At 34.7% G+C, this 52,443-nt stretch overlaps 2 protein-coding genes across 3 annotated transcripts; both read right to left on the bottom strand.

Moving 5' to 3' along the window:
- Positions 1 to 8,428: 8,428 nt before the first annotated feature.
- On the bottom strand, positions 8,429 to 37,620 carry LOC145586527 (isoamylase 3, chloroplastic-like). Its single transcript, XM_081643377.1, has 24 exons — positions 37,375 to 37,620; positions 36,034 to 36,082; positions 35,866 to 35,934; positions 35,014 to 35,177; positions 34,563 to 34,656; positions 33,399 to 33,632; positions 32,312 to 32,416; positions 32,097 to 32,201; positions 31,647 to 31,781; positions 31,048 to 31,134; positions 30,189 to 30,240; positions 27,198 to 27,261; positions 25,348 to 25,447; positions 23,553 to 23,653; positions 23,305 to 23,356; positions 22,853 to 22,915; positions 22,147 to 22,236; positions 21,995 to 22,067; positions 19,969 to 20,048; positions 18,680 to 18,784; positions 18,503 to 18,601; positions 17,852 to 17,913; positions 16,937 to 17,045; positions 8,429 to 8,946 (listed from the first exon to the last, which is right to left on the bottom strand). Exons 1-24 carry the CDS (start codon positions 37,530 to 37,532, stop codon positions 8,836 to 8,838), a joined length of 2,361 nt encoding a protein of 786 aa, XP_081499503.1. The 5' UTR covers positions 37,533 to 37,620; the 3' UTR covers positions 8,429 to 8,835.
- A 2,139-nt stretch (positions 37,621 to 39,759) lies between these two features.
- Positions 39,760 to 52,079, bottom strand: LOC145585337 (uncharacterized). 2 transcript variants are annotated; one of them, XM_081642043.1, is made up of 12 exons: positions 51,861 to 52,079; positions 51,561 to 51,721; positions 48,927 to 49,044; positions 47,380 to 47,476; positions 46,349 to 46,455; positions 44,872 to 44,994; positions 44,510 to 44,663; positions 43,862 to 43,922; positions 43,395 to 43,765; positions 41,385 to 42,975; positions 40,753 to 41,161; positions 39,760 to 40,160 (listed from the first exon to the last, which is right to left on the bottom strand). In XM_081642043.1, the coding sequence occupies exons 2-11, from the start codon at positions 51,686 to 51,688 to the stop codon at positions 40,915 to 40,917; spliced, it is 2,997 nt and encodes a 998-aa protein (XP_081498169.1). In that variant the 5' UTR covers positions 51,689 to 51,721; positions 51,861 to 52,079; the 3' UTR covers positions 39,760 to 40,160; positions 40,753 to 40,914. The 2 variants fall into 2 exon arrangements, with proteins under 2 accessions (XP_081498169.1, XP_081498170.1); XM_081642044.1 differs by lacking the exons at positions 48,927 to 49,044; positions 51,561 to 51,721; positions 51,861 to 52,079 and having other exon boundaries at positions 44,872 to 45,002; positions 47,380 to 47,395.
- Positions 52,080 to 52,443: the final 364 nt, after the last annotated feature.

The following is a 52,443-nucleotide window of genomic DNA, read 5'->3' as shown; positions in this document are numbered from 1 at the left end:
AATACTAATTAAAATGACATACAACTTTAATTAATCATAAACCATCAAATTAAAAGAGGATTATTCCTCCTTAGGGTTTAGGTGTGGCCATGCCACGTCTTATTCCTCCTTAGGTAGCTTTTTTTTCTTGTTTTTTAGTTTCTTTCCTTTTGTCGTGTGTTTATTTTCTTGTTCCTTTTTCTTTATCTATTGGTGCTTGTAACCTCTTTGGAATCAAAAAAAAAAAAAAAAAAAAAAAAAAAAAAAAAAAAAATTAAAAGAGGATTATTACTTGTTTAAAAAGTATGGACCACTTTGGAGTTTGAACTTACCATAGATAAATTAAATTAGTGATTTACTGTTAAGTGTAAACAAAGGGTAACACATAAGCCAATGTAGGCCGATTGTTAAGCAATACAACGCGCTTCCATAGTAAAAAGTAAAATAAATATTAATATAAAGTATTGTAGTACTTAGTTATTAAAGTGTGACAAATATGGAAGGAATCCATGTGAATTTGTGTTGTGTTTTTGCGTTCAACTTCCATAGTAATCCTCCACCTCTTAAGTTGCGATTTGTTGTATTATAAGCCAAGTTCAAGAGACTTGGATCAACCGCGTATGTACTGGGTCTTTTCCCAACTAATGCCAACAAATTTGCTTCGCCCATATTATGTTTCTTCTTTAGTACTTGTATTAAAATGCTAAGTTATTGTATGTTAGTGTGCGAAACTTTTGTCACATTGATAATATATTTGAATAAGTTGTATCAATTTGTTTACATCAAATATAACATTACATTAATCATAAAGCAGATTACATACTAGAACATTAAGGGTAAGATCATACAACTTTTTTCTATTGGGAACCACATGTTTTTGGAGGAGTAGGACGCTCTTCTTTTAGAGCTACTCATCCTACAAACACAAGGAGTTAGTAAGAAAAATAAGAGAACATTAGGAACCTCTCTTCACGATGGGAATTCCTGGACGCATTAGAGGAAATAATAGGGTACAAAGTTGAGTAAGTACAAAGAGTAATGTCCATGTTATCACTAACAAGATAACCTATATTCGCGATCTAGTCCGTTACTTTGTTTGCTTCTCTGTAAATGTGGTGGATTTTTCATTGTTAAAACCTTTGAAGAAGATTGAGGATGTCGGTGATGATGTGATCGATTTGCCATGGAACGGTCCAAAATCCTTTGACTGCGTTGATTAATTACTAGGAGATTGTCCCCTTCAATGACTAAATGTTGAACTCCATGTTAAAGAGCGAGAAGGATGCCTTTTTGGAGAGCTGTAGCTTCTACAACAAAAACCGTGGCGTTGCCAAGGTTGAAGGTGCGAGCTGCGATAAGGGAACCGGTGTTATCTCTAATGATGACACCTGCTACTTTTGAGTTATTTTTGTGTGAACTGTCGAAGTTGAGTTTGAAAGAGTTTAAGGGGGTGTTTCTCATGCAACTTGGCGCAGAATGGAGTGATTGGGTTGGTGGTGGGTATGGGTTTAGCTTAAAATGGTATCTGTGAGAGTACGACATTGCCACTCGTTGAATGCAAACTGCGCTTGTGGAAAGTTCGAGGGATATCTAATGGTTTATTTCGAAAAATTATAAGATTTCATTCTTTCTATATCTTTATAGTTGGCTAAAATTTTGATTTATGTAAGTTCTATATCAAACCAAGTAAAATTTGGCGGATCCACTATACTTTGTATAATAAACGAGTGTGTAATTAATTTCATATATATTTGTACGAAGTATTATTTTTAATGTTAAATTTCGAAACAATATGAAATGGGCCTGGACAACCCGAACAAGGAGGATGAGAGTTTGGTTCACAAACAAGGCTTAGGAGCTTCCATTCTAAAAACAATTGGCAATAGTAGGAGTTACTCCGCTACCTTATAAAATGGAATCACCTCTACTCTTTCTTCAATGTGGGACACTCACAAGTGGAATACAATGGGTTTCAACACCCCCCTCACTTGTGAGTATCCTTGGAATTAGAGCACACCAGAAGGTACACTATAAATCCTCTTTGGGAATGAACATCCAATAGAGGCCCCGACCCTTAACCAGTGGCTTGACAAATACCTAGTTATGAACGGCCCAACAAACCTGGCCTCTGATACCATGTTAAAGGACCAACTCAACCAAAAGCTTAAGCTGATGGTTGAGGCCCATGAATATATTTAATACTCTATCAAAAGAAAATTGATTATGCAAATACTCTTATTATTAACATCAATTGCAATTTCAATTATGAATCATGTATCTAATTAGGTGTGGATGCTACTTAGATTAGTTGATTAATTAAAATCTTATAGATGATTAATAACCATTGAGAGAGAGTGAGAAGACTAAGAACGAAGGGTGAACCCTTATAGAGAGACTTATATTTCTTTTCAATGTAGCTAAAAATTCATACGTATCCATGAGACTTTATAATATGTATCCATGAGTCGGATAGCTAGAAATTCTTATAAAGTACCTATTATAAGAGAGACTTTATAATATGATTAATAAATTATACAAGTTCTGTTACTGTGTATCCATGAACACTTGCATTAGAAAATCTCAAAAAATAAATGAACTCAAAAAATCAGTATTAATCATCTTGTTATAATCCAATTTAATTAATTAATGTTCAATAAAGATTTCTGGGAAGAGCTCTTCTTTAAGCCCCTACTTTATCAGCCAAATTAAAAGTTGACACCGTCTTTCAAATAATGTCTTTAAGCTTTAGGTCATGGAAAATATAAAATAAAAAAATAAAAATAAAAAGCCAAAACATTGCTTTTGAAAGCAGTTGTAATCTTTCATGTTCCATGTTTAAATAATCCAATTGATGATGATTCTAATTGGTACGATGTCATTTGAAGTTGTGAAAAAGTTGAGATGATCCAAATTTGAGTTATTTTATATACGACTATACGAGTACAAAATATACATGTTATTAGTCTTTCTCTAAGATAGAGAGATTTTTAGATTCTACTAGTAGTCTTCCCTGAGATAAGGGAGATTTTTAAATTCTACTAGTAGTCTTCCTTGAGATAAGGAATTATTAGCATTGTGTACCTTTTCAATTGAAAATAGTATACAAAACTAGTTATTTGCCCAGACGATGTCCCAATATATCGTAAATTTATAAATTTTATCAAAATTAATAAAAAGGGTTAATGTTGAACGATTATTATTGAGTAAGTGAAAAATATAATAATTTATACTATTATCTTTCATTAATATATACTACTTCTGGATCGTATTATATGCAACTTTGAAATTTTTTATATCTCACAAATAATACCCCAAAGTTGCATATAATACGATCCGGAGATACTATAAAATATGTAAAATATTTATAAATATGAAGGTTATACATATGAATAGTTTTTGAAGTAAATAAATCATTAACATAGAGAATTAAAGTTATACCAATGAAGAGTTAAATTACACGTTATTGCAATTTAATGTAGTGAGAGAAGGGTGTTGCACATAGAATGACACATGGTGCACATGTGACGCCAAATAATAATAAGGGTACACATGGCGTTATCATGTTAATTCCATGAGTTTTAATAATAACTAGTGTGTGGCCCGCACGATGTCCCGGGTTGCTAGTTTGTATTTGTATAATTTGCTAATCAAATTCGACTGTTTAGATAGTAAGATTTGTTGGTTTTGAGTTTAAGTCTTACTATAAACATTTTTTAGTTGTCAAACTTAGGGGTGTTCAAAAAAACCCGACCCGAATGTCCCGACCCGATTTCCCGATGACCCGGTAAATACCCGATGGGAAATTTGGGGAAAAAGCTGTTTTTTCGGGACGGGTACCCGACCCGGGAAAAATGCATGTTATCCGGGTCGGGACATGGGTCGAATTTTGTAATATCCGGGTACCCGATTTCCCGAAATCTTAAAAACAAAAAAAAAACCTCCCTCAAACTAAGCCCAGCCCACCAAATTAGGGCTCTTTCACACGCCTCTCACCCCCCTCCCGCATCTGCCTCCTCTCTCTCTCTTCTTGCATCTCCTCTCTCTCTCTTCTTGCATCTCCTCTCTCTCTCTCTCTTCTTCCTTGAATTGAGCTCCTCAATCCTTTCCCGTCGATTTCCCATCTTCAACTCTCCACTTTCACCTAATATTTCCATTCCCTCCTTTCCTTTGTATCCCGAATCTCTCACCCCCATTGAACCCCACCAAAAATCTCTAATGTCTACCTCAAGAACCCTACAACATCTCCTCCGATTAATCGTGAGTTGTCGGAAAATCTTAGCTCAGGTGACAAATCCGGCGACTGATTCCATCATTGCCATGGCCTCTTCCTCCAAGCAAGAATTTGTCTCCCATTATCGCACCAGTCGTCTTCCATTACGACATTACTGTTTTTTTTTTTTTTTTTTTTTTTTTTTGGCAATTCAATTGGGAATCAGATGTAATTTTTTGGATTTTATTTTTGGAAAATTAATGGTTATAATTTGTGTTTATCTAACAAAAAAAACTAAATTACAGCAATTATAAATACCTAAAATTAATACAATTATAATGGTGTTTTTTTTTTTTAAAAAAAGGAAATCCGGGTACCCTATGTCCCGACCCGAATAATTCGGGTACCCGAAACCCGGGTACCCGAGATATTCGGGTCGGGACATGGGACAGATTAACAACTACCCGAAACTCCGGGTACCCGGGTTTTCGGGTACCCGAAAACCCGGGTACCCGAATTTGAACACCCCTAGTCAAACTCCATCATTACATAGTGAAAACAAATAGTATAATAAGACACAAATTAACTTATCTAAGTTAACTATAATTTTGTTGGATAATAACACTCTTAATAAATGGCTAAGATGGTAAGACTCTTAACTTAAGATTTGTTGGTCTTGATTTCAAGTCTTGTTATAAATATTTTTTAGATGCAAACCTAATACATGTGAAAGTGACATATGGCGTATATTACTGACATGTTGAACTATCACCATATATAAACAGTAAGAAAAGACATAGTATTAATCACTTCCTTCGTTCTTTTAATATTGCACCACTTGCCTTTTAAAGAAGTTTCACAAATATATACCATTTCTATAAAAAATATCTCTATTCACAATTTAAATATCCAACACACCCTTATTTATTTCACATAATTATTTAGTCTATGTTTACATCGCATAGATATTTTTGTATTTTTACCTTTCTCTATCTTCTTTTTTCCCATTACTAAAATTATTGTGTCTAACTTCTAACTTGTATGGTGCAAAAAAAAAAAAAAAAAAAAAAAAAAAGGAGAAGTATAATAAAATATCGTTTGATTTGACTTAGTGTGTAGTTTCAAAATATTAGCTCACACCTTTTCTTATTACATACATTAAAATTTATTCTATAGAACAAAACAGCATAACAAGGGAGTATATATTATGCGGGTATTTCATTATCATATTAGATATGGTATTTAGGGCCTGTTCACTTTAGCTTAATTTCATTTTAATTTAGTTCAGTTCAGTTCAGTTCAGTTCATTTCAGTGTAGTTCAACTCCAGTCAGTTCAGTTCAACTCCTAACTTCCTTCTCGCATAAAATATTCATTTCAACTATATTTAATTTAGTTCAGCTCCAATCAGTTCAGTTCAGTTCAGTTTAGTTCCAATCAATTCAGTTCAGTTCAATTCAGCTCAATAAATGTGAATAGGCCCTAAGTGGTAATGAAATTTTGTGAACAAAAATACATGTAGGTAGAGTATCATTGACATGGTAATAGCTACTAACTTCGTTAAATATTAGTTGCAACTTTATTGTATTCCCTCCGCCTCTTAATACAAAGCCTCTTTCTAACATTTATTACTCACATAATAAAGAAAAAGAGACTTTTAATTTAGGGATGAAGAGAGTAATATTTTATAATACGGCTAAGATTTCATTGTAAAATTACATACAAATCTATTGTCATTCTCATAATTTATGACCGCTTATCAAACATAATGTTAAGGAACTCAAAACAAATACGGCTAGTTGAAGACCTTGAATTGAAGTGAGTCGGTTAGAGTATCACATTTCCTATTTGGTGTTCTAGTTTAACAAGGTTACTGTGTAAACGTACACACTTATAAGTTAGTTAGAAGATCAGATTAACTTGTAACGCGTATAATTGTTTGGTCGTAAATGACAACATAGAACTAATTAAACAGTTAGGTGAACAAGATAAAATGCTATTATTTTAAGTTTGAATTTAATCCTAATATTGACTGTTTGATAATCAAGTTATACGCGTAATATAATTTGATCTATGTTAAGACTTGGTCATTTCTCACTTCGCAATCATAGGCTGTCAAAGTCTTTACTACCCTTTTTAGTCCTTCAACAAGACTTGCTTCTTTCTTTTTCTTTTTTCCTTTTTCCTTTTTTTAATAATGTTTGCTTTCTCAATCAATTTTGTTCCTGTTTTCTCTAATTCTTAAGTTAATGCAAGACCTAGACAAAACTCTCCATGTCATACGATGATTATTGTTTAACCTCATTGTAATATCGTCGACTAAATAACTAGAACTAAAATAAATCAAACAATAATACTCCGTACTATGTAACACGAGACAATTGGGTGTTTTTATCAATTTCACTTGACTAAGACCCATTGCGGATTCTATCTTTTGTTTATTTATAGTGGACATACAAATAAGAAAAATATAGACATAGTGAGTCTTACTTGTATTAGATTCGTCTCAACGCATACTTTTATAATAATCAATTATTTATATAAACTCGTACACTAAAATTATAGATATGCTTTAAGATGTGTGAATGTTTTAGTAGGAAAAAAATCTAATTTTGGATGAATCGAATAATAAGAAAAATATAAGAAATCCATAAAATATTTGGAGCACTAGGCAGGAAAATAGTGATGGAAGTGGGACAATGACCAGCTGTCGAAGGCAAAGAAGAGTTAGGAGAATGTTAAGGAAACAAAAACATGTGACTTGTTATTGTTGTTAAGTCCCACTTTTCTTAATACTCGTACTAAGGTTTTGTTACATACGTGGATTACATGTGAGAAATAACTACAGTAATTTACTATTGTAATTAAAAGTGCATTACTGGTATCACAAATAATTACAGTAGAAGCAACTCTGTTAGTTTGTTACTGATCGAATGTAATGAAGCAGTTACATGCATAATATACGGACATCCTGATATCTTTATGAAGTACGTAGTACAACACAATAAGACCCATTTATTAATTTAGGTTGCTAAGATCCAGAGATCCAGGATTTTTAATCATCAGACAACTTTGGTCAACATCAGAGTTTGGCATAGAGTTCATGTACCTATGGAGAATTTCTGATTGGTCCATATCAACTACCTCCCTTTTTTTAATACTACCTGCGTTACAGGTTATGTACAACGATTTGACATAAAGCAGAGAGGGAAAATACCTAATCGTTGCACATAACCTGTAACGGAGGTAGTATTATTATTATTAATTTTTTTTTTTTTTTTTTTTTTTTTTTTTTGGTATCATAGAAGTTTATCAAGTATCATAGCATTAATGTTCATAATTTTTTCGTCAAATCTTTTATATCAATGATAAAACTGGTACACCACTCTTTAAATCATTTGAATAATTTTACAGTCTACAATTCTACATGTATACATTTGATGTTTGAAACCAGAAGTCCAAGATCAGTCCATAAATATTACTCGTGTATCCTAATTGAAAATTGTTACTTTTAATTGGCTTTTGTTTTATTATCTTAACAAACATTCCAAACATATGGTTGATCTTTTTTTTTTTTTTTTTTTTTTTTTTTGTCAAGGATATGCTTGGTCTATTGTTAATAAGCACACAACCACAAATAAACAATTATTACAATGCTAAATAGATTAGTTGGTTAAAGTTTTAAGGTGTGTTACCTAAAAAAATGGGATCAAAATCTGGCTCTTGCATCTCTCTTTACACCAAAAAATCAATACAATCATCTAATCATTATAAACATCAGACTCAAACGACAAATACAAATATGTTAATAAACCAACCAGCAATCAATAACTAAGGGCCTGTTTAATTCAGCTTAATTTCAATAAAATTGTGGTTCTCCTCAAAAGCCAAAGTTATCCAGTCTCAAGACTCTCAACCCCTCATCAGTCACCAACAATTTTCTTTTTTTTTTTACCCCACAAATATATTATGCTATACAATAAAGCCTATTCCAAACCATATAGTATAACAGAATATAATTTTAGAATTAAAAAAAGAAGTTGAAAATTGCTGTTGACCTCACTTATATGGTTATATTCCCCATCTTAAAAGGGATCTCAATATCTTGGTGTAATAAGAGGTTACCTGTCACCGACCCAAAAGATGCCTTATGTTCACATATTCATTTGGACCACGATTGTGACATTCCCTGTCTTTCCCACAAAAGAACCTTCCAGACTTAGTCATGCAAACCCAGGGATACAAAACAACAATGTCTCATCTTATTTCCATAATAAGTACTCCGTAAGACTGTAACCATATGTTTACAGTTGGTAAATAGTTTCTCGGGTTTTCTGATTACAGTCAGTAGCGAAAAGAACTTAACACTACGTGATTATACAAAATTGGACATAACGGAGTGACACGACAAGTGTAAGAGATTATATAGGTTCTAATTTATTTAAGCTTTGGCTTGTCCACTGGCTTGCTACAGCTGACTGGCTCATCTGATCTCAAGCAACCGGACTGTTGTCTGATGTTTTGCTTGCAGCTGACAGGCTTAGATTGAAGATAGAGAATATAAATTTCAGTCAAATTAGACCAGATTTTCTCCATTATTGTAGAGAATTATGCAAGTTATAGGTTTGCTGGTCTTAAGGGCTTCCATTACTTTGCTTCAAGTAAAATTGATGAATAGGGAGCTACATTGTATGTGCTTTGAATGCCTGGGACACCCTCAGCTACAAAATCGTCTGGAGATTTGAGATTTGTATCCACCTGAAACAAATCATGTATAAGTACATCAATCCCGGCCTTGATTACAGAAATTTGTGGCCCTTTTGGTATTCATCAAAAAAGGCAGCAACAGAAACAGATATACAAGTTTATATAGAAAATGGCATCATGTCCATGATAATGCTATGCTTCTCCACCTTTAGGTCCTGAGTATGTGATATTCTTCATAGAATTATACTTCATATAACCTCTTGTAACGAGTAGTGGAGTTTTACAACGAGAAACACTTACTTGGGTCCTTGGGGAGCATAATCGTATTACCATGGAGTCATGGACATTGGTATAGGAGATAGTTGCCAAAACTCATACAGTTTACTGCTTTTGCCACCACTTATTATTTCCCACCAAGCAGGCAGTTTCAGTCCAAAAATTGCCACCAAAACAAAAAAAAAAAAAAAAAAAGGAAGCTGAAACTTGAGCAGTGAAGTGAACTTTTAACTCCGTGAGGGGAAGATTAGGGAGCCCCGCCAAGTCCTCCGATGAAAGCTGCAAGAAAGGTGGCCCGGATGGTCTTGCTGCATGGTGCATACTTTGTATTTCATTCCTTCTAGCATTTCGAATACCCGGACAGAATTGTGCTTGCGTCTATTATACTAGCATATTCGTCGTTTGCTAGTTGTTCTTCACCCATTCTCATTGTTGCCATGATAGATGGACTCTCCGTTTCATGGATCTGCGTCACCATAGGCAGGTTACTCGCTATTCTGCCATATTCAACCCAACCGCCCCTAATAACCGGGTTGTCTCTCTCAAACTCGACAGGTGAGGTGGCCCACTCCGATATCCCTATAGTATGAAAAATGGTCCCTGGACCTCCTCTTTCTTGATTGCGATGCTGAGCCGATGACGATTCACCAACTTCATAGTTTGAGCCCAAGAAAAAACGTTGAGGTGGAGCCGGAACCCTAGCAGCCGAGGGAGAGATAATTGCCCTCTCCGTACTAGGCCTATATGGCCTAAAACCCGAGCTTCTTCTTGCTGCCTCTTCATTTGTCACATCATTTTGCATGGCACCACTATTAGGGTTTGGCACCCTTTCTTGAATGAACTCCGCATATGGGTCACCACCCAATCCCAACCTTCTACCACGAGAGAGAGTGAGATCCGGCCTAACCAGTTCCTCTTCCATTTCCACCGATTCAGATTCACCGCTTGAGAGCTCCTCCTCCCCCGTATGCAAGTTCTCACTATCATCACTATCCATCGACGAAACCGGCCCCTCATATGGATGACTCTCCTCAAAGAACATTTCTTCCCTTTGTATTCTCCTGTACAAAGGAGAGTTCTCGGGAGCTACACGATGCCTTAGATCGACACCGGTATTTCGGAACCCATACCAATCCGGAAATCCCCGTATAAAATTTGAATAAAACGAGTACTCCATTGGCCCATACAAGACCCTTATACCATCTGCTTCTACCTCATCAAGCCTACACCTCACTCTCCTCCTTGCTACGGTGGCGTGGAGAGTGCAACGTGAAGTGGCGTGCCCCACTCGCCCGCAAGATTTACAAAACCTGTAAACCCCCTCGTACCTTAATGAACCCAGATAACTCGGTTTCCTTCTAAGGGGATAAAGCACCCTGGAATTAGCGGGATGGAGACATCTACTAGCATTCGTGCCCTCGGCAGGTTATCACCTTCTTGATCTATCTCCTCAATGTAACCTACATGACGTAGGATTTGCCTTGCCCACCTTTCCGTGAGATATACCAATGGCAACCCATATACCCTAATCCAGTATCTGGTGAGCGTAAAACTCATTTGTTGCGGAACATAGTCCCTTTGATACAATCTAAAATTGATTAATCTACGATCGATGACGGCAGTGCTGGCCTCAATTAAGTTCTCTTGGTCTTGAATGGCCATGCATTCAAACAAGAAGTAAGGGTCGGATCTGTGGACCCTTATTTCTCCACTATTTATCCAACGCGAGTTAACGATGTGCTGCACGAACACTTCGAATGGTGGGTGGGGACCAATAAAAACACCTATAACACACGCATTGAAATTAATACTTCTATTATCCAATTCAAATCTGGTGGAGGGGGAACAAGAGGTCCCCCCCTTAGATCCTGATTCTGCTGCTCATTTCGAGCATTTGGAGGGTTATTATTATTATTATTTGTCATTATTAAGACAATAAGAATGAAGAGAGATAAGAATTAAAGAAGAAGGAGTGATATCAGAAAAAAGTCAGAACGAGATAGAGGAGAAGAGGAAAAAGATAGAAGAAGAGAATATGAGGTTGTGTAATGAATCTGGAAATTCTTTCACATTTATAGTCGACTTAGAGTTATTGAGAATAAGGAAAACACGAGCATGGGGAGCAGAAATTGACGGTTTCAAAGCTGAAAATAATTAGCCGCCTCTAGCTATGGATGGACTGCACCTATCTAATGCAAGAAATAAATGCACCAATTGAACTGGTTCTGGAAAACCAAAGAGGAGGCTCTGAGCCTGTTGGAATTCGAGAAAAGCAACGAAAGGTTCAAGCCTTTAAACGGAAACGAGGAGCTTTTACACTACCAAGAACTTATAATTAAGAAAAACATTGGTAATCTACAGACACAAGGCAACGATTACTATTCCTTCCCACCTAGAAGGAGCTATGCAAGGAACCTATTCACTATAGAGAAGAAATCTGCAGGATAAATCTGATGCATGCAAAGTTTGAGAAACCAAGAAAAAATAATCCTAGCAAACTACGGAAAACTCACTTTTAGTGAGAGAAACTCTCATTTTAGAGAGATGAATATATTGCTGCCTCTCTAATATCTCATCTTAACTCGTTCAATTTCACTAATTTGTTTAATTATGATGATAGTGCTAACACAAAGAAAAGGATAAGGGAAGCAATTGGCCACTTGCCGCATTCTTGTGATGGAGACTCGATCCGTTATAGTGAAGCGGACTATGAATGGGTGGAACGCAAAAGGCTCAAGAAGGCTAAGCAATTTCGGATCCGGACATGGCTTGTGAGTTTGGTGTTGGTCTTGATGATGACTTTCGGAAAAGGGCAAGTAACAAGAGGCATCAAGCAAGGTCATCTTCTTCTTCAGAATCGTTCAAAAGACAAAAAAGTGAAGAGGTGACTTCAGTTTTAGGGAAATCAGGGATGATATGGATATCGATCTACAAATGTCTATTCTTGATTCTATGAGACTTTCTTCGAGGGGTGAGGCGGCTGAACCAGATTAGCCCCCGAAAGCTATATGAAGATTGTGGCGTGAAATTGCAGGGGTCTAAATGATCCATACTCTCTTGCAATTCCCTACCTAGTGTGGCTCTATCGTTCGAAGTTACCTTTGTTTTTGTTTGTTTCGGAAACTAAGATGGATTTTCCTAGCACGGCTTCAGTTTTAGGTTTCTTAAACCCTACTTCAAGTTTTGGTTGGAACTCTAGAAGGAAGTAGTGGGGGTTTACTTGTTCTTAGTTGGTCTAATGATATAGTTGATTGTTTGTAATCTTCAAAAAAATTTATCCTTTGTAAGATCTATGAATCTAATGGTAATTTTAAGTATGTACTGTTTCTTTATGGTGAGCCTCAATTAGAAAATAGAAAACTAGTATGGGAACAACTTTAATGGTTTTTGAATGAGTTCAAAAACGTCTTAGTCATTGGAGACTTTAACCAAGTGGAAAGTGGGAATGATAAATTAGGAGGATCGCCTGTTATTAGAAGAATTAATGCCTTCCTAGATTGGAGATTTGGTAGCAATGCTATTTCGGGACCAAGATTCACTTGGAGCAACAAAAGGGAGGGCAATAACCTCATTCTTGAGAGGCTTGATCGGGCACACATCATAGAAGATTGGCTCAATCACTCTCCTGATGGAAGGATAACTCATGAACCAATTATATGCTCTGACCACGCTGTTATCACCTATCACAACCAAGCTATAGAGGCTACTTCAAACAGGCCTTATCAAATCGAAAATTGGTGTCTCAATTTTCAGGAAGTCCAAGCAATGGTGGAAGATTCTTGGAAGGAGGAGATCCATGGATCTTATATGTTCCAACTTTCAAAGAAATTACAAAAGTTGAGAACAAGGCTCCAGTATTGGTGTTTGGAAAATAGGAAGGTTTGGGGGATTAACCGGAGGAAACTCACTAAAGACCTTCATGGTACAGGTATGAAAATCAATTCGGTACATGAAGAGGTAGGTTATATCAATCAGATTAACCTTATTGTATCAGAGAGTCAACTTAGATTCAGTTTTTGGAGACAAAGAATGAAAGCAAATTGGGTCAAGTTCGGTGTGCTACTCTGACTATGTAAAGGAAGGTAAAACAACGACAACAGCACAATGAGATTCTTACTATTATAAATGAAAATGACACGTGGGCTGAAGGGCAAAGGGATGTGGAAGAGGTAATCTTAAGCTCTATTAAGGAGATCTATATCCCAGTTATTCTGGATAATCATGTAGAGGATATTGATCTTCTTCTGAGATAGTTAGATATTCCTCAGATTTCGTTGGAAGACAAAGTAGAGCTTGACAAGCCCTTCACTGATTTGGAAATTAAGAGAGCAATGTTCAATATGCATTGTTCCAAGTCTCCAAGCCTAGATGGGTTCACTGTGGATTTTTTCCAAACATACTGGAAGGATGTAGAGGGGCTCGTAGTTGAACAGGTAACGTGCTCAAGGAGTGGATTCAGTCTTTATTAGTTCTGATCCCGTAGGTTAAAGACCAGGAGCTTTCTAATCAGTTTAGACCGATCAGTATGTGCAACACAGTCTATAAGTGCATCTCTAAGTGCCTGGTTAATAGTAGGGTGAACATGGTCTGGTTTGGAACCAAACCAAACCGCAAAATACGGTTTGGTTAATTTTTCAAACCAAACCAAACCATATTAGTATTGAAACCAAACCAAACCGCAATAATACGGTTTGGTGCGGTTTGGTTTGCGGTTTATAATGAGACGACCTTTTTTCCTTAAAATTGTCAAATAATACTCATTAAATTTATAATAAAGTTTAATTAATTAGCTCAAGGGGATTAAATTGTACTACAAAGTTATAATAAATATGTGCTAACACAGTAACACTTATAGTTTTCTTTTGATTTTTCATGTTTTTGTTTGTTTTTTTAGTTATTTTATAATATATAATAATTATTTTAATTTAATTAAAAATTATATAAATATTAAAATACGGTTTACCGGTTTACGATTTGGTTTATAATTTTTGAAAAACCAAACCAAAACCATAAATCGTATTTACAAAAAAATCGAAACCAAACCGTATTTTTACAAATCGTAAATCAAACCAATCTGGTTTACCAAACTGTGTACAACCCTAGTTAACAGGCTAAAGACAACCTTGCCAAGTCTTATTTCTGAGAATCAGCATGCTTTCATCCCTGGGAGGTATATGGAGGATAATATCCTTCTTAGCCACGACCTCACGCACCTTATAAACATGAAGAAAGGTTCGAATTTTACTGCCGTTAAAATCGATATGTCTAAGGCATATGATAGGGTAGACTGGCTTCTCCTTCTTAAGGTGCTACAAGCTTATGGGTTTTCCAGTCACTGTATCAAGACGATTTCGCAGTGTATCTCAACTGTTAGCTTTAAAGCAGTGATCAACAGGAAGGCAACGGAGCCCTTCATCCCTAAGTGTGGGCTAAGGCAAGGTGACCCGCTGTCTCCTTACCTTTTCATTTTCTGTATGGATATTCTTTCAAGAATGTTGTCTTTGGCCGAGAATATCAACCAGTTCAAGGGGTTGAAGGTCTCAAGAAGGTCCCCGTCTATTTCACACCTGTTTTTCGCAGATGATGCTATGCTTTTCTTTAAAGCAAGTGAGGAGTCGTGCCTATGTATTAACGACATCCTTCATAGGTTTGGTAAAGTTTCTGGCCAACAGTTGAATCTCCAGAAATCTTTTGTGAAGTTTTCGCCAGGGGTCGATGATAGTAAAAGGTTAGCATGGAAGCAAATTCTCTCTATGACCGAGACGGACAACATGGGGACTCACTTGGGGGCTCCTATTGATATTCAAGGTAAGAAGAGTTTGGCTTTCAGATACCTGGTTGACAAGGTGTCCAATAAAATTGTTTTGTGGGCCTCCTTGCACCTCTCTCAAGCAGCAAAGTTAATCTTTAAATCTTTATCAATACAGTTCTAGTGAGTATCTCGGCACATGTAATGAAATGCCTTAAGCTTCCTCAAGGTATAGCCAACAAGATTGATTCTCTCATCACTCGTTTCTGGTGGTCCAACAACGGGACCGAGTTAATAGGGGCATTACTCAAATCCCTAAAAGCATGGAAGGATTAGGAATTTGGGGAACCTCAACCCTCAATGATGCCCTTCTTTTCAAGCAAACAACGAGGATGCACCTTAATCCGCAGCTCTTACTCTCGAGAGTGCATAAGAGTGTCCAACCATATGAGATTTGCAATCTCGCAACCCCTTACATAAGAATGGGAAATTCCTCGATGGGAAGGGCGGGTCTCCTAAAGGTTACTCAGCCTTTTAAGGATGGCTTTGCTTGGAAAGTTGGTAACGGAAGAGATGTTAAGGCTACCAGTATGCCCCGGGTAAAGGGAGAAATTCCAACTGTGAACTCTAATCAAACTTTGAGAGCCGCGTTCAGCTGGAAAGTGGAAGACTTTATTGATTGGGAGACAAGTGAAAGGTAAGAGAATGTTTTGATTGGAATAGTGCAAAGGCAATTTTGTCTATGGAACCCCCTAATATAAGGGAGGATGACTTTGCCTACCGGAAGTTTCACGGTTAAAACAGGCTATTATTACCTATCAAAGGAGCTGGGATTGGAGCGGTCTTTATTTTCGACAAGGGAACAAGAGTTCGTGAAGCTTATTTGGAGGTTGAAGATTCAACCAAAATAAAAGTTGTTCTTATGGAGACTGTTTCATGATGGTATTGCTGTAAAGGCCAACTTAGCTAAGAGTGGAGTAAATGTTGACGTGTGACGTCTGTGGGGTGGAAATGGAAGATAGCCAACACCTCTTTTGGGAGAATGGCTCCTTGACTATTTGCCCTGACTCTACTGGATCCAGCTCGTTGAAAAGACGGATTCAATACTATATCCTGCTGTTTAATAGCGAGGATGGCAATCATGGAACACATATTGTTGTGTTTATAGCGACATTATGGGGATTGTGGAAGGCTAGGAATGCAAGATGCTTCAATGGTACTACTGGGACAACTGGGTTAGTTGCGGAATTCATAAATTCAGCAATGCAGGACCATGAAGTTTTCATCCACAACGACAACCACAACCATCCTAACCTTGCTGAGAGCAAGGATAATCCAATCATTCCCCCAAGTTTCAATTATGTATTATGTGCAACTGGGAAAAGAAAAAGTCGGGTTCGATAACTTTATCATAGAAGCGGATGGGTCGTGGGACAAGAAGACAACTAGGGCGCAGGGAATGATCAGGGTAACTCTATGGGTGAGGGGGGGATGTGTGGGGCTGCTTCTTCGGTTATCCAATGTGAGGCTTGGCGTGCCTCGAAGCAATGAAGTGGGCCCGAACACGAGGTAAGGAGGGGATCCTACTACTTTCCGACTCTATCTCACTCATTAACAACCTGCAGGATAGCTTGGGTAGGGACATCATGATTGCTTAGATGTTAAAAGAAATTAGGGAAGTAGGCGCTACCTTCCATAGATGTGCAATTCTGAAAGTTCCAAGAGAACAGGTTCAAAGGGCGAACGACATAGCAAGAAGATGTCGTTTTATTTTTTCTAATTATTAGTTGTTTGTTTGTTGTTGCCTTTGCTATTGTGTAAAAAAAAAAAAAAAAAAAAAAAAAAAAAAAAAAAAAAAAGTGAACTTTTAAATTGACTGAGTTAGCAGACAAAACTGGAAATGTTATGTGGTTCACTTCAATAAAAAAATTCCAGATCAGCATGATAAGAACCAATTATTAGATTTAGTGTTGCAACAATCCCCAACAAGGAAAGAAAATCAAAGAGATTCCTCACCACTCTGAACCAACGTTTATTTTGTGGCGGTGAAGGTATTGGAACTTGAACAAAGAAGTCATGAGCGTTGAATGCCAAGTAAATGTCTTCTTGCTTTTCACTATGTAATCTGCAGAAATTACACAGATTTAGAGACAGCCAACAACATAACAAAATCTGAAGTATACCTTAAAATTATGAATACTTCATTTGCATTCAGCGTAAACTTTGAATACATATAAGTGTGAAATGCATGTACAGAAAGGCAGGAAAAGGCCAGGGATCACAGCAGGACAAGATGAAGATTATGTAGTGCAAGGCTGGGTTAATTACAGTATCAAGATACAAAAATAGTTAAACATATGAATTTTAACATAACAGCAAGAACAGAGATTCATATTTGCAAATCCAAGATGACAGTTTAAATTCAGATTTTGAAAGACGTCGCGGTGATGCACAGAGCGACATATGCACATCACCATACCTAAAATGCATACCCTTCTCATGCAGAAGAGCAAAATGAACATTCACATACGGCTTGGCCTAGCTTTCTAGCTTCTTTAAAGCATTCGATTCAAAAAGGATAGATGAGTTCAATCACAATGTCTTAAATACTACCTACTGCAGAATCATCTGAAACACTATGAAGTTACTGTATAACTTGGCAATAACATATTCAGATACATCATTCCCAGATTAAACATCAATGGTAGACAGATATGCATACTAACTTGACATGTTCCTTCAGCCTCCTGGGCAACATAAGTCTATTAATAATAAAAATTATATAAAAGTACATGAGCCAAAAAGATGCAAGTAATATGTGGCAGTATCTGGTTGGTAGACGTCCAAAAAACAATATGCAGGAAAAAGGCAGCATGCTGCTGAATTATTAATACGGTCTGACTTCAAAAAAAGGTTGGCATAACTTCTTACGTGAAAGCCAGGAATTTACTCTCGCTATTGCTCCAATTGTCCTCATGCCACGTCACATCCTTCTGTAAATTATTAATAAAAAACTTGCAAGTCAGGAAAAATGACTGATATCCTCCAAAATTAGATTTATTTATAAAAATAATAAAGCAGCTAAAGAACACCTAGGGTTTCCTCGACTTATCTAAAAGCATATGAGCTTGAGTAGCTTTTATGGGATATAAACTTTGTAAAATAAGTTCTTGTCAGGTGAAGAAATGGCAGCTATTTCCATGATTAAAATGACAGGAAACTTGGGTAATTAATTCCTGTCAAGACTTTTCTTACAAGATCTTTCATTTAGTTCTTAAGATCCCATAAATTCCCTTGGAGAAAGACAGGTTTGGTTAAGATAAACTTATGGGCTATGGTAAGAAGGACAACATAATGACGACATTATGGTCTTATGGATCTAACCAAACTCTTCTTGCAAAACTGCACTCAAAGGGGGGAAGCCTGGAAGCCATATGTAGAAGCATTTCCATGAGCAAGAACAGAGAAAAAATAATTTACATTATAATCGCGGACAACAAAGGCTATTTTGGTGCAAGAAATCATGCCTAGTTGCAAAAAATTGTACAGTAGATACTATATAAAAATGCTGAAGTTGTTCACCTTCTCAAGAAAATTCTCACGTCTGAATATGTCATGTGTTTTACGAAACTTCACAGCTTCAGAGAAAAACCTGAAGTGGTCTTCTTTCTTTGCATCCAACTTTTCATTGTATACAAGGGTATCATGTCAGTAATCCCAGTAAATACAAATTAACTAGAATAAGCAATGGCTGCACACCTTTTTCCACTGGAAGTTGTTAAGGGCATTATCATGGCCGTAACTGTTATTATTTCCAAAACGGGTATGCCCATATTCATCACCCATTAGCATCATGGGAGTACCCTGAATGTATACAAATAAAGAGAATAAGGACTAACACACGCATCAGAAAATAGATGATTACATGGCTTCTTGCATAATTTTGGGTGAAACTATCAAAAAAGCCTGAAATTAAAGTAGGATAACAAATAGACACGGGGGCAAAATAAATTGCACCTTTCTAGGTGTAGAGCCATGTTTCCCATGTCTCCTGAAGGAAGATTTGAAAAAGAAGGTAGGAGGAAAAAAAAAAAAGGTAGGGGAGAGGGAGCAGTGGGATTCTACATATCAATTTGGAGCTTTAAGAGGGAGTGTGGCAGCCGTGGTGGGCAGAAGGGGGGAGAGGGACAAAAACAATCAAGGGAATTGAGAGATACTTACCAGTTACCATCATAAATGGAAATCATAAATTTCATTTAATGACTGGCAAGACAAATAACTGCTAACTCATTACTTCTTTATTTTTTTCAGTACAGTAAATATACCATAAACTTAGTTTCACTTCCATACTTTTAATCTTAATATGTTATTCCATTAGAACCGAATTTCTTATAGCAACTTTTCATCACAAGATGGTCTAAATATGCAAGTGCACTGACCAATGTTATCACATGGATAGCTTTACCAAAACTCTAAATTATTCAGTATTATCAGTAATCAAGTTACACCCATTTCAATTAGGCAATTGTGCTACAACTACAAGATACAATTCAACATAGAGAAAAACAGAATCAGTCATTAATAACTAGTCCTCCAGCAAGTATGCTTCTCAACGACCACGATAAGATTTATGTTAAAATTAGAAAAACTAATAATCTGATTAAACCTTTTTCAGTTTTTTCCCCAACTAAATGACTGAAGTAAAACTGGTGTATTGAACCACCATTTTATTACAATAAAAATGTTTACAGAAGACAAGCATTTTAGCACAAACCAAATTTGAACCATAAATATTCTTTCCAAGACATACTTAAAAAATATTGAGCAAAAAATGACTTGCAAGTAATTCCAGAAAAACCAAGAAATTACTCCAAACAAAGAGGAGCTGACAATCAGGAACCCAATAACAGACACTGCTGTCATTCTTGCAGATGAGCAATTTCAGAAAGAAATATGGCGTAGCAACAACAAAAGCAAAGTAAATAAATAAATAAAATACTAATGCAGAGACAGTAAACTCAATCAAGCTGAAACAGAAACCAATATACCTGAGATATCATCAAAGCCAAATGAAAGTTTTTCATCTGCCGTGAACGTAGAGCAATTATATCAGCATCCGTTGTATCTCCTACGCCAGAAAAAATAAAGCAAATTATAGCCTTTTTCCAGCATTTGCATCCTACAAAGACAATCTTAGAGCATTCTTCTACATTAATGCTTTCAGATAATATAGCTGATTTCCTAGAATCGCTGTCAACTAATATCCTTCAAAGATGAATTTTCCACACCTATTGTTCCATATGATTAGTACACCCAATTCCTTCTTCATATTCTTGTTTTTCAAGGAGGAGAAAATATAAGTGGAATAAAATCATTGGCTATCAATGTCATACTTTACGCTCATGCTTGTCCATGCAAACATTCACGAGAATCAACTATAACATCCTTGACTTCCCTTTACTCGGGATCAAAAAGGAATTGGAAGGGCTAAAAGCTAGAGAACACAAGACTTCCACATTCCACCCCCTTAAGGGTTGAAACTAAAGATAAGAGATCCTGACCTAAATTTGTCATAAATTTCTAATCCCTCTAAGACAAGACCAGAGTTTTAATCCTCACTCATTTTCTAGGAAGAATATTTCCATGATCATGCAAAGTAAATTGTGGGCCTCTACTATGATGTAAAGTTAGTATTTAACAATGAAATAGATATTTACAAAAGTTAAATAACATTCATGTTACATCTGAGATCCAGCTCAAAACTTTTCTGACAGCATCTATTCTCAATTCTAGAGCAAGAAGGATCAATTTTCGACTGGAATGCTTCACAACCTCAAAAAACTGACACTTTCTCTGGCATAAAAGTACCTCTCTTGGGTATGAAATGTCAATCAAACAAGGGAAATCCTTGCCGATAACAAATATTGTGGTCCAATGGATATATCACCCTTAAGTTTAGGCTTTTTAATACCACTATACATAAAAATGGTGGATCCCGGAGACCTAAATACTAAGTATACTGTCATGTACCCTTGCTGAGATTTATAGACCTTAGCAATGGGGCACTTCACAACAGTGAACGACTTGCTTTCCAGAGTCCAGACCATGAAACAGTGTTAGGTCCAGATCAGTGATAGTGAGTTTGAAAGCCCCTCATCCATGCCATGGAGCCACTTAGTTGACATATCACAACTAAGAGAATAAGAGATATAGCCTTCAACTTTCGTATCCAGGCCAGCTTCCTGAGTAAGGATGTGTAACCATCAGTGTTTTAGAGCAGTAGAGGGTGCACCAGGAAAATAACCAGCACCCAAAAGTTGGAATTAGATCAAATGTTTAAAACAACCAAGAAAATTCCTCAAGCATATGCTGGTACAGTGTGGTCCACTCCTTATCCTTAAAAAGTAATAATGAGATTTTTCACTAGTATCCATATGGTAGGAGATTTTTGGGGTTTAAATAAATCTGCCACATTCATTCTAAACTTGTTGCAATTATTCAGCCCAATTTTGACCATTCAAGCCCCATGATGCCCTAACATTGGATTGTTAAGATTTTGTATTGGGTTCAAACAGCAGGAGTTACATTCCTAAATTTTTGCCTTTATTTCTCACAGATACCATTAGAAACAGTGGGAGTCAAGTGCTGCCTCTTGAAAATTAACCTTCTATGGCATTAACCCCAGATCACACACATGGCTAGCATTTTAGTTTTTGGGCAAGGTGAACTTCTGCCACACACCAAAACCAGCTCAAGTTCTGTTAGTACATAAACTCATAGAGCAAGACAACTTAGTGTAAAAAAATTGTTTTTTTTTTAAAAAAAAATAGCGCAAACATAACAAAGACAGCATAAACATTGAATTAATCCATTTCCATACGTAACAGCCAGCAGCGTGAAAGAGCAAATCTACAAATATGGCCTCGTTAGAAAGGGACTAAATTATTCAGGCTACAAATCACTTCTTATACCGGGTAGTTGGCTCTTACAACAGAAAAAGCAAGACCTTGTTGCAAGACAGATGGAACTATGGAGATATGAAAATAACTGAACACAGAAAAAATGAAATCCCACCTTCAAAACCACAGTTCCAACTATAGTTATCATTGCATCCATCATTGCCTTCTTCTCCATTTGACTCATTGTGCTACAATACAATTCAATCATATGTCAAAGCATGTGAAACCATTACCAACAAATGTTCGTGATAAGTAATCGGAAATTACCTTAAAATTGTATGAGACAAGATCATACAAAGTAAATCCATCATGAGCAATAATAAAGTTGATGCTGTGGTATGGCTTCCGCTTGTTAACCTAAATAAGAAGGCAGCAATTAACATCATAAGATACTACAAACCAAATGATTGACAACTAGTTTTTGGCTTTGGACAATGCTCTGGGTAGGTACATTAACAACAGTTGTGACCTCAAGTGTGAAAATGATGAACAGTATTATTACTAGTTTTCTTTTATTTATTGCCCTTATTATATTTATTTTTATAGGAGAATATGTAAGACTAAATAGCGCATTAGTTAAGTCCTATATATTCAAAATAGAGATCGCATGTTTGAGCCTTGAAGTGATAGTATGTTTGTAAATCTTTAAATATATGTGGATGACATAAAATTATACTCATAGAATAAGGGAAGGCACTATGGCAATAAGGACTGACTTGGGAACGCATTCTAATATATAATTATAAATTTATTCTCAGACATATAAATCGGATGAACTTAGCTGCAACGGTAATACGGTATACACAATACAGGTTTTAAATATAAAAAAATTTAAGGACTTAACTTAATGATATGGATACAGTGATTCATGTATTGACTGTTCAATACTTCACATATTGATGAAAAGTTATATGCTTTAAAGTTAAAATACCACTACTTTAGTTATGAGCAGGATGTGCTAAATAACTCTTACTCTGTATAGGTCTGCAGATCCTGATACACGAGTTGCAAAACTTCCTTTCAAGCCACAGTCACCCTGCATTATACATTCAAACAGTGAACAGATGCAATACTATTAAAAAAACATACTCCCTCTGTTCTTTTTTACTTGACTTGTTTCTTTTATCACGCTTGCCAATGCAAAACTTTAACGATCAATAACTTAAATTCTCCATAAGTAAAAATTATAAAAGTTATATATTATGATAGTACTTATTGAGACGAATCCAAAAAGATCATACATGAATATATTTTTCCTTACATATTATTCACAAAAGACGGTCAAAAGAGGGATGGTGAATAGTGTAAAAGTCAAAGCGGGTCAAGTAATTAAGAACGGAGGAAGTATAAGAGTAGTTTTTAGCAGCATCCCTTGGAAAGAACATGAACTTTTATAAGGAAACTCTTGTGATAGAAAAGCTCTACCTTCATAAATCTTCTCATATCATCACGATACTTGCCATTCCATTCTGCCCACCTATGTATGAGAAATTCCCAGAGTAGCAATTAGGAGCAAGCAGTGAACATTAAATTTATAAAACAATTTTATACCTAACATTCACATAAAATTTGATGCCTGCAGTCACATGGATATAGTATAATATGTTAGTGACATGCTGAAAAAAAAACCATCCCCCCCCCCCCCCCCCCCCGCGCAAAAAAAAAAAGATTACCTGTCCCAATTAGGAAACTGTCCAACTAGATAAAGACCTCCACAGTCCCATGGCTCTGCAATTATCTTACACTTCGAAAGGACAGCGTCTTTTGCAATGGCCTGGCACAAAGAATGGAGTATCATGAATTGCAAAAGGCACATAAGATGGGAAAACTCATATCTAATAGGCTATGCCTTAAATATAAAACCAAAAGAGCTAAAAAAAGCTTAAGATTTTCGTCAATACGATAACCAAGGTCAAGTTTAATCCAAATTACATAAAGCATAAATTAAAGATGCCATAATATCTGCAAGCTCTTAACGTCTACCCAGTATCCCCATTCAGCATGAACCATAAGCAGTGACTGAATCTGGCTATTGCAAGTTTTAGGCTGGTAAATCGAAGCGTATTGGTCTAACACTAGCCATAGACTGAAGATATACCATTAGTTCAGGACTGTACCATGCGTCAATTACAAAAAGAATTTGGCATAAGTACTGTACAAAACTCTCTGTTATGTAACAACAAAGCAGAAAATCATAACATACCCTATGACATTTAAACGTTTTAACAGAGAGACAGCATTAAATTATCTTTCTTTAATCTTGCCCCTCGTGGAATTTCAAAACATCAGATTATGGATCAGACAGACAAAATATTAGTATACAACAAGGTGCTATAAAAGCTAATTCGCGATAAGATTTACCCATGATTCACTCCCTGAGATTCAAAATATATGTCATATGCTCTCTTCATTTGACTTTTGCTAAACTGAAATAATTTTTGTTAAACTTGAATTAGTTTTACTGAAATTAAATAATCTTTGCTGAAATGAAATATTGCTAACTTAGAATATTATTACTAATTAAAACTTTTTTATTTACTGAGACTGATTTGCTATTATAATATTTTCTTTAGTTATTGATTTTCATTGTTAAAACTTATTATTTAATAGCTTGAATTTAGATTTGCTGAACTTAACTTATTTTTATTGAACTAAACTTTGAATTTTTTAAAATTAACTTATTTTTACTGAAATGAAATTATTTTTATTGAAGTTTAATTATTTTCCTTGAATATATTTGATTAAGGTGAAGAGAACAAAGTCTTATCCATTACACACATCAAGGATTCGGTTATTATGTTAGCCAATATTGATAATAGAAGTTGTATTGTTATTGTAAAATACTACCTCCGTTTTTCTAAGTTCTACCCAGTTACTATAGCTACAAATATCAAGTAAAAGATTAAAAGAAGACCACACATATGATTTCTTTTTCATTTTAAGGGGAGAGAGACACAAAGTAAGAGATTTATTTAATATAATTAAGCCCCGCATAGTGAGGTTGTAGTTGATAAAAAAATGAATAAAAGGTTTTCATAAAAGGAATAAAGTAAAATTGCAGAATTTAGAAAAACGGATGAAAATGAAGGGCGTACTACGTAACTTGTATTTTGGATTAAAGGAATTGACTATAACCTATTTGTGGAGGAATGATAATTCTATAAAGAATTGTGAGTGTTATGGTTGGGTGGGAAGGTGGGGGTTGACAGGTAGAGGGGGAGGGGAGGTAGAGATAGGAGGTGTTGTTGTCACCACTCCAACATCTGGTTAGCAAGAGAAATCAGATTGTTATAATTTCCCTAGATTCCCAGGCAATTGTTTAAACCTAGAGAATTGAATCTCCCATGGAAGGTCAGGTCAACTAGATGCCTATAACCTTCTAACAGCAAAACCTTTTTAGACTTATTACCATAACTAAGCATACAAAAGTGTTCAAACTTGTGAAAATTTAAGCATCAAACAACTTACCCTCACAAGAGGAGGTGCACCAAGAGGCAAACCATCAGTTCCTCGACAAAGCACACTAGCAAGGTCAAACCGGAAGCCATCCACATGGTACTCCTTGACCCTTCAATTGGTTTAGAGAAAAAGGCATAAGAGCTGTTAATAAAGACGTATAAGTAAAAGGATTTATATTCACAAACAAGCAAGAGTTCAGTAATCATCTAAAACTAGCCAGAACTCATCTAAGACAAAAATCTAAGATAATAAGCCATAGGGAAACATATGACACCAGAATAATCATCATCTCATCTAAGGAAAAAGAAAGGAAATAAAAAATATTAAAAAATAAAAAAAAAAACCAATGGAGAAGATAGTAGATACACATCAATATAACTCAATGCCTCTAAAGTTCTATATTGGGGAAGGTAGGAGGGGTGGACCATAGATGTACATTGCCTATTTGCCTTACCACTGTAACACAAAGAGATTACTTTTAACATTGCAATTGACCCTTAATTAATGCAATGTTCATTGCTACTTTACGAAAAATACAAAGCAAAGACAAATAACAAGCCATTAAATTAAGCCCACTAGCCTAGTACAGTCCAACAACAGCTAGACATTGGTGAATTTTTGAGTCTTTGACAGTTTGACTCCATTTGAAATGTGATGAAATATTACATATAAACTGTAAATATATCCAACTAACTTACTTCCAAGAAAATATCAATCCACATTGCATTCAAGAACTCTGTATTGACCAACAAATGCCAAAAAAGTTTCATATCAATATTGATTGAGAAACATAGCTAGAACTTAACAATTGAGCTTTTTCTAGAATGGACACTCATTTAAAATAATAAACAATACAAAAACGATTTATAGATAATACTTCCACTCTATCATGATGTTATTCTTGGGTGCTTATTTAAAAAACTAGAAATAATGGATAAAGGTCAACAAAGATATACTTAGATTGTTCCATAGTAATTAGTTAATTACAACTTTAGGAAGTTTCAATTGGCCAAAAAAAGAAAAGGAAAAAAAAAAAAAAAAAAAAAAAAAAACTTTCGGAAGTTTCACATCAATTATAAGTTTAAAACATTAGTTTGTTAAGCTAACGTGTCCCTCCATTTCTCTCCTCGTAAAGCTTCACATCAATTATAAGTTTAAAACATTAGTTTGTTAAGCTAATGTGTCCCTCCATTTCTCTCCTCGTACCATAGGTCCCCTTCTCTCTCTCTCTCTCTCTCTCTCTCTCTACACACACACATAGGCTCCGTTAATATGGAGCAGAAAAAAGAAGATTTTAGTGGAGTTATATTACAAATGCATTCCTAGAGGGAAAAAGTTCAAAAGCCAATTTGTTATATTAGCAGTCAATTGAAACTTCCCAAAATTGAAACTTCCCAAAGAGGAAAAGAGGACTAGTATTAGGAAATGGAGCATACCAATACTAAGCCATCTGTCCATATATAAAAGTCCTGTTACACAGCTACACTGACAAATTCTCTCAACTTTTACCAGTTCCATAAAAAGCTTTGTGTTTATTCTACACAACCAAATATATTTTGTTGTTTCTTTACCATTTGTGGGCAGAGTAAAAGCTAGCTTGAATCATTTACCTTTGCACTCAAGAGATGAGTTTGCATGTTTATTTATAGTCTAATCCATCCAATTTAAACTAAAGGCATCTACTCCTCCCACAGTATCATAAATAGGCCACATCTCAAACCTCATAGATCAAGGCAGGTGTATTTCCATACATGAGAATGGCTGACTACAAGCGGAAAAAGTATCGTACTAAAAAATGAAAAGATTAGAAGCCCATAAGTCACATATATAGATGAATCGACTAAACACGTATGACATACCAGTGCCTCAAGCTGTCAAGAATGAGTTCCATGACCACAGGATGATTACAGTTTATCGTGTTTCCTGCAGCCAAGAAAGAAACAAAAGCATTGCTTTAAGAGCACTAGACAAAAAACATCCATTGGACATGTTTAAAAATATGCATCTGAGAGATCTCCTTTCTTATAATAAGCATTGTCAGATGCCACATAGCGCACTATCTTAAACCACAAGTAGTAAAAAACTAAGTAAAAAAAAAGATGACTCTCAACCCAATAAAGATAGTAGTAGACAAATAGCAGCAGGCCCACATAATTACACATTAGCATCAACACTGCAATCGTTAGATATAAATAATTGTCAGTATATTATGTAATACCCTAAATTTTTCTATTTTAAGTTTCGGGACGAAACTTGTTAAGGAGGGTAGATTGTAATACCCATATATTTTGTGATTATAAAGTATAAAATGCAACTCACAGTTTTATAATTTAAATTGTATTTCTTATTTGATAAAATTATATAAAATATATATGTTTCTTTTAGTATCTCTTTTTCTTATCAATTATAAATATCTTTGAACCCTAAAAATTCTTTTTTGTTATTATATAATAAATAGATGTACAGCCGTGTGTTTGGTTTTCATTGTTATTCATATTGATTTTGTTCTTTGCGATTGTTCGTGAAAATCTATCCATAATACTTCCACCAATTTATGCACATAACATCATCATTATATATGATGATCAAATATTTTTTTTTGAATCTTTGCTGAGAAATTATTAGCATGACTCGGATACTTCGACACCACAGCTCACAGTCTTTGGCGACCCTTTCATATTTTTCTAGCCGAAGGTAATCACACTCGTCGTTTTGGAGTTGTTTGCCTACTCATATTATTATATGTAATCACACAAATTTATTTGGAGATGCTTGTATTATTATTACTTCCTCCGTTCTTTTTTTATTGCACCATAGGGGATTTCACGTTTGCCAATGCATTACTTTAGCTATCAATTATATTCAATTATACTTTTGTAAAAATTATAAAAATTTGATATTTAAAAAGTAGAGTTCGATACGAATCTAACTAGATCCCACATGACTATATTTTTCCTAATGTATAAATCACAAATGATGGTCAAAGAAGATTAAGTGAATAGTGTAAAAGTTCTAATAGTGCAATAAAATAAAAACGGAGAAAGTATATGTAATCACACTATTGATCCTTTGGAGTTGCTTAATTATAAAGTGATTGGATTATTATATATATTGTGTAAATTTATTGGAGTTGTTTAGTTATAATTTGTTTATTGATTGTACTCTATATTATTATGTGAAATTTTATGATTGTTATTCATATGATCATGTTTCAAAAACATATGGTTAATTTATGATAATGTATGATTTAATTCTTGTATTCTTTTATTGTATTATATTGATTGATTGTGTTTTTATTTCTAGGGTTTTTCATGTTGATGCTATAGAGAGTATTATTCTTAAGGTTTTAGGGTTATTAATGCAAAGTATAATTTTTGGGTTGTGAGTTAATTATATTTGGGTATTAGTTTAATTGTCCTATAAGAGTTGAGATATACTATGATTGAATCGAGTTTGAATTGTTATATTATTTGGGAACATGTGCCATTGTTGAGATATTATTTATTAATCAATGAATGGTTATTTGATCGATATATGAGATCAAAAGATTGAGAATTATTATTTTGTTCTTGGTTTGAGGCTCGGCGTTATAGACCTTAGTACTTGACATGTTGGTTCATGAGTTAAGAATGAGGTACGATCTTTATTTATAATTTTCTATGGTCCCTTACAGTGGGATTTGACCCATGTTGGTCATCGTTAGAGGTGTTTTCTGGTTATTGGGAGTATTCAACTTTTTATACTTGTTGATTTGTTATTCGAATTACCCATGTCCAAGGCTAGGTATAGAACAAAGAGCACGACACATTTATGGGATAGATGAGCTTATTGAGTAAAAATTCGTATTATTATTCGAGGTTTAGTTGACAAATGTTATTTTCAGAGTATGGAGTTCTTTTACTCTTGAGGTGTATATGTGTAATGTAGTTTTGAACTACATTGTTTAAGTGAGTTAATTATATTAGTTATTCTATTATTCTTTGTAGCCTAATATGTGGTAATTACTCAGCTTTTTGCTGACGTGTGTGTTATTTTGTTTTGCTATTTGTGTTTGCGGCCATTCTTTTTCTTATGGTGGCCCTGCGACGATCTATTTTGGAATTTGTCCTTAATGGTAAGCAGTTAAGATTGTTAAAGCAGGTTAATCAAGTGATCGTATCTAAAGGAGCTTAAGTGTTTCGATTAATATGCTATAACGAGTTTATAAAGCTGTATTAATAGCTCACCTAGATTATTGAGTTGTAATTATTGGGATTTTGTAAGCCTTACACTTGACAGGTTGTCAAGTGGGGCGGTAATACCTCCGATTTAAGTGTATGCATCCGCAATTTTATTCAAAGTTTGATTTATTTTACTTTATTTACTGTTTATTATTAGTTAGTAAATCGGGAGTGTTACATGCACCATTCACCCCATAGTATTTTTTTCCATCAACCTTTTCAGCGGGAGGGTATTTTCTTAAAGCAACTAAATTCAATCAAAAGATTGATTAGAATAGGATTTGTAACACATGAAACTAAGAGAACAGAACAATGAGAAACCAGAATCTAAATTTGGAAAACAAAATCACCAAGGTGAGGATTAAACTGAAACAGCTCTAAACACTCCAGTTTGCTGTAATGATGTCAAAGCAATGCCCTTAGAGCAACCGTGAGATCAAATTACTGAAGAACAAATAAAGCAATAAGACAACATTACTCTAGGGTTTGAAATGTGAATTTACAAGTTTTATTGTAATACACCATTCATAGTGTAGCTTTATGATCTAGTCATGGTAAACAGAGAATTTTCACATTATTCTCAAAAGCATGTTACATAAAAACTAAAAGAAAAAGTGCTGAAATACTTACCACATCCTGAATAATTCATAAATTTGCCATCCTCATCCAGCATGTAATATACCTGAAGACCCGGAATAGACCAACAAGAAAATATAAAGGTTCCAAAAATAATTCAAAAAAGTATGTTTAAACCAAAAATAACAAAGAAGATTTTGATCCAACGTATTATATATACTCCCACAACATACTAATTTGGCATATTCTTTCACATGAACTTCAATATTTTGTTTACAAAGACTACCACAATGTCCTTGATCACTAAAATTCTCTTATCAAACAAATTTCTATTTTTATTTTCAGAGACTCTTATCATTACTACTAATTACCTAAATTTCAACTTCTACCAACTGTGATGTTATTTTGGCGTGACACGGAAAAAAAAAGAGGAATGCCTGATTTATCTATTTTAGCTTCTACACCTATAAAAATCTGGATTTTCATGTTATCTCAAGGAAAAATTATATATATGCTACAAGAAGTTCCATCCCAAACTTTTTTTTTTTATTTTTTTTTATTTTAAAATCTAACTTTCAAGGAGTAGCAATAAGAGAAATAGGGAGGAGAGAGAAGGATAGAGAAAGACTGCACCTTGGAATAATACCTCATTGCTTTTACTTATGTGCAATTAGGGCATGGATTTTAAAAATAAGCCTCCTCACAGCACATCTTAGAGTTAAAGTTTGGTCATGTAGAATAGTTTGGTAAAAGTTTTAAATTTGTACTATTTAGTTAAAAATGAACAGCAAAAGGTCAATTATAAAACAAATCTTAATATAACATACATACATACATAAACAAATAAAAATCTCTGTGCCCTGGGTAAAACATCAAAGACAAACATAGGATAATAGGAGTCTATATCACTCACCTTATTATCTATGCCACGAAAAGAAGTAGTGTAAGGGAATTTATCATCACCCTCATTTGTATGATTATACACAACATCCAAGATGACCTGGGAAAAAAAATATATATATTATCCATGTTATTTTAGACAACTAGTAATATCTTATAAAAAAAAAACCTCATTCCATGTCACTTCATATTTTTTTATCAAAAAAAAATAAATGTGCATTTACTTCTTCAATGCATCCAATATACATGAAATGCTCCAAAAATGTTTGTTGGTTTGAAACCCGAAAAGGTCAATGATCTACTACTTCAAATTTCCCAATATAAGCCTACAATCATCTTTTTTTCCTTTGTTTTTACTATACTTCCAAATTACACCAGATTGTGTATTTTTCTAATATATTTATGTTATAATATGTATTAGAGATTTAGAGATGAGGAGATATAAAGTAGTATTAATTTGAGCATATGAGTAAACATAGTCAAAGGCCACAAACAAAGCAAGGTGGAGACAGGGAGTGCATTATTAAATCCAAACCTATCACATTGATGTAATCTATCAGAGAAGTAAACATTATCAATTTAAAATGAAGTATATCAGTATTGACATCAGACCTCTATTCCAGCATTATGCAAGGCTTTAACCATTTCCTTGAACTCCAGAGAAGCATTAATAGGTCCTCCACCACAACTTGCATAGCGACTCATAGGGGCAAAAAAGTTGATAGTTGAATAGCCCCAGGTATTAATCTTCCATTTTCCAGCACCAAAAAAATTCCAATTATTAGTGTCATTAAAAATATCATTAGCAACAACTATAAAATTGAACATGCAGATAATCTACACATGAAAAGCGCTTTTCCTACAATCTCAGCTGCCAAGCAAGCAAGAACATATAAATCAGAAAAAGATTTTGCAAAAAAACAGCACTAAATGCTTCTACAATCTGGTCAACACCAAAAATGATTGTGAATTTATCCAGTGTTCTTTAAAAAAGGGACATAACATCAAAATGAATGCATAAAAATTTTGTAAGGCCTGCATAAAAGAGAGTTGCCAACACACCATGTGGTCTCTGGGGTTGGAGCGCCTTTGGAACTCCATCTCATCGAACTCAAAGACTGGAAGCAATTCCACAGCATTGATTCCAAGCTCCAAGAGATGAGGAATCTTAATTCAAAAAATAAGGTAACATCAAGCTTTTCTAAAATCTGAATGACAGGAAAATGAAGTATGAAGTATGTTATACAAGATTTCTTTAAGATATTTGAGACCACTACCTTCTCAATAACACCAAGATAGCTTCCCTGTATATCTGCATCAACCCCACTTGACTCATCAGCAGTATATGCACGAACATTCATTTCATATATGACAAGATCATTCTGCAACAAAAATGCAAGAATTAAATCATAGATGTAAGCACAATCAATAAATTTCAGGTCTTCGTAAAAACAGAAAAATAGCTTTTACATGAACAAAAAATGTCGGAGCTAGTATAACTAAGTTTAGATCATTAAGAGATATGTCAATCATCTATAATAATGCACAGAGTATTACAAAGTAATCTTAAAATTGTATTTGTGCCACATGTCGCCCATTTAAGCACTAAAAGCATGCCACATCACCTATTTAGCAAGTAACATGTATTACCTAGGAGTCTAGGACAACCCAAAAAAAAAAGTGCTTATACAAAGGTTTGAACTTAAGACCAACAAGTATTAATTTATGTCTGACTATCTTAGCTATTTATTTATTATGCTTTCTAATGTAGATTTTGTAACACAATAAATTAAACACTTAAATTTTATGGATTTGAAAAATCATGTCCTTTTCCAAATGATGACATATGAATGATATGATAATTTTATTTTTTTTTCCCTGCAAAATAGTCAACAGCTGTTGACATCTTTGGATCATATGGAGTAACTTACAAAACATCGGGCATGGTTTTCTTAATACAAACAACAAAAAACAATATAAAACATAATTACTCAAAAAGATGCACCAATAAATAAGTCAGCCTTTTTTTTAGAGACATCTCTAAGATAATCATCAACAATTCTAAAAAGTCAAAATTGCTCATCTAACTAAACACGTATGCAAAGTAGCAACCCAAGCCACAAACTAGTTATGTTACCAAATCGAGAATAAACTACATAGCCTAAGTTTCTCATGTTCTAAAAATTAGGTAACTAAGCCTTGTAACATGTCTCCATTCAATAGTTTCCTTAAACCAACCATAGTAAGAAAATCACTCTTACCATAACTCCTAAAGGGAAGATCCTACATTCCTACCCTCAACCCTCCAAAAGTCCAAATAAATAAATAAACAAATAAATACAAAGATGAAAATTGTGCCTATACCTCTGGTATGTTTGGATGCACATCATCTTCCCAGTCAAAGGATGGCCCCTCAAAATTGTATGTCCCCAAGAATTTAGAAAGCTTATAGTTTTGATCTCCAAAAAGCCGGCGACCTTCAACAAATTTTGCATAGGGATCAATTAGAACAATGCTACTGTCAAAACGATGCCCTTGTCGCCTATCTTGAGGACCGTCAATGCGGTAACCATAGAGAACACCACTCCTCGGAAGATCCTATGACATAAAGGAATTCAGAAGGAACTAAAAATTATATTTAAAACAAAAAATTAAAGAGACACAAATGCAAGTATTAAATTTATGATTCAATTAAGGTTATAAAAAGTCACATCCTGATGTGGACACAATGATCATTATGCAAGTGCGAGATGAAGTTCAAACTAGAGAAAAAGGAATTCCACTCATCATAGGTTTGCTTTTTCAAACCGCAAGTCTAATTTTTCCCTCTTAAACCACAGGTCAAAACCAATGATGTTCATCTGCAATTTCTTTCATTAACTTACATGATTGAAAATTTTGAGATTTTCATGACGAGCTTTTACATCTGTATCAATAATAGAGAGAAGCTTGAGGTGTTGACAAACTAAATATGCTTCTTGATAAGTAATAGATCAACTAAGTGAATCCTTGTTAAAAAGAGTAACAAGACTATATATAACATGATTGAACATGTTACAAGAGGATCTTAGTCCTTCTAACTCAGAAAATGAAACCACCTGTTAGACTAAAACAAGCTTAACCAAACCCTGTAATTTTTCTTTATAAAGGTCCAGAGGTCCCAACAAGTCAAATTGTATCCGCTTATCCACTCAGGATCATCCCTATCACAAGATTTCCATCTGTAGCAGATGCAGTAATCAAAGAAGGATGAAAGCCTAGTCACATGACTTGTAAAGCAATCTTCTAAGGGTCTTCCTGAGTATAAATAGACATAACAAAAGACACGATAAATCATCCCCCCCCCCCTCCTCTTCCCCCCACTCTATTGTCATCACCATGTGCTTCCATATCAAAATGTAGCATAGACCCTCTCCCCATCTCTATATAGTTGGAATAGACCCATAAGTAGGAAAAGAGTTTACAACCATAGGCAAAGAGCCAAAGACAGAGAGTCCCAACAGAAAATTGGAGACAATTAGAGATTACCTCAATAAAAATATGCCATATATCTCCAGTCTTGTTCAAACTCCGATTCAGCCTTAATTCCACCATCTCTTCATTTCCTGCATCAAAATCCTCCCTAAGAAAAGATTATCATGTTCAGTAACTATCTCATATTCACTACACATAAATTAAAGAGAGATCAAATTGACACAGGGGTCTTCCTACCAAAAAAAAAAAGAAACAACCAAAAATATACAATAATACAATGCTATGTAGTACGAATATAAAAGTGGCAAGCTGAGAAAGGTTCTTTTTCCTTCACATCCTCATAAGGGCCAAAAAGGAAAGAAAAGCTTTCAATTACAGTATATCACAGTACCTCAACCCTTTGGTTTGCAGATTTTAACACAATCAAGGAGGACAGTCAAAAACCATGCTATGTGAGGCACACATAATCAATATAACAATAACAATAAAAGAGATTCATAATCACCAGCCGTTGGGAGGAAGCAATAAGCAAAGAGTTACTGAGCTTGCATGTTGTGAGAAAATTGCAAAATTTATTCCATTCTCCACTTCTGAAGCTCCCAGAGGAAATGCCTGGCCTGGCAGGATTTTAAACGATTTGCTTGTATCCATCATGCTCAAAGCTTCTACCTTTTACAGAAAAAGAATAGGCATGACAACACATTAAGACATCAGTATAGATGAGCTACTTTAGATAAATTTCATGAATATAGCAACAAAAAGATTTCTTCAACATAGAAAAAAACAGAGAACTCATTGAAAGACAGAGAATTCCATGATATAGACTGCTGATATTTTTATCACTCCATAAATATATGTGTGGCGTGTTTACTATGACATGAGCCTTACTCACAAAGTCACAATAAAAGACGACCACCCTTTTGCACACTCCTTAAATACATATATTTATTATGATATGAACCAATATTATTGTACAGATATAGAGTTCTTGGTAGTAACTAGTAAGCAAGATGATTCCGCTAAGAGTCTAAGTTATCCAGCACTAGAAACTTAGCAATTAGCATGACATACAGCAAGACCTATTGTGAGGGAGACCCATTGCAAGGACCAAAGGAAACAACCAAAAAAATTACCAAATTCTTTGAGTTCCATAAACAACTTAGGTAAAACTACTGAAAATGGTTGCCTGCTAAAATTAAAAACTATAACTTGATAAATGGGACAAAAACACTCTTCAGTTTATTGACAGAGTGGAGATACCCAAAAAAAACACTTTCATAAAGGGAAAAAAAGAGTGCCTCTTCCTTAAAAATCTATAACCTTAAATGAAGCATATGTTTGATGAAATAAGATATACCTCAAGCACACACTCTTTGGTACCATGATTAGTGGCGCTCATAGAAACCTGAGTTGTGCACCTCCTTGTCTAACCTATGCCAAAAAAGTAAAGCCGGACTTATAAGGTATGCTGAAGTAGGATATGAACTTGCATGTTCCATACATGTGACAAAAAAAAAAAACCTACCCTTGTCATTTGCTGCTGTAGGTTACCTGATCCTGTACTCGATTGAGATCTGTTCGTAATACACAATAGTTTTTACATAGTTCATCATTTATTCCAATCATTGTAAAATACGTAACCTTAACAAAAGATACTCCAGTATTAAGTGATGTTCAGCAGATGAGATTGACATATCATAAAAGTTTTAACCCGACAAAAGTCAGCATCCTTGCTTTTGTATAATCAAACTCTTTACTCACAAGAAAAAAAGGTAAATAAGACACTGGTGAAGATGTAGAGGAAAAGTAGTACACATAAAGAAGCACCCCTGAATTCTCCAAAATACCAACCCTAAAAAATTTTGCTTTAATCATGTTCATCTAATCATTGTCCTTGACAATTTGAAAGGTTGGAAAGGTAACAAGTCTAACAACAACTAATTTGTATACCTTAAGATCACTGTAAATTTGTTCACTGACAGCCTAATTGATATATAAATGCGTAAGAACTTTCTCCAACAAGAAAAATTCGGAGATGAATTTCTTTTAAAAAACAGGTCATCACCACCCTTTATTGCTTCCTAGCACCTAGAAGAGAACATTAACCTCCAAATTTGTGCTTTTACCACAATGCTATTGACTTCTCCAATATTGTTAGCATATAACAAAATTAGATTACGTGTTGTCACTAAAATTCAAAAATTTGAATGACTAAGACGACTACAACAGTCACTGAGATTCTAGATGCTCAACACCTCAAAGGCCTGTTTGGTAGGTCCATATTGGTAATAATCGATAATAATGACAATGAATTTTTATTAGTTAACCCCAAAGTTTTTTTTTTTTTTTTTTTTTTTCCTACATTTCCATTACCATCAATTACCACTTTAGGAGTGGTATTCAGTAATAATCAAAATCTTGGAATAAAAACCCATTTGAGGACGGAGTTGCATTACCATGGACATAATGTTATAGAATTTGGCATTACCAACATACATTTTTCTACAATATTAGACTTAAAATTCAATGTCATTAGTCCTCATTACCATCATTATTACCACCTACAACAGGTCATAAGAATACTACTTAAGCACTTAAATTTCCAAATGAAATACACCCCATGTCAAAAACATCATAAACCCTAATCATAACTCTTCATCCACCTCCAAAATCCGACTATAATCACATTGCAAATAATCAACACCCGAATAAGCAAATGAATCGACATAGAAATTCCACTGAATATAAAATTAACCCAAACTAAATCTAACATCAAAAAACACAGAGAAAATCAAATCAAATCAAATAAAAACCACTGAAATCATAAAAATGAAATTACATAAAACATTACAATAATAAAATTTACCCAATAGAAGCAGCAGATGGAGGAAACGATGAAGCGGAGGAGAGAGAATTGCAATAAAATTGTGAAACAGAGGAGAGTGGAGGAAGATGAATCGAGTGCAACATTTTGTAATTGAAGGTGGGAAGATGATGAGATTGAAGAATAATGGTAGCATCCATGAATTTTGGAGAAAGTAACTACTATTTATGATAATACTGCTAAAATATGATAGATATTTATTTCATTATTTTGTTATTGATTGATTGATTTAATTGCACGGCGGGTAATTAACGTTTTTCGGAGTTCCAGACTGAAATAGAAGATGGCAAAATGTCCCGTCTTTCCCTGCTTGCCACGTGAACGGTTTACACCTCCCACCTTTTTGTTTTCTCTTCTTTCTAGTGTGTCATCATCCAAGATTCAATGTTTAGATTTGTTACACTGTAGGGAGTTATAATTTCTAACATACATACATCTATCTGAATGTATTCCCTCTATCCCTTTATTTTTGCCGCATTATTTTTTTTGTCAAACTTTATAAACTTTGACCATAAATTACCATTAATATACAAGAGATAATATAGTTTTGGAAATAAAAATATATGCGTTATAAGACGCGGTTTGAAGATCGTGAAAAGTCAAAATGGGGTAATAAAATAGGGACAGAGGGAGTACAAACTTACATATGTTGATGGGTGTAAAATTACATTTTCTTAAACTACATAACTTTTGTAAATATCTATTTCATTGTTAAACTAGGTAAATGGAGAAATTAATTCACAAAATTTTACCACCGATAAGAAAAAAAGAATAAATTGCTACGGTTTAAATTTCATAGCTTAATTCATTTATTTACTTAGGCTAATCGCCTGCTTAAAAAGCGTAATAAAAAGCCTTTTATAAGTATAAAAAAAACAGAGAAGTATATTTTGATGTGAGGTGAGAGTTAGACACATAATACTCCGTAGAAAATACAATTAGTGTTCTCTTCATGTACGTGTTCATATTTTGATAGTTTCTTTAATGGCACAGACAACTCGTTTTTTTTTTTTTTTTTTTTTTTTTTTTTTTTTTTTTTGTAGCTAAGGAAAATTCCCTTGCAAGGAGAACTACTTGCTTAAGGTGAGAATCAAACCCCTCTCACAGGGATGGAAGGAGAGCCTCCAACCAACTAGGGCCCTGTTCTTTTGAGCTTCTGGGCAGAGCAGATTGAAGCAGAGCAGAGCCGAACCGAGCAGAGCAGATTTCCTTATTATTATTATTATCAATAAATATTAATTATTATTATAATTATTAATTATTAATTAATAATAATAATTATTATTATTATTATTATTATAGTTCAATATTAATTATTATTTTAATTATTAAATATTAATTACTTATTATTTATTATTAAATATTAATTTTTAATAATATTATTATTATTATTAAATATTATTTATTTTTTAATTATTATTATTATTATTAAATATTAATTTTTAATAATAATATTATCATTATTAAATATTAATTATTTATTGTTTTTATTATTAAATTTTAATTTATGATAATAATATATTATTATTATAATAATGATTCAATATTAATTATTATTTATTATTAAATATTAATTATTTATTGTTGTTATTATTAAATATTAATTTAATAATATTATTATTATTATAATAATTTAATATTAAGTATTATTTTTAAGCAGAACAGGGCAGAGCAGATTGAAGCAGAGCAGAGCAGATTTCAGCAAAGCAGAGCAGAGCAGCTCTAAAGAACGAGGCCTAGGCTAACCTTAATTCTCAAAACAACTCACTATTTATGTTATAATGATGTACTGCTATATGTATCAGTAAAGATTAATGTTGTTTTCCTTGTATTTTATGCTTCTTGTGCATATTAAAAAGGTTGGTCTGCATCAAGTATTAGAGATTCAAGCTTCACAGAGGTGATCTATGCATTTCCATTGACAACAAACTCTGAAACCATTGACTATACTGATTTTTAAGTATAAATATACTAGGGATTATCAGCTTCGGCCTAAATAAATCATCATGTACAAAAAAAGGGTGTGAATTCTTAGTCCACAGTTCGTGATTTTTTTTTTTTTTAATAAATCTAAACTGACATGGCAACAATAGAGTACTTGATTTTGAAATTGAACTATGCACTAATCTAACAGGATCAGTAATCTAGATCAATTGCAATGGTGACTGAAGATAAATATATTTCCTACTTCAGCAATTTTGCAAAGTATAATATTCATGAATTGTTCACATGATCACATCTATTACAAAGGCAACAAAGCAGCTGATTAGGATACTAATTTTAGACTTTTAGAGCGATTCTGAGCTCTAAATTCTACAACCTTTAATTTTAGATTTCAAAAGATAATGTCTCAAATAAAAAATTCAATTTCAATTGAATCACTCTATATGCTTATTACATAGTATCCTCCTCGAGGTTTCTTTTCTTTTCCCCTAATGGAAGTTGCTCCAAGGCAGGGACGGCACTTACATAAAACCTAGTACATCCCTGGCTATCTACAACCATGATATGTACCTAGAGCACAGCAGGCTTCAACAATAAGCCCTGTTGCCTTCCTATACTACAAGTCTACCAGCAGAAAAAGAAACTCAAATTTTAATTTAGGAAAAAAAAATTATTAAAAAAAATCTCTATTTTAATCCTGAATACTGTCATCATTAGCAACCGAGTCTTATTTTTTTGGGTAAAAAGAATCAGTTTGTAATGCAGTCACACCTTTTACAGCTTACATCAACCACATGTAGGGAGAACAAGCCACCAGGCTTCACCTACAAAATGAAACCATCACAACAATTAACCATATAACTTTAGAGAAGATAATATACAGAACACAGAGCACATATAGCTAACAGAAAGGGGAAAGGGTGAAGAGGAAGAGAAAGCAAAACAATATAGAAAGTCTCGTGAAAAATCTTGGCTTAGATGAGCTCTTATAACCACAAGCGGATAATTCTTCCACGATCTGTGACTATTAAAGGACCACTCTACAAATTTAAAATAACACTTAGTCCACTTTTTGTACCCAATCAACATCAAAGGTTTTGCAATGAGACTATGAGAGTCATCTGATAGCATATACATCTGGTTATAACTTAAAAGTACAAGATTCAAGTACAAAATTCAAACTTATAATATTAATGTACGGAAATTTCGCGACATTTCATGCGGCAGAAATAAATTATGCTTAAATTTTCCCTTCAACCCAATTTCATGAAGTGATGAAAATAGGATAAATTGTAGACAGCAGTCACAAAGGGCATTTCAAAAGAAATTATGGTGATTACGAGTGACTTATGGGACATAACAGCTATTGAATCCAAACAGAGGGAGTAATAACTTCAAGCAGTGCCTAGTAGATACCTTAAGATCACGCAGACAAATAATCGATTGCCCTCCAGGTATCAGGAGAAGAAGAAGAAATAATCAGGGCTGATTTATGATGAGGAAGCAACAACAGTCAGCAATGCGGTTTACTGAAGCTATGATCTTTTAAACAATGACAGAAGTCAAGAGCCATGAATCCTATTTAGCTGCTAGAGCAGAGGTTGCAGATGAGGCCTCTGCAATTAGAGCAATTGGTTGGCGAGCCTGGAGACAAGCACCTATCTCAAAAGGTTCCAGCTCTGCTCCATCAAAGAGGAGACTTACTCCAGGCAGGATCACATCTTTGCTATCAGCATCATCAGATTCAACTTTAGGGACGTTCGTTGAATTTGATTCTTCAATTGGCCTGGTGGCCGCCTCATAAACGGGAGACAAAGCATATGATCTACACATAAAATTCAAACAGGACATCAGGGAACTTTGAGAACCCAATCTGATCATATGTTTCCATGAGCACATACATGATGAACCAAAATCACAAAGCAAAATATAAAGCCCTCAGTAAAAGTTACAATGCTACCCAGGGACAACCTGCAAACCAACAGAAGTGGTAAAACCAGAGTTCATAGAAAGAGAACAGTAACATAAGAGATGTCAACATTGGTTACCTGAGAATGCTCCCATCAAAGCTAAGAACTTCTCTTCTTGAACGCTGCCTTGACGAAAGTTTTTTCCTCTGGTATTCAGTGGCTCCAGCAATGGGAGATGATGGTTCCGCAAGAGGATTCCATCTTCCACTAGCATAGGTCATAAGTTGACGAGACTTATCCTTTGGTTTCTCTTTCTGATATAAAAGCTTTGCAGCAGGACCTGTGGGACTGTACTCTGCACATACATCACGCAACCTTCTTCTTAACCCATGCATTGCTTCATGGTGCTCATCAAAGGACTCTGTCTGAAGCAACTGTGAAGAGATTACTCTTTTGCACATTTTCTTGCACAGTTTTGGACTAAATAGAGGTACACCAAACTCTACACTTAGTGGGACCCATTCATATCTCTCATCATCAGGTGATAACTGATCTGAATCTGTCTCTATGAAAAGTCTTAATAGGCGGATGTAACCAATGGTCCACAAATCAATTTTGTCCACTATCTCACTAATTAGTGACTCCAACCTTGTGCTTTCATCAATGCCTAAACCCAACTCCTCCCCTACATGCACAAGTGAACCATCAGAATTTTTCAACGGCAGCGGGACATCTATTGTAACAATTTTCCCAGACTTATCAAGGTCATACTTGCTGAGAGGCTGCACAAGTACAGCAGAATGTCTAAGAAGTGAATTAAGACAATGCAGAAGAACTGTCCCTTTCACTAAGCTCCCTTCAAATTTTCCCCCCACTCCTCCAATTGTAGATCCATCCCATGACCATATAAGGGCTTTCTCACAGCCTGCCAAGGGTGCAGGAAGTAAACGTAAATATTGGCCCTTCATTAGAACAACAGACAGCGGTCCACTGCCTACCGCTGAATATAGCACTAATTTCATCCAAGGTGTCATGGATGAATGTGAGGGAGGCCCAAAGTGCACAGGGCCTGTTTGCCCAGGCAAAATAGAGGCTGGAGGCAGAGGTACCATGGATAAGACAATATCATAATCTCGGTGGAACAATCTATCTAAAGTTGCAGGTGCAAGAGTGGCCAAACTTTCACAACGAAGAAGATCCAAACGATAACTCCTTTTTCTTCTAGGAGCATCAATTTCCAAGGCTGAAATCTCATTATCCTCCGCGATAGGATCCAACATAGGCTGCTCATAGGAATCATCTACATGGTCTTCACTGACAAGCTTGGTGTCGGCACAGCTGGCTCCAGATAAATATGAAGGGGAATCTCTTTCCAAACATTCTGAATCTTTAATCTTATCCTGAGATTCTATATTGATGAATTTATCACCATTAAGACCACTGGCATTGTGAGTCAAGCTCGTTTCAACTGCTGTAGAGGTATCATTGCTTTGTGAGGATACGGTGTCCACCTTATGACCAATTTCTGTGTCTCCAATACTATCAGAAACTCCTCCAGAAAGAAGACATTCTAGAACACAACGGAGGCTAGATGCATGATTTGCAAATTCCTGCAATTCACCTTCAAATTTGGTTCCTTCTAATGTGCTCAAATCCTTGCAAAGATCTGCAATACTTGCGTGACCCAGCTTACCTGCTTCATAGAGCGTTACAGCATGCGATTTCAAACCTGAAACCAGAAACACAAATGGAAAACATGAATGAGTCAGAAATCATATGCACAGTGCTCCCTTCATTTTCTTTTCTGCCTTCCCCTCATCCCCTGTTGGCCTAAATACCCTGTAATAAGTTATCCTATCAGTAATTTTCCAAGCGTTTTTGTGCCAAAAGAAAAATAGACATATGAAAAGACAAATAAGTAAATGATACAGTTTAAAAGCACAAAAATCGTTTTCTAGAAGTCCTATTCCAATGGAAAGAATGAGTAAACTCAATACTTTCCTACCAAACAGCTCTAGAGTACCAAATACAAAGCTCTATAGGATGGAATTGAAACTGTTCGAAAACTGGAAAGGGAGGCAGAATGACAAAATGAACAGAGACATTTAAACTCAATGTAGAATGGCAAAGTATGGGGAAAAGTAAAACCTGGTGAAACAGACCCCATCATGAGGTATGAAGTAATATTAGCATCAACAATAAATGCAACACGGGCATGATTTGAAGCTGCTCTGCTTTCTGACCCTGAATAGTCCTGTTGAACACTGGCTCCATCCACCGACAAGTTTGCAGAGCCTAAACTAGCCCGAGAACCATCTTCATCATCACTTAGAATAAGAGATCCCTGGACATTAGCATCCTGTAGAATAGATGCTGGATCAATTATTTTCTCTGCCCATCCCAAACGACAAGCGAAGGATGCAGCAGATTGCAACTGCAAGAGGTCAGCCTGTAATGTAGATGCAAGTTCTGCAACAGTTGCATTCTCACTTGAAACAACGAAAACTGCGTAAAGTAACCTACAGGTTGGACATAGATAATAAGGAACTTAATAAATCCAATTTTCATACTAGAGTCAAGAACAAAGTATCTATGTAAAGAATTAACTTGCTTACTCCTCAATAGGATCTTCATAGGACTGCTCCCTATTTGAAACAAAGCCCTCCAGCCTAGAAACTGAAACAGACTATATCAAATGTTTGATGAACAACAAAGTCTGTATCATATTGGTAAGCACTGAGACCTTTCTGATCTCAGATCAAAATATGCGGGTAAAAGAAAGGGGGGAGGGTGAGAATTAATCCCTAACAGCAACAGTGATAGTAAAGGCTTAAATATACCGATAGGTTGGAGAAAAATATGAATTTTAAAGACAGCATAATAGTTCCCCTGCCTGCTACACCCAACCCCCAAAAACACAAAAGACAACCCTCAGAAACACGGGACTTCTAACTAGATGTGGACCACAAAATGATATTATCGACAGTATAATGTGGGGAATAACCTCCTAGCAGGAGATGGATCAGGCATGTACTTATATGATGGCATGGCGCACATGCCACCTCCATGTACAACCCTTTCTCCTGGTTGCAGGGGTTAGGATTGGCAGTCCCTACACTTAGGGTGTGCACAAACATTTAACGTACAAAAGGTAATTAAATGATAACCTGAATATATACGAATATACCTAATTATGTTACCTAGCTAATAAATAATATATGAAACTACATTTGACATCAAAGGCTATCCTTATGAAGATTTACCTTTGAAACGATCATCTGAATATACAGGAACATCAAAATATATTAAACCCCGCCGGTATAAGCCCTTTATTATGTCAGGATTGAAAAGAACATATGAATTGGCTTCCTCCTTGCAAACTTTATCTATCATTGCCATTTCTTCATCTGAAAGTTTCTGAAAGAATTAAAATTAAAAAATTAAACTCACAGAAATCTCCACAACAACAGCATCAACTCAAAATCATGGAATCAATTTCTCGTTAAAAAGAAAAGATAATAGGACATTACCCACTAACTATAAGCAAACAGTAAAAATTTCATGCGCAAGGACCATCAGATTGCTCAAGGAAAGAGGGAAAGAAAACAATAAATTAGATAGTTACCTTAAATTCTTCAAGAGTAAAGTTGACAAGACAAACTCCCCACCAAGGTTCGATAGGAAAATCTGCCGGTTGTGTTGGTAGAAGTTCTTTTGCAATTGACTTGTTAATTTTCCACATGAATTTCTGAATAGCTCCACATCAATGAAGGAAGAAATCAGCAAGCGGTATCAGAAATAAAAAAGATAAGATAAGTGATGTCAATCAAATCTTTGTGACTTTCACGAACCAAGATGCCACTAATTGTTTGAATTTTATTACGTATTTTACATGCACCTTCAGTGGCGGAGCCACCCTTGTGCACGGTGAGTCACGTGACCCAGCAAAAAGAAAGAGTTTTAAATATTAAACATTAAACATTACATTAAATAACAATAAGTGCATAATAGTCTAGTGGTTAAGGCTTCAAAGCTCTTTAAGGAGGTCATGAGTTCGATACCCATGAGCAGCAATTTCATTATATTTTTGTTGTTTTTTTCTTTCTTCATTCTTTCTTTGTTTTTGGTGGAGACATAATATAATTTTGTCAAAGATCATATACTACGTACATATTTTTTTTAAACACGTATTTTTAATTTATTTATAAATTAACTTCATCCCTCAAAGGCTCAAATCCTCATTAATTAACATGCAAATATTATATATACGCAGTATATATTTTTTAACACGTATTCTTAGTTCTCACTAGGTAACTTGTTCAAATTTATTTTTTTATATATTAACTTCATCCCTCAAATCTTACCTTCGTAGTTGTGATTAGATAACTTGTTAAAGCTCATCGTTCTAAATATTTTTGGTAATTTTATCGGTGATTTGTCATTATCCGTCACAAATCTTACTCCTCTCCCACAAGATATTTAATACTTTTGGAGTGACTTTTTTTTTTTATTAGCTTTTAGAATATATATATGCATTAATTATTGATTTGTATGCGGTCGATTGGTGACAGTGAGTCGGTGACCCAGCACCCATGAAATCCTGGATCCGCCATTGTGCACCTTTTGATGATAAATTTTGAGTTTAAAACTTAAATATCAACTAATTCCCATTCTAACAGGATTGAAGAGCTCAGAACGTCCTGCTACCAGCCCTTAATTATTGTTTTGTGGATTATCTTTTTTTTTATTAGTCATTGCAGCAAATAGAGTCTAGAAAGACATTGACTTTACTTTTTTCTCACAGTCGTAGCAGCGATAGTTTGAAAGCTTGACCCCCCAGCAAATTTTAAATGGGTGGATTAGTCTATTGAGAAAATCTCCATAAACAATTGGATTCACTTAAAAGATTTGACCCTCAAGAAATTAGATTTTTATACTCCCCAAATTAAAGTAACTGTGGATTTGTGCCAGACATAAAGAGAAATATTTACGACAGGGTTAATGCATCACTAACTGTAGATAAATCTCATCTGCAGCATACATCTGTTATTCTGTATCATGATGGATACTCCCAAAAATAACACAAAGCATTTAAGAAATACCTTAGATCTGCATTTATTCATGATATCAATGAACTCATTCCTCCCGATTCCAGTGATCCGCAATGCATCCGCTGCACTGAAATTCGGAATGCTATCATAAGGTTGCTCTGCAAGAGTATATTATCAATGATTAAGTCAATTGTAGAAAAGCTATGGTACTATGGGTAAAATAAGCACTATTCAGAATGTAAGTTTTGCAAAAGGTATTGAAATTAAGTGTTGGATGATGCGATTGATTGGGGATAAAGCTAAGTTGTAATAAAATAAATTTGAGAAAAGGGAGAAGGAATAAGGAAAAAACACAAAAATCCCATCAGTTTACACACCTAGAATAAAGAGAGGCAATAACATCTCACTTAGAGCAACTCCAATGGTTGTAGCTAGGGGCTTGCTTGCAATTTTATATATTCCCAAGCTATTAGCTTGACCATTGGAGCTACAAAATGCAATTAGCTTGGCCAATCAAATTAGCTTGTCAAAGCTAATTTGCTTGGAAAACTTGCCAAAATAGATCAAATAAAATGAACTATAAAAAAGTTAATTAAGGAAGTGAGATTCATTTATATAGTAAGCTTATAGCTAGTCATTGGAGCTCAAAATAGCTAAAATGACAATTAGCTTAAAAGCTTATGTGGCATGGCAAGCTAATTTGACAATTAGCTTGCCATTGGAGTTGCTCTTATAAGCCCTTGCCAACAATGTTGTTAAGCTGGAGGAGGACCCTGTTTAACTATCCAAATTAAGCTTATTTGTATAGCAGGAATCAAGTGTTGATTTCTTAGTGGCATTTGACTTTTCTTAGTTTTGTGTATGTAAATAAAACAGTATCTTGAGGGCATCATATTTTTTGACGCAAAACCAATGCATGATACGACATGGCCCCATTATAGAGTATGTTCATTAAATCTGAACAGCCTCCAATGACACATTGGGAATATTGCTCATTCAAGTATTTACAAAACTGCAACATACAATGATATCCAATAATAGAAGCCAGCACAAGTTATGTAGAAAAATGATAGATCAATTACCACTTTTCATAACCTCAAATATTATGTCACAGTAATATCGGAAAGGTGAGACCCTCATCACTCGGCATACATATTCTGAGAGGTGATAAGGAAAAAGCTGCAGAGAAAATAATCAAAGTCAGGTTATTATAGGGTTCAGGTAAAAACTGGATATTCCAAAGGGCATACTAGCAACAAAAATACCCCTTCCTTTCCCTTTCCTCACAAACTCAACCATACCAAAGAACAGACAGAGAGAGAGATCCTTTCCCTCTCCTCACAAACTCAAACATATGAGAGAGAGAGAGAGAGAGAGATGTGTGGCCCCAATTTTGAAACACAACTTTAAAAAATAGGTAAGCTATTCACCAGGAAATATGAACTCCATGAAGTTCCTCCATAGACTCACCAAACACTTTTTACTGTATGAAGTCACCAACGCTATTAGCTATAAGCATAAACTATTTAACTTCAATGTTTTAAGTCAAATTTCTAAGGTGCCCAAATGTATAGCATACTATGCCAGTATGCCATTTATAACATAGGCATGAGAGTTGGAAATATTACAGTTTAGATAAATTGTTCATATTCCTTTTTATTACAATACTGACCTTCCTTACTTTAATCAGATTTTTTTGCTTATACTAAGAAAAAAGAAAGAAAAAGAGTGAGAGTGAAAGAAGTATTAGGCAATTCTTTTGCTTTGGGTATAAGTGTATAACTAACAATTTACTTTTCATCTCTTGTTTAAAAAGCTGTCAGCTTATATTTTGGCTGTTTTGCAGTAAATGTAATTTCCTTGCACAACGCACATTAGGTATTAAATATTTATCTTTTCTTTGTTTCATGATTAAATAGCACTGGTCTATTGGCTGTTAATTAAAGAAAAAAAGGAACACTAAAGCTAATTGATCTAACAAGGTTGGGGGTAAAATAGTTATATGGCTACTATTTCAGTATGTCCGGAACACTCAGTTTGAGTTAATTAGCTTCTGGCAAACTTTATAGAAAAAAGAATAAAATTCAGTACACATAACACACATAATAAAAATAAATTAATTAATTTTTTTTAATTAAAAAAAAAACAAACAAACAAAAAAAAAAAAAACCTACTTTAAACACTTTTTCATAGCACACATATGTTTTAACTTACTAGCACTTCAAAAAAGGAAACCAAAACCAGCCTAATTTAAGTGCTTCATAAGTGTAACATCTACTTTTATTGTGGTGAAAATAACAGGCTGTCTAAACTTTTCCGAAGGATGTTAAGCAAAACAACCTCTCAACAGATACCGGAGTAACATTGCCCATATATCTCTGTACATGGGAGCAGCAAAGAAATTTATGGTTGATGGTATAGTATCAGTTGGTTACTATCATATCTATCAGTCACTATTAAGAGTCGTTTGGGATACCAAATGTAGATATTAAACCATGGAGCTTCAAAGTAATTCCAAAGCCAGAACTCGAAAACTCATTATATTGTTTCCAAAAGGCAAAGCACAAGAACAATCCTACACCTTAAAAGACAGAACAAAACCACAGAAAGACATGGGTACAGAACTGACCGCAAGATTTTTCCGAAGATACCGCATCATCTCCTCGTAGTATTCGCTTTCTTTGATTACTTTGCGAGCAAAACAAGTATTCCATTGCAGCCTCTTTTTTATGCAATGTTCAATCACCCTACTCGCAGAATTGAGAATAAATTCAGTCAGCACTTGGATGAATTCAATTTCACACCCTAAAACTCAATGAACAATAAATATTATATCCTCAATCTTTTTTAGATAAGGAATTTCATAAAGTTACAGAAAAAGACAAGCATGGAACTAACAAAATTAAGAAGAAAAAGAAAAGAATGTAAATCACAACAAATGAGAGGAAACTGCCAAGTGCCAAGAAACTTTAAGACAAAGTAATTTACTTATAAACCTGGTCTCAGAAGATCTCATTGTTTCTTTGCAATCAATTCCACAGAAAACAAAAGGAAAACCGCCACAGCGTTATAAGACAAGCACCTACTCAAACTCAGGCCAAAGCCCTGTAAAACCTCCAAATTTATGGCTAGAAAAAACCATACATCTTCACCATAAAGATACACAACTTACAATGCAATTACAAGTGACCATCCATCCCTTCACTAGAAGACACATGATCCAGAATAGTGGCTTATTGGGCCTCTGAAACCAGACTTTCTTCAGTTTTTACCTTCATCAACAAAACTGACCTTACAAAAAGTTATGAATCACTTTGGAACATTGGCCTCTTAAACAAAGTCAGAAACAGACAAAGTTTCTGGATCAGGTATGTTGGTGAACAGCTGTAAAAAGAATAGATAAAGATGAATCAACCAACCACCCTCTTAATCTATGAACCCGTTGAGGAAATAGGCATAACTATATCCAACATAGCGAGCTCACAAAAACACCCACTAGGATTCCTCCAAAAGTAGAAGATTCATGAAGAATTGTTCATACAGCCACCCAAAATCATTAATGCATCATGAAGTGACAACTCAATAGACACTGAATAATGATAATATGAAATATATATATATATATATAAAGAAGCGACCTAACAAAAGATTATTCCCAAAAAGGAACAAAACCACAATCATATCTTATATTAAAGGGGACAAAATATGAGTTATGCTATTGATAAACTTGAATAGAAAATGAAAACCTGACTTACGAATCCATCGAAGAGCATACCAGTTTTTAATGAGTGCCAACGTAATACATAATCTTGCAAGATTAGCCAAACATCAACATGGTTGTGGATTTTCAAAACTTCATCTTGGACCCAAAGCATGCAAATATTACACTAAATTTTACGCATATTTTTCTCTCTTTGAACACCAAATTCTCAAACTCATACCCAAAAGTATACACTCCATTTGGTCTTTTTACATGACCATCACAATTCCCTAAGGGATATCTCCTTTCTTTATCCTTTATACTTTATAAATTAAATCTTTAAACTCTCTTGGATGAATCTAACTTCCTCATGAACCTAAAAACACTCACATCTCCATCAACTGGTCATTACACCACCCCAAAGATCATGATACAATGCATTCTCAAATGACAAGTTATAACCCAAAAGTAGTTACGTGAAATAGCATGATGACTAGGGGTTTTAATGAGCCTAGCTAGTTCATGAACTGTTTGAGCTCAACTCGAAATTTGCATGAGTTGAGCACAACAAAATCCAGGCTCAAACTCAAGTTCTATTATTGCAAGCTGAACTTTAAAAACAAGCTTGAAAAAGTTCAGGATTCAACTCAAGTTTGAAAATGTTATGATCTGATTTTGATTGATCCAAGCTCGGTCCCAGCAACTCAGCAAGTAGCACCACAGATGACAACCAAAAGAAAACACTAGGCTTTGATAAAGCTATGCAAATACTGAGAAGGCATTTATGGATATTAATATCTAGGTTTTAGTCCTATTAGGAATAACCAAATTACACTTTTGTTTTGTTCTTATTTGTTTAAGTTTTTGTATCACCGTAAGGGTTAAAATCACTCAAATGAATGAGTGCTCCAGCCTATATAACAGTAAGGGTAAAAATCACTCAAATGAATGAGTGCTCCTATTAAAGAATTAACATCAAATAGAAAGGTATGAACGCTTACTTGCATTTGCTTCACTTACAGAATTCTGCCAACAGAATTCTGCCAATAATTTTCCAATTTTAATAACAATTAACTCATAAATATGAAACTAGTAGAAATCACATAGCAGCTAAACTCTTAAACCAATGTATCTTCCCATTCCTAATTGATCAAAGTTATATTCCTGATGCCACAGTCCAGCAACCCACCCCCATCCTTTTCCAATAACAAATAACCCTTGCCTATACAAAATTATGAACCAGCATTATCAATACACGCCACAGCTGAAAGAACTAATACTGCGTATATGATAGATCACCCGTAAAACAGCCTAGATTGCATAATCTCAAGAAGTAAAGGCAGAAAATGTAACCACTCAATAACCGCTATACCTTCAGCATTGCACAGATTCCGGTATAATTTCGACTATTACGATCAAATTTTGAATAATATCATCCAAATGTAGCATTTCCAGCACAAAAGCTTATACAGCATAATTTAAAACTTGCACTGAAAATTACACTCCACTAAACAAAACTACTAAACACCATGAAATCAAAAGAAAATGAAAAATGAAACAAACCTTCTATGCCATTCCTCTTTAGAAGAAAGAGTAGATTGCAACCTCTTAGGCAAATTCTCCCATGGACACTCCTCCCTAATAGCCTTCAAAATCAATTGCTCCTCAACTGTTGTCGGAGCGCGCAACATTTCAAATTCCTCTGAATTCTAAAAACAATCAACCTAAAAAAAAAAAAAATCAAATCACCAAAAATAAATCAAAATCCACAATTTACATGAAAAATCTTACAATCAATGAAATCATAAAAACTCAGATCAAACATCGTAATCAAAAATAAAACTGAAAATGAGTCGACATTACCGGTTACGATCGAATAGTTGATGGATCTAAGCGACGAAATCGGAGTTCTAGGGTTTGAATTCAGCGAGATGCGGAGTAGGAATTGAGAGGAGAGAGAGGGAGAAGAAGAAGGAGGTGATTTCTGGGACGTTGAATAGAGGAAGCTTGGTTTGGTATGACCATGAGGTTCCACGTTGATTTGAAAATGGTCCGTGCCAGAAAGTGTGTTTAGGTCCCGCGATATTAATCAACAGCCGACAGTGTTGCCTTTATGAAAGATCTTGATTGTTAATTTGTTATGGTAATAATCATGGAAAATCAAAATGGATATGATTTATGTTTTTGGATGGAGTATTGTTTTAGAAGTTTTCATTTTGTATATTGATTCACGAATTTTAAAATCGGAAATTGTGAAATACAAGCTGTTAATTGTCGTTATGAGTCTATGTATATATATATATATATTTCAATCAAGAAAGCAAAGACAACTCCATACCCTTCCTAGCTGTTACAGCTAGTTTGTGGGCTTCTATCACACTAAAGCCCCCTCTTTAGAGCTGCTCTGCTCTGCTTTAATCTGCTCTGCTCTGCACTGTTTCAATCT

This window comes from Chenopodium album, chromosome 16 (assembly GCF_948465745.1).
Source record: "Chenopodium album chromosome 16, dcCheAlbu1.1, whole genome shotgun sequence".
Lineage (NCBI taxonomy): Eukaryota > Viridiplantae > Streptophyta > Magnoliopsida > Caryophyllales > Amaranthaceae > Chenopodium > Chenopodium album.
This window is presented reverse-complemented; position numbering and strand designations above follow the sequence as displayed.

Excerpts from the sequence above, each read along its gene's own strand:
- LOC145586527 (XM_081643377.1), bottom strand. The coding sequence starts at position 37,532 with ATGGATGCTACCATTATTCTTCAATCTCATCATCTTCCCACCTTCAAT. Across the intron at positions 30,241-31,047 it reads TTCGTGGCATAGATAATAAG|GTATATTACATGCTGGATGA; the intron begins GTGAGTGATATA and ends CCGGGTCTTCAG. Across the intron at positions 22,916-23,304 it reads ATATGAGAAGATTTATGAAG|GGTGACTGTGGCTTGAAAGG; the intron begins GTAGAGCTTTTC and ends TGTATAATGCAG.
- LOC145585337 (XM_081642043.1), bottom strand. The coding sequence starts at position 51,688 with ATGTTGCGCGCTCCGACAACAGTTGAGGAGCAATTGATTTTGAAGGCT. Across the intron at positions 46,456-47,379 it reads ATTTGAGGTTATGAAAAGTG|AGCAACCTTATGATAGCATT; the intron begins GTAATTGATCTA and ends ATACTCTTGCAG. Across the intron at positions 44,664-44,871 it reads TTACTCTTGAAGAATTTAAG|AAACTTTCAGATGAAGAAAT; the intron begins GTAACTATCTAA and ends TAATTCTTTCAG.